General features: G+C 34.9%; 1 protein-coding gene across 3 annotated transcripts; it reads left to right on the forward strand.

The window, feature by feature from the left end:
- Nucleotides 1-33239: 33239 nt before the first annotated feature.
- On the forward strand, nucleotides 33240-47328 carry LOC131034091 (nuclear transport factor 2B). Of its 3 annotated transcripts, none has more exons than XM_057965452.1 (2): nucleotides 33240-33739; nucleotides 47033-47328. In XM_057965452.1, exons 1-2 carry the CDS (start codon nucleotides 33443-33445, stop codon nucleotides 47105-47107), a joined length of 372 nt encoding a protein of 123 aa, XP_057821435.1. In that variant the 5' UTR covers nucleotides 33240-33442; the 3' UTR covers nucleotides 47108-47328. The 3 variants fall into 3 exon arrangements, with proteins under 3 accessions (XP_057821435.1, XP_057821436.1, XP_057821434.1); XM_057965453.2 differs by lacking the exon at nucleotides 47033-47328 and adding an exon at nucleotides 46444-46939; XM_057965451.1 differs by lacking the exon at nucleotides 47033-47328 and adding an exon at nucleotides 41774-42197.
- Nucleotides 47329-72089: the final 24761 nt, after the last annotated feature.

Here is a 72089-nt window from a genome sequence, read left to right on the forward strand (position 1 = left end):
TTTAAACATCAAAATACAGTCACAACACTATGATGGATCTATTCGCTGAGGTCAAAAGCAATCCCAAGAGGCAGTAGCAGTTACAAGGATATACATTAAGAAGTGTTTCAAAATACACTCCCTAATACAGTCAAAGAATAGTGAGACATTGTCATCCATCAAAGAGAAGAGATAACCTTAATCACTATCAAAAGACAATTGCAATAACCTTAAGGGTGGTGACAACCTTCTTAGAAGCAAACAAGCAAAGACACTCTTTCTATGATAGGGTGGAGAGCACTGTGAATATATCAAATTGACAAAATGGGATGTAGAGAATGGTCATAACTTACACCAAAATACCTTTGTCAAATGAGCAATTCAACCCTAGAGAAGAAGTGTTAACTATATGACAGAGTGGAGAGCACTTCATAGTTGCAAAGAATGATTATTATCAAATACATCAAGGAGTAGGGATTTTGAAGCCCAAGAGACATTGATAAGCTTGTTCAAGAGCTCTATGTTATTATTGTCAATAAGATGGGTAATGACAATAGAGTGGTATAAGGATGGCAGAGATATCTACATCAAAATTATAAATCAAGAATGAACATCATGCAGTTCTAGGGAAAAGATATTGCATCCAAAAAATAGTAAAAGTACAAGAGCATATACAACCTCAAACACCCAAAAGATAGCAATGGTTGTATATAGATAATAACGCACAAGCACAGTGTATAATATTCATTACCACAATGATAGAGTTTCCACATGAATAGTATCCTAGATGCCTTCAAGAACACAACCAAAATGGTAGAATCCAACAAAAATTTACAAAAAAACTTAGAGCAACAAATTCACAGAAGGAGCAAATCTAGAACATGGTCGCTTACCTTATCTTCCCTGCAAAAATCTTCTATAAATCAAGAAGATATTTTGCAAATCATAAAAAAATAGCAGCTATGGAGTGCTTTTCAGCTCGACTAGGGTTTTCTCATGATGGCTCAAGGCACAAAAAATCAACAGAGGAAGGGAGAAGCAAATAAATGAATTACAAGATCATAGTGAGACCGCGACCTTTAAGACTAGAAACACTTCAAAAGAGCAGAGATTCCTATAAATAAACTCACCATGCCTCTTCATGTGATTGTATTTTTCAAAAATCATCGACAAAGGTCTTCGAGCTGAAAACCCTAGGTGAACATGGCGGTAGCATTTCTCCAAGCAGCTAGAGAAGCGAATGAGAAAGATGAAATGTTTCATCTTTTGCCTCTCAAGTTAGGGTTTTCATAACCCTAGAGAGATCGAAAAGAATAGGGGCTTTTGCCTTTATTTTTTCTAAAATAAAGAATACTTTATTTTCCATTTTGCCTTATAATTCATGTGTAGTGTTGTATAAACACTTACAATTTTAGGGCACTTGGAATATTTTTAGGAGTTTTATTTTAAAACTCATTACTTTGCATTGTATAAACTTGTAAGTCTTTTAGCTGAAAGTGATAATCATAAAACCACTTCATATTAAAAGATTTATTTTTTTTCAAATGCAAAGTAGAAGTAAAGTAGAAATATCATGACTTTGAGTTATCATTATCTTGCATTGGCGGATTAGGCTTTATGGTGGAGTTTGCATGAGTTATTTTCCAGATTTTGGGGGATTTCCAGTTCAATTTGAGTGTTCCATGGGTCAACAATGGGTTGACTTAGAGTTTGAGCCCTTTTCACTCATTTTCCATGAGTTTGAGTCCTCATTTCATGGGCTTTTGTTTTTGCTCATGAATCACTTTGGAGAAGTGATTTTTTTAAAAGTTTGGAGCAGTTCACTTTTAGTTAGGAGCCTGATTTTTCAGGGAAGATGACAACACATCCATTTTTTAGAGCCAAAATTCAAAATTTTAATTTTGGAGGCATATTGTATAAGGCTTTCTTTCTCACTCGGTTTTTAGGGGGGGGAGTTTTGAGTTGGTACCTGCAGATTTTGTAAGAAATTTTACAGATTTGGAATGCAGATAGCTCCTATTTCTCAATAAAGAAGTTGGTCCTCCTCATTATTCTTTGTTTTCAAGTGTTGTTTGTGAGTTTTATTGTAAAATATTGTGTTATCCTTTATTTTATCAGATTCCTTCAATGTTGAATGCTAAGAATGTTATGTCATAGTGCAGGTTTGTGTTAGTGTTTTCACTCTTTTGCATCAAAATTGTGAGAACCTCATTGTTCTCCTTTTTTAATACATCAAAAAGTCAGAGCCTTTCATAAGAATCATTTTTGCAGGCATACGTAACATATTTTTGAGATTGCATAACTTCATTGAGCATTTTGTGAGTTTGTTAGCATTTTAGATCATTTTCAGTCATTGGTGGATCACCTTAGTAGTTTAATTTTCAATTTCCTGCGTATCCTCCTATCCCTTTTCCCAAGTCAGAATTAAGTGAGTATTAGGTGATAAAAAAGGGACTTGGCCTATAATCCGGAGGTCTACTCTCACAATAGGATACCCATAGCCTAAGAGTAGTCCCATGTTTCACAGGATTACAGATTTTAACATTTGTATTGGGTGCAAATCCCTGTGACAACAGTTATATTTAAAGTTTGTTCCTCCTTACAAAATGATCAAGTTTAAATTTTATTCCTACCCGCTATGTTCTTGCATGCTTAATTATCCTTTCACCTTGGCATAACCAATCTAGTCAAAGTTTCACATGATTTGTTTATGCATCCTTAGACTTATCTCCTTCTCACCCTTGCACTTGGTAATGATGCTTTCATTCTTATGAGAACAATTTCAACCCATGTCTTTTTCTATATAGTATTCAAGGAATAAGACATTTTAACTTTCTAGAGAAAATATAGGTAATTATAAAGTGACTCGGTATTAATTACATGCTAGTTTTTATAATGGATGACCGGATAATAAATTGATAGAATAGAACCTTACCTTTAATATAGTTATTTACACAATTAAAATAATATTTTGCAAATATTTGGGAAAGATCTTAGTAAAGTTTTGGACTATGTATTGAATGATTTCATACTACCCAATCTAGGTTATTGTTATGTTGCATTATCAAGGTTTTGTTTTAAATACATATATAAGTCAAAGGGTTTATTGAACGGTTTATTGAACAAAGCATATTGCCTCATTCTTTCACAATCTTAATCATCAAAGGAAAAATGCATGGTTATTTTCATCATGAGGTCAAGGTAGTGGTAACTCATAGATGCTTGGCATTCATAAATAAAATGGGATTTTTTTTAGTCCTCATCTATCAAGGTAGTAGTAGTTGTTAAAGTCATGAAAATTATTATATTAACATTTTGGGATATATTTAAGAATATTTTACCTTTGATAAGTTGATGATTGCCTAAATTTAGTAGATATTTGAAGATGGCTCATAAAAGACAAAAAGGGTCTAAATATTAGTGGTTAGAGATTGAGGCAAACTATAGGGATATCATTGGAATTAACGTTAAATCTAAGTGTTGCATACCTAAGAAACAAGCTAGGTTTTCCTTTCATGTGTGTATGTTTTATTTCTACCCATGATGATTGACTTATTTATATTCTAATTGTCATTAATTCGTTTAGTTAAAATATATACACATATAAATATTATGATTATATATGTATTATTTATGCATACATGTGATATACCTTCTTTATTAAATATAGCATAATCCTTAAATGATGAAAGCTCCATTAATCCTAATTTAAGTCGACATGCGTATTGAAAAGTATATTTAGTTATCATGGCATTAGAAATAGGACAATTTATGAATATTCATACTAGAAGTACATTTTGCATATAGAGTACTTGTTACGTGAATAATAGTGTGATTTCTCATCTTGCATAATATCATTACTCACATTATCATAGAAGGGGAACTATGCATTAGTTTCATAATGGCATTCATATACATACAAGAAAATGGATAGAAATGTGCTCTTGAATACTCTTATGTGCTCCTTTGTGCTCTTATGAGATCTTATGTGCATTGTGCAATCTTGTGTGATCATAAGTATTTTGGAATCTTCTTTGGACTGTAATGGAAATTATAACAAGTCTCGTGTTGGAGATAGATCTTGAAAATTATAACAAGTCTCATGTATGCATTAGTTTCATAATGACATTTATATACATACAAGAAAATGGATAGACATGTGCTCTTGAATACTCTTATGTGCTCCTTTGTGCTCTTATGAGATCTTGTGTGCATTGTGCAATCTTGTATGCTCATAAGTATTTTGGAATCTTCTTTGGACTATAATGGAAATTATAACAAGTCTCGTGTTGGAAAATTGATGACAAGTAGATAAGTAAGATGTTGCATTGTAATGTCAAAATTTTATTACTCTTGCAAGTATTACTTTGCTACTCTTCCTCATGTTGGGTTGAGAATCCTTTGTATAATAAAAGATTCCTAGGGAAGTATAAATACTTTCTGGTAGGGTGGGAATGCACTCCAACCATGTTCTTGGTCGTGGTGTACTTTAGGAAGAGAGGTTCCAAGATTTCCTATCTAGAAGGTCTACATGATTTGTTCATACGTATTCGATGTACTCGATCTTATGGTCTGTTGTAAGGCATTTTGTATCCTTATGTTTTTCCTTTTTAATGACTTATTGTAATAAATATTCATGTCCTTGTGTAAATACCATAACGTGTATCTTGTATAATTTGAACGTGTCTTTAATTTATGTTATTCTATATATTTTTTGTGAATTATGTAAATAGTTAAATTAAGGAGGTTCTTACACAGGGGTTGTGCAAATTTTTGCAATTATAATTCTATGAAATTAAGAATTAAAACCAAATTAAAAACATGTAAATGAAAGGAACTCAATCATTAGTCCTCATAAAATTAATTTAATACTAATTGCTCTTACATTTTATTAAATAAAATAAATCATGACATTTAAAATAAAAAATACATATGTTTAGCGATGAAATAGGGATCCACAAAATGGGATATGAATCCACTTATTTTTACAAGGACCACTAAATGTTAAAGAAGGAGCAAAATCAATAGATTCAATCCCTCTTAGAATAGAATGTTGATTAGACTTTACTCTCTCTTTGTTTAAGTTGAAGGTGCTCAAGGGAATTGAAATTGAATGCTAGATCTAGAGTAAATGATGCAAAATTGGTGTAAAATAACATAAATAGTGAGCCATAGATGCGATATGCAAACACAAGACTAGATCTGAGAAGAAGGAATAGAGAGGAACATGTATCAAAACATCTGGCCCAAAAGTAAAAGACTAGGATGCTTGGGGAAACCCAGTCCTTTGGCTATTAAATGTAGGCAAATAGGAAACTTTCAAAATTAGAATGTCACTCAGAACATTTTCCCAAAAAATTGTTAGACCGAGATGCTTGAAGAAACCTAGTCCTTCGCTTTTTTCTTTTGCAAAAGTTGGATTTGATTGTGTTAGGATAATCGGTGGACAACTGAGAGGGGGGGGAGGGGGGTGAATCAGTTGTCAATAGATTATTTTAATCAAACTACTTTAACCTTTAACTGGAGCACATAAACATTAAATACTGGAATAGCAGAAATAGATACTGGTAAGCAATAAAACTTAAGAATGAAATAGAGAATTAACACAATGCAACCATACCACATAACACCATGATTTGTACGTGAAAAACCCGGTAAAGGGAAAAATCACAGTGGGAAGCCTACCCACAGTCAGATGATACTTCTGCAGAAAGGACGTGATACAATAAGTGGCTTGTACATGCAGGAAGGCACACTACCTAGAGCATACTGCTCATTACAAAGGAGTCTCACTGACTACAGAGAGGTTATGACCACCTCAATATAATTGGACTATAATCTAGAAGAATGAACTACCAGAGATAGCATCTACCATGCCTGATTACAATCTCGATTAAGCTCAATACCAGAGGCCTTTGACCTCTTCCTTAAACCCAATTCTATCACCTATGATCAACCAATTCTCCTTCGCATATGATATTTCATTCCACGACCACAAATATATTTCACCATGATCTACAATGAGATCTTACATCAATTTATACAAACCCTAAGGCCTAAACCAATTAGGTCGGCCACCTAAAAGATATTACAATAAGATCATTACATAAATCCATATTACAATGATATGCCATGTCGGTTTTAGACCAAAACAACATATACAATTCATAAAATATCTCGATAATGTGTAGAGAACACGTTAACATGATACCGGTCCATAACCTAGATAGGCATCGGACCTAAATAGATTCTCCACGCCAAAGCAATGTCACCAATCAGTTGAGGCATGATCAAGGATCACCTTCTGCATCCTGAATTCCATCTAGAAGCCTCACCAACACCACTTATGCATTCTGTCAAAGATTCTCAGTAAAAGCTCTGCCGGTAAAACCTTAAACCCTTACCGGTAGCACTAGTTCATCTACCGGTAACCAAAACATGTCTGTTGGTAACCAACCATAATAGCTAGTGTTGACATCAATGCAACACATAATCAATTCCTCTGTATTGCCAACAATCTCCCCCTTTGGCATTGATGGCAACACTAGATGTGAAAAAGAAAACATCTAAGTGCCAAGAAATGCCAAACATTTCTCATAGAAGATATAACAATGAAAAATTGAAAAATCCCAGCAACTCCCCCTAAGGAATGTAGTCCAATCTGAAACTAATCTGAATTTTTCACATATAACTCTCCCCCTTTGACATCAATGCCAAAGATATGGCATAGATATCAAAATTCTGTGAATCTCAAAGCTGACTACTCCCCCTGAGTAGTAGCACCACAACATCAACCCGAAGCAAAGCATAAAGTTGACGATGCATACTAGACTGATGGTCTGCTTCATCAATTAAGTTTCTATCGGAGGGGTAGATACCCCTAACTTGCCTCTCAAATGCTCAAATTATTCCTTAGACAACGGTTTAGTGAATATATCTGCAAACTATTCTTTAGTGTTCACATAAACCAATTTGACTTCCTTTTCTTCCACCTTGTCCTTCAGAAAGTTATATTTTATTGAAATGTGCTTAGTCTTAGAGTGAAATACCAGATTCTTAGACATGTCAATAGCTACAGAGTTATCACAATAGATAACTGCCAGTTCACTATAATTTATCTTGATATCCTTCAACATTTGCTTCATCCACAAGACTTGACTGCAATTAGCTATTGCTGCAACATATTCGGCTTCTGCACTAGATAAAGAAATGCATGACTATTTTTTGTTGATCTATGAAACCAATTTCTTTCCAAGAAAGAAATCTCCACCAGAAGTGCTCTTCCTGTCATCAGTATCTCCTGCCCAATCTGAATCTGTATATGCACATAAAGTGAAGTTATCATCTCTAGAATACCATAAGCCATATTTTGTTGTTCTTTGCAAATACCAGAATGTCATCTTTACTGCACATTCATGATTTTCTGTAGGATTACTTTGATATATTGAAACAATACTTACTACATTCACAATATCTAGTCTAGTCTGAATTAGATATAACAAGCCACCAATCATAGACTTATACCTTGTTGAATTTACAAGTGTAGATGTGTCTTTGATAGATAATTTCTCACTTGTCACCATAGGAGTACTTACCGGTTTGGAATTATCCATACCAAACTTCTTCAACAATTTCCTTAGATAATTAGTTTGACAGATAAAGATGCCTTTGTCAGTTTGAGTAATCTGTAAACCTAAGAAAAATATCATCTCACCAATCATGGACATTTCAAATTCATTCTTCATATTATTAGAGAATTCCATGCACAATTTATCTTCACCTCCAAAAATGATATCATCAACAAATACTTCAATAATCAGAATATCATCAGCAGTGATCTTGAAAGATAAATTACTGTCAGCACTACCTTTAGTAAAACCAATCTTCAAAAGATATTTATCCAACCTTGCATACCAAGCTCTAGGAGCTTGTTTCAATCCATATGATTTCCTTAACCTACAAACCATATCTTTGTCATCTGTCAGTGAAAGTCCATCAGGCTGCTCAATGTATACCTCTTCCTCAAGTTCACCATTAAAAAATGCACATATAACATCCATTTGATAGACCTTATAGTTCTTATATGCTGCATAGGCAAGACATAGTCTAACAGCTTCAATTCTAGCTACAAGTGCAAATGTCTCACCATAATCAATTCCTTCCATTTGAGAATATCCTTTACAAATCAATCTAGCCTTGTTTCTTACAACTTGACCACCCTCATTTAGTTTATTTATAAAAACCTATCTAGTTACAATAACATTCTTATTTTTAGGTCAAGGAACTAAAGTCCAAGTCTCATTCTTCTCTATCTGATCTAATTCATCTTACATAGCCTTTAACCAATGTTTATCTTTACAAGCTTCAATAACATATGCTGGTTCAATTTGAGAAATAAGACATACCTCTTCATTTGTCAGTCTTCTTCTTGTCATAACTCCCTTGTTCCTATCTCCAATGATTTGATCTTCAGAATGATTTAATCTTGCATACCTTGGTGTCTTCTGAACTTTCAGTTCACTGTTCAGATCATCAGTCACAGTTGAATTTTCTAATTGTACTGGTGTAACTGTCTCAATGTCTTGTACCGGTTGAGGCATTGTCGGTTTAGTTATGATAATTTCCACTATCGGTTCCATGTCATATGATATAGATTGATTTCTGTATTTCTCATCCACTTTCACATTTGCGCTCTCCACAATTTTCTGCAATCTTTTGTTATAAAATTTATATGCTTTGCTTTGAATTGAATATCTAAGAAATATCCCTTCATCACATCTAGGATCAAACTTCCCAATTGAATCATCCCTTTTGATATAACATTTACTTCCAAAATTTTTGAAATATTTAACAGTAGGTGTATATCCAAACCATAATTCATAAGGGGTCTTACCGATTTCACCTTTGATATGAACTTTGTTGAATGTGTAGACTGTTGTACTCACTGCTTCTCTCCAGTAGATGTGAGGCAATTTGGCTTCCATCATCATGGTTCTTGCTGCATCCAAAATGGTTCTATTCTTCCTTTCCACTACTCCATTCTGCTAAGGAGTCCGGGGTGCAAATAATTGTCTCCTAATTCCATTTGTCTCACAATAATTGTTAAATTCATGAGAAGTGAACTCACTACCTTTATCTAATCTCAGAAATTTGATTTTCAATCCAATTTTTGTTTCCACCTTTGCTTTAAAGACCTTGAATTTCTCAAAAGCTTCAAACTTCTCCCTTAGAAAAGTCACCCACATCATTCTAGAATAATCATCAATTATCAACATGAAGTATCTATCACCTTGAAAGCTTTTGGTCCTTGCTGGACCACATAGGTCAGTATGAATCAAATTAAGTACATCATTATATTTATCATGCATGCTCTTAAAAGAAGTTCTAACTTGCTTTCCCAATTGACATTCCTTACATACCGGATTATTAGGCTTTATAATCTTAGGTCTCTAACTGCCTTTGTTGAACTGATCTTAACAACACAATTAACATGACAAAACCTCTTATGCCATAACCAACTCTCATCAATATGAACAATCAAACATGTCTTATTACCAGTGTTCAAGTGAAAGATATTACCTCCAGTCTAAGTACCAGTTGCAATCTCCAAAACAGTTTTGTTAATGATTTTGCATTTTCTATCCTTGAACTGAAGTTGGAATCCCTTGTCGACCAATTGACCAACACTTAAAATATTATGTTTTAAACCTTCTACATAATAGACATTATCATTATTATGCTTGCCATCCAAATAAATAACACCTCTATCTTTGATCATACATGCTTTGTCATCCCCAAATCTGACTTGATGCCATTGTATTCTTGCAGGGACATAAATTTTCTTTTATCTCCAATCATATAATGTGAACATCCACTATCAATTACCCATTCATCCTTGTCTTCAACTTTTGCTACCAGGGCCTTTTCTTCATTCTTGATAGTCGGTTCCAGTTCATCTTTCTTTAAACCATAGAACACCCATTCCTTTCCATTGCCAGATCCACTAGCAGAGTCTCCTGCCGGTTCATCCTCAGAGTCATCACTTACTCCTTCCTCATCCGCTATGTAGCATTGTTTGCTTCTCTTGAATCTATATCTGTTATGATTAGGCTTAAATGATTTCTTAACTCTTTCTTCAAATCTTGCATTCCTTTCAGGACATCTAGATGCAAAATGACCAATCTTATTACATGCAAAACATTTAAAAGGTGCTTTTCCTTCATACTTACTTCATGTCGGTCCTTTAGGTACTCTTCTAGCAAATAAGGCTTCAAGTTGCTCAAATTCTTCATCCTCTTTCCTCATATCTTTCAATTCTTTTGCATATAAGGCTTTCCAATCACTTTTGCTAGTAGATGATGATGCATGAAAAGCAAGTTCAGATTTTGCAGCTCCAAAGGGTCCAAATTCTTCAAGCTCAAAAGTAGATAATTTCCCATTCAAAATGTCTCTGTTAACTGAAGTGTTTGCCATTGTTCTCAATTCATTAATTGCAGTCACCTTCATCTTGTAAGCTAGTGGAAGGGCTATCAAGACTTTAGAAACTATTTCATCTTCACTCAGAGATCCTCCACAACATTGAATTCCCATGACAATCTCATTTACTCTTTCCATAAATGTAGCAATTCTTTCATTATCTTCCATCTTCAAGTTCTCATATCTTACCCGGTAACCATCATGTTTAGCAATTTTGACAATAGGGTCACCTTCATTCAGAGTTTGCAATTTATCCCACATAACCTTTGTAGATGATTTATCAGTCAATCCCATGATTTGTTGATCAGTGAGTGCACATAAGAGGGCTTCTCTTGCTCTGCAATCATTTTCAATATTCTTGTCCAAGTCTGCAAGAGCAGGATTGCCAGATGCCGGATCATAAGGTGTATGTCCTCTCTCAGTGACCTCCCAAATATCCTTTCCAATACATCTAAGATGAGTCTCCATTCGGATTTTCCATATCCCACAATTTGTTCAATCAAGCTTAGGGATTTCTCTTCTGAAAATAGTTGCCGGTGGATTTGAAGTATTAGTTGCCATAGGATCTACCTCAAGCGATTAAGCTTCTGCAAAAGAGGACCAAGGCTCTGATACCAATTGTTAGGATAACCGGTGGACAACTAAGAGGGGGGGGGTGAATTAGTTGTCAACATATTATATTAATCAAACTACTTTATAACCTTTAATTGGAGCACATAAACATTGAATACCGGAATAGCAGAAACAGATACGGGTAAGCAATAAAACTTAAGAATGAAATAGAGAATTAACACAATGCAACCATACCATATAACACCATGATTTGTATGTGGAAAACCCGGTAAAGGGAAAAACCACGATGGGAAGCCTAGCCACAGTTAGATGATACTTCTGTAGAAAGTATGTGATACAATAAGGGGCCTGCACATGCAAGAAGGCACATTGCCTAGAGCATACTGCTCATTACAAAGGAGTCTCACTGACTATATAGAGGTTATGACCACCTCAATATAATTGGACAACAATCTAGAAGAATGAATTGCCAAAGATAACATCTACCATGCCTGATTATAGTCCCGGTTAAGCTCAATACGGGAGGCCTTTGACCTCTTACTTAAACCCAATTCGATCACCTATGATCGACCAAATCACCATGATCTACAATGAGATCTTACATTGATTTATAAAAACCCTAAGGCTTAAACCAATTAGGTCGGCCACCTAAAAGATATTACAATAAGATCATTACATACATCCATATTACAATGATATGCCATGTCGGCTTTAGACCAAAACAACATTAACTAATCCATAAAATATCCCGATAATGTGTAGAGAACACGTTAACATGATACCAGTCCATAACCTAGATAGGTACCAGACCTAAATAGATTCTCCATGCCAAAGTGATGTCACCAACCAGTCGAGGCATGATCAAGGATCACCTTTTGCATCCCGAATTCCATCTAGAAGCCGCACCAACACTGCTTATGCATTCTATCAAATATTCTCAGTAAAAGCTCTGCCAGTAAAACCTTAAACCCTTATCGGTAACACTAGTTCTTCTACCGGTAACCCAAACCTGTCTGTCAGTAACCAACCATAACAGCTAGTGTTGACATCAATGACAAAACATCAATGCAACATATAATCAATTCCTCCATATTGCCAACAAATTGTTGTCATATGCTCTTCTAGAATCTTTGTTCGTAGCTTCTAAATCTCTCACCTACACATAGAAAAAAGGGAAATGGTTTTGTTAATAAGGATTTGCCTTGCCAGTCAAACCTTGGTTTTGGAATTAACTCTTGAATTTAATTGAAATACTAAATGGAAATACTGAAGTAAATGTTGAATGATATAACTCATATCTGTTGCAATTGATAATGGTTGATGATGTGATGCTCTTTAAATATTATCGTAATTGTTGATGCAATATCATGATGAAACACAAATGGCTCAAACACAAACACATGCTTGCATGAAGATTGATGTAATTTACCACCCCATGATATTGAAAATATTAAAAGTATATGGTGGGATGAAATATTGTGTTGAATACTTGAAGATGCTTGATTTTTCTTGATGTGGGTGCACAAATGACAGATGGAGATGAGATTATTATGGATTTCCAAATGAATTAAAAGGATTCCCTTATATAGGGTTCCCAATTTAATTTACCAATTAGGCTGACCTCCAATGATCGAATGAAACATTGAGATCAAAAATCACCGAGAAGGGGAAGTGCATTGACATACGAAAAAGAGATCCTATTTAAGGAGAATAGGAACACCATGAGAGCCCCTATCTACCAAAAATGGGGTAGACAAGTGAGAAATGCAAAGTGCATAGCTTGAGACATGGGATCAAATCTTTGTGCAGAAAGATGACATTAGTTTTGAGGTGAAAAGCTCGGAAATGGACCCAGGTGAGAGCTAAGATGGGACACGCTAAAGTAGGAGCACAAAAGGTAGTGTAAAATGCACAAGGTTACAATTTATGACACTACATATAGCCCCTACTTTAGTGGGAGTATAAGCCTATGTGCATACTCATGGTAAAGTAGAAAAAAGAGAGAAAGAGATAGTGATGTGAGAAATTGGGAGCAAGATCACAAAGAGATAAGACACCATTGAATTTGAGGCAACAAGCCCCCAAGATTAGTAACTTAACTCATATAATTAGATGAAAGGACACATAAGACAAAACAAAGCCAAGGACAAATAAAAGACACAAAAAGACAAAAAGGGGTTAGTACTAAAAACAAGATCTCCAAGTCAACTAGTTGAAGATACCTCAATAGAAAATGTTTCAACCGCTAATATCATTCTTGGAATTTTATTACAAGAGCACAAGTGGTCACATGGAAAGAGAAATAAAATGCATCAAGTGATAAACCATGATCCTACAACTAGCAAGGTATGTTATGTTTATAGGTTCATGGGGAAGAGAAAAAGGAACATGGATTTCACAAGATAGAAAGTTATTTTATACTAGGTCATCCATGGGAGAAAGCAAGAGGGAACATGGATTTCATAGGATAGCAATTTGTGTTGTTCTAGGTGATCCATGGAAGCATAAATTCTCATGGGAGAACAAGTTGTGTTATGTTGTGTGATCCATGTGGAAAGGAAGAGTCAAAATAGTCTAGAAAACTATGTTATGCTAGTTCAACACATCATGAAAAAAGAGGAGTTGAAAGGTCTAGCAAGTTGTTTTATTCTAGTCAACCCATCCAAGAATGGTGCGAGTTGAAAAAAAGAATATCAGGAAAACCTTGTATACCTATAAGGAAATCCATAACTCGAATTTGAAAAGGATAACAAAGCGAAACATTGTACGTAAGAAAATACACAACTTGAATTTGAAAAGGATAACCAAGAAAAGCATTGTATGCAAGGAAAATTGCAACATAAATTTGAAAAGGATAACCAAGCAAAGCATTTTATGCAAGGAAATATGCAGTTTGAATTTGAAAAGGATAACCAACCAAAGCATTGTATGCAAGGAAATCCATGATTTGAATTAAATATAAGCTACAAGGAGGCCATGATGTATGACCCCCCTTAAGATGTCAACATAGCCCCATGTTGACGTCTTAAGGTATAAAGATAGAAACAAGAATACACAGCTTCATCACAAAGGAGATATACATTAAGAAAAAATGCACATAATTTAAAGCTAAAGATGCATAACTCTTATGGGCAAGGAAAAGATAGTTATAAGAAGATACCTTGTAGTGAGTGTAAAGGGATCCTTTTGATGGATGCATAAAGGAAGAGATCTTTACCTAAAGATATCTACCTCAAAAAATAGAGGAGATATTTAATAAGGATGAAATCTTTGAAAGGGGAGGGAAACCAAGAATGCACACCTTCCCCACTGCTAGGAAAAAATGAATTCTTAGTGAAGGATTGCACACATTCACTAAGGAAAGATTATTCATAAAAAGACATACCACTTCAAACAAAGAAAATGTCCAACCAAGGGATGTATATGTATTCATGTGGAGGATCAATATATCCATGAAAGGAACTCAAGTTATGAAAGATGCAACTCATCCAAGGAAAAGGGAATCTTTGAAAAAGAGAGAAAGAATTCAAATATTATTCTTGCCCCCAAGCAAGGAGACAAGAAAACAAAGATTGTTGTTGCAATCCAAATATGTTTGCACATGAAGGTGTACCATCACGAATGACAAAGAGACCCTACTAAGGTAAGTTACTAATGTCACATAGTGAGGAGCAACATAATAGGGCAAAGGGAGTGCTAGCGCACTATCTTCAAATTTGGATTGAGAAAAAGAATGAGACCTAGTGTGTTTTGGATATGAGCTCTATCAAATAAATCATATATGAATTTATTTAAAAGATTTACAATTAACAAGAGAATGAGAGTGAGTGTAATGATTAAGGCAATACATGTTACTATTATCTTGTTTAATACTATGTTTAAAGTTTATGTAGGGAAACTTAACATTTTTATCACATTCAAGTCTCCAAAAGATTCTTGTGGCTAGTTTTTCTTGATTGTCAACATGGATAGGTCTTGTCTCTCGAGGAATAGGGAAAGGCAAAGGAGGGAAATGTTTTTCTTCTTACGCGAAAAGGATTGATAAGGAAGGAGGGGGAAATCCTAGACCTTCTCCAGTGCATTGTGAGGGAGGATCGATATGGACATTAATTCCTTGTTCCATTTTTCCAAGTCCTTGTCCACTATAGTCTTGTTTTGAAACCAACCTCATAAGATGTTTTCAATTGTGAAGGATAAGGAATTTCATTATGGATTTCTTTGAAATTTGTTATTTAAGGCCATGTTGAAGGGGCAAAGGGATGAATAGATGAGGAAGGGATATCCTTTATAGGAAGTGATGAGCCAAAATAATGGCTCCATTTTGTCAAATCTTGTCATGAAAATCTTGTTTCAATAATATGTTTGGGTCATAGGACTTTCCTTGTTGATGTCTTTTTCTAGTATTTCTAGACCTGATTTATCCTATACCTAAGGTTGTTGACTAATGATCTTTATACAGTTAATCTATGAAAATTATCTAGATTATATGGTTTAATTTATGCTATGTTAACATCAATAAATACACATGTTTTTGTGCACGTTAACGCCATGATGCAGGGTTAGATAAGATGAAAAGGTGATTAAGCTCGCAGTTTAAAGACACATCAATATACCGTTAGATGCAGACCCAGTCAAAGTGGAGCAACATTGAAGAAGGTCATAATCAATTGATTGCTTCCTCAGTGAAGTGATCTGTGGAGAATTCATGATTATTCCTGATGGAACATAAATCCAGGAAGGAGGTTATGCTATATTTTCTCAGTAGCACAACAGTTGATGTTGTTTTGCATTTATATGCTGACTTCTTCTAGTGTAATTAATCTTGTTTGCCTATTTCTCTGGGATGTGGATTGATCAGCTAGGAGTTTATTATAAGTTTTCATATAAATAAAAGGTCTCTATCTTCTCACAGGGGTAAGAAAAGAGAACGACTGTAAAGTTAGTAATATTCAATTTTTAGACTTATGTATGTGCAGTCAATTTGAAGTAAATAAAAATAATGGTATTCTGAGTTTATCAGTTGTTATATGAGTTCTGGATATACTCATTCAAGGGGGCCCACTTGGTGAGTAGTTCTTGTGCGTTCTTCAATTAATTTGCATTTTGTTATAGTTGTTGTTTTGGTATTAGAATTTTCCTGCAGCCACCGGAAACAATTCATGTGTCTGTTCCTGTAGCCAAAGCAGGCAGAGTAGTTTCTGTCCGTTGTCCAGAATGTTGTCCTTAGCAGTATTTGCTTAAGTTATTTTCATTTGTGAGTTTTCATATAGTATTAAGTTATCATGTTTCAGAGAATTTTCTTTTTTCAACAATAGAGTAAAATGACTGCAATTTGAGTTTTAGTGCACATACAGTGCCGACCCATTTCAAGTTTATGTCCCTGGTCGATAAAGTAAATGAACCTTTGCTACATGAAAGGTAGTTGTTCAGTAAGGATGTTTTATCTCTAAGCTAAGTCTTTAGGCCATATTTGTTATTCCAATTGCAAGGACCAACATTTTTGGCATCGTTGCCGGTGATGGTGCCAAACTAAGAACCTATTGTAGCTGTTAGTTTTAAAATCTTTCAATTTGTTTTAGATTTAGTTCTTAGCATTTATTTATAGAATTTTCATGCATAGGCGAAGAAGAGATGCATTAGGAAGATTTCTTCCCTCACATCCTGCACTTGAAATAAACTCAAATCAAGACCCAGGTATAAATCTTTTTGCTGAAGCCTTTGTGCGAGCTAGAAATCAAGGTGTTTTTTATTTATTAGAAGGAGACCTTGATTTATTGAATGAACTCCCTGAAGAGAATATTTTACCTTTGGTTCTTTATCAAGGACCAATGCAAGGAAATCCCCCAGGAGGTGGAGGAGGACCTCCACCTCCCCCTATGAACCCAACATTTGAATTCCCTATTCCAGACCTGCATGATAATGCAAATTTGAAGAACATACCAACCTCTTCCCTTCCAAAGTTCTATGACCTGGTCACAGAAGACCTAGATACCTTTCTGTTTGAATTTGATATTCTCTGCAGAAGTTATGACTATACCACTGATGGCCATAAACTCAAGCTATTTCTTGCTACTCTGAAAGAAGCTGCTCTTAGGTGGTTTATTAGTTTAGGTAGAGATGTAATAACTACCTAGGATGAAATGAAAGAAAAATTCTTGGAAAAGTATAAAGATTACTACAGAGGAATTGATAGACATGGTGATGATATCTTCCGAATGACACAAAAAGAAGATGAAAGTCTGAAAGATTATCTTGAGAGGTTTCTTTTCAGTGTTAAGAAATCTAAGCGCAATACCATGAGTGAAGAATCCTTGAAATTAATTTTTCTAAGGGGAATCAATGAGGACTGTGTTGAAACATTAGACCTTATGAGAGGAGGGGATATTACTCAAACTCAATGGGATGACTTCAGGAAGATTTGTCAAAAATACTCTAGGGCTTCTGCTAAGAAAGGAAGATATTATAGGCCTAGATCTTCAGTGGCAAAAGCATCTACAACTGTTTCAAGAATGAAGATAACTCATTTGCTTAAGGATTTTAAGGAGGATATTATTAATAAAATGGCCACTAAGTTGGATACACTTCAAGAAAATAAGAAACATGGAGAAGTAGAGGCAATGTTTTCTGATTTTTGTCCTTATTGTAGGCAAAAGAAGAAGGCCTGCAAATGTAGGCTCCTTGCTAAAATTGACAGTCAGCCGACTCCTCCAGATTTCAAGCCAGTTTATGAAGATGACGATTAGCTCTTCTGTATTTCACAACAAAGGCCATGGCCCCCAAGATAAGGTATGCCACAAGGTCCATTGTCTTTTTCTGGTTCTTATGGGAATGCACAAAACAATCAGTGGCAACCCCCATATTCCCAGAATTTTGGGAATTATACTCCTTAGTCTTGGAATAACTCCCAAAATCCTTGACCCGATTATCAAAACCCTTCCTTTCAATGGAAACAACCATAAGGGAATTGGTCACAACCTTGGGGTAACTAGCAATAGACACCTCAATGGAGGAGAGGTCAGCAATGGTCAAACCAATCCTCTAGTTTCCTACAGCCACCACAATAGCCCCAACAACCAACTTTAATGCCACCAACTGCTAATGCTACTCCACCTAAATCAACTCAACTACCAACACATCTTGTGTCGAATCCTAATATAAATAAACTTCGGCAACAACAACAAGTTTATTCAACTAATCCTAATCAATATCCTGCATATTCTTTCAGTATAAGCGATATTCACTTACGGTCAGGAAAAACCTTACCTACCCCATCTCCTCCATTTATAACTGAATTACCATCTAAGGAGATTGCATAGGATATTACACCTAACCAACCTATAGATCCTAAATAGATACCTCAATCAGACACTGTCAAAACACCACCATTTCCACAAAGATTGCAGGTAGAAGTGACTAGGCAACATGATGAAATAGATTTTGATCTTATTGATTAATTAAAACATATATGTGTAAAGATTCCATTGGTCCAAGCTATTAAGGATATTCCCATACATGGTAAAGCTATTAAAGAGGCATGTTTAAAAAAACCTGGATGGAAGAAAAAGGACCCACAAACAGTCCATTTAATGGGACAATTGGAAGATATTATGTTAGGAAAAGTTACAGTCCCTAAGTATTCTAACCCAGGCAGTCCTATTGTGAAAGTAGTCATCAATGGAACTCAAATTAGGAATGCCCTGATAAATTTAGGAGCAACTATAAATGTTATGACCAAGGATGTCATGCAGCAACTCAGTATCACTAGTCTTCAGTCTACTCCAATAGTCCTGCAGCTTGCAAATAGCTCCATTTTTTGGCCTGCTGAGATAGTTGAGGATGTTGTTGTTACATTAGATTCTTGGGAATATCCAGCTGATTTTATGGTACTCTCTCCTAAGGCAACATTGGGGGGATATCCATTCATTTTAGGAAGACCTTGGCTTGCTACAGCTGATGCATTTATAGAGTGTAGATTAGGGGATATGACCATTTCAGATGGTACTACAACTAAAACACTTGCACTTTATTCTCCTGCACAACCACAACTTGATCAAGAACAAGAATTATGGCCAGGTGTAGGAGAAGAAGTAGAGGAACTCAATTCTATTCAATAGCTTATGATGTTGGCTAGGGAACCATTCATGGAACTCCAGAAAGATGATAAGGTACTCTCTAATATCATAGGAAATTGTTATGGTACAAGTCAATAGTTATATGGTTTTCCAACATGTCCTTTGCATATTCTCCTTCCATCTACTAATTCTTTGGATTCTCCTGCAGCCACATAAATATTTCATACCTTGCTGTCGCAGGAAATCCAAATCCCTTGTTTACCTGAAGTGTCTTAAAATGAATCAACTACTCAAGTAGAGGTTGCTTCGGGAAGATATCTGAATATCAATAGTCAACTTATAGCAGACCAAAGATTGTCCTTGACAAAACTACTCAAGACCCATAAACAAGCCTTTGCATGGGACTATCATGATATGAAGGGATTGTATCCTAAATTGTGTACTCATAGGATTCATATTAGAGAAGATTGTAAGCCAGTTAGACAACCTCGGTGAAGGATTAATCCTGCATTAACGAAAATGGTCAAGGAAGAATTGCAAAAATTACTTAATGCAAGGTTCATTTACCCTATATTAGACAGTTTATGGGTATCTCCTCTAGTTATAGTTCCTAAAAAGGGAGGTAAATGGAGAGTTTGTGTGGACTATAGGGAGCTCAACACTACTACTAAGAAAGATCATTTTACACTTCCTTTCATTGATCAGGTATTGGATTCTTTAGCAGGAAAACAATATTTTTCATTTTTGGATGGGTTTAGTGGTTACAATCAAATTAGGATAACTCTAGAAGACCAGGAAAAGATGACCTTCACCTGTCCTTGGGGAATGTATGCCTATTCAATTCTTCCATTTGGTCTGTGCAATGCTCCTGCAACCTTTCAGAGAGCTGTCCTCAGTATGTTCTCAGATATTTCTCATGATTGCATGGAAATCTATATGGACGATTTCACTACTTATGGGGTTACTTTTGAGGAAGCATTGCAAAATCTTGGCAAAGTATTACAACGGTGTGAGGATCATAATTTGTCCCTAAATAGTAAGAAATGTTTCATGATGATGCAAGAAGGGATAGTATTGGGACATTGTATTTATCGGGAGGGTATTTAAGTTGACCCTACCAAAATAGAGGTAATAATCAACCTCCCCACCCCCTGCAAAACAAAAAGATGTAAGAAGTTTCTTAGGCCATGTAGGGTACTACAAAATATTTATAAAGTATTTTAGTAAGATGACATGACCTCTATATTTTCTCCTGACAAAAGAAGAAGAGTTTGAATGGACACTAGCATGTGAAGAGGCATTTTACAAACTCAAGGGAGCTCTAACCCAAGCTCCTATGCTCAAAGGACCTGATTGGTCTTTCCCTTTTCACATTCACACAGATGCATCAGATCTTGCAATTGGAGCAGTTTTGGGACATAAACAAGGATTTTTAGAGAATGCAATTTATTATATCAATAAAAGTCTATAGGGCCCTAAATTAAATTATACTATCACAGAAAAAGAGATGTTAGTTGTTATCTATTCCCTCAACAAGTTTAGACACTACATCAGTGGCTATCAGATATTTGTGCATACTCATCATGCAGCCATCAAATACCTTATGAATAAAAGTTTTATTACTGGCAGAGTGGCATGGTGGTTATTGTTGATGCAAGAATTTGACATCACTATCATTGACAAGCTAGGTAAGGCAAATGTTGTAGTAGACTTTATGTCCAAAATTCAAACAAAGGATGATCATGCAGCCATTGATGATTCCTTCCTAGATGAGCATTTGTTTTCAATTAATGTGCACACTCCATGGTATGCAAACATAGCTAATTACCTAGCAGCTAACAAAATTCCTCCTCATTTCTCACCCAAAGAAAGAAGGTTACTTGTAGAAAAGATTTTCAATTTTTCATGGATAGCAGATTGCTTATTCTATACAGGGCCAAATCAAGTTATGAGGCGGTGTGTTCGAGAAGATGAAACTTATGATATCCTTCATGCCTGTCATGATGAGCCTCGTGGAGGACACTTTGCTGCCAAGAGAACAACTATAAAGATCCTGAATACATGTTATTATTGGCCGACTTTGCATAAAGATGCAGTCAAGTATACCAGAAAGTGTGATAGATGTTAGAGGATGGGTAGACCTACTCGGACTGATGAGATGCCTTTGCACCCACAGGTAGTTGTTACACTATTTGACAAATGGGGATTAGACTTTGTTGGGCCAATTGATCCACCCTCAAATGGTAGATCATACATTGTGGTGTGTACTGACTATGTTACAAAATGGGTCGAGGTAAAAGCATTCAAGCATGCAAGAGATAACAAAGTAGCATAATATTTGTATGAGGAAATCTTTACAAGATATGGAGTTCCGAGGGAGATAGTGATTGATCAAGGGGCACAATTTACTTCCACTTTGATTATAGCCTTGGTTAGTGAATATAATATAAGGCATATAAATTCAACCCCCTACCATCCTCAAGCCAATGGACAAGCTGAAATCACCAATAGGGAGATTGAATCTATATTGACCAAAACAATAGCCCTTCACCGAAAGGATTGGTCTAGTAGATTGCTTGAAGCAGTTTGGGCATATAGGACCACATGGAAAACAACAACAGGTTTTACACCCTTTGAAATGGTGTATGGGAAATTAGTTATGATGCCTGTGGAATCTGAGTATAAAACACTTAGAACAACCATAGCCTTGGATATGACTCTCTCTGCAACTCAACAAGATAAGATTCTACGGCTTAATGCCTTATATGAAATCAGGAAGTCTGCCCTGTAGCACACATAAACAATTCAAAATCAATGCATGAAATGGCATAATAAATATATCATTCAACCTAGGAGATTGGGCCCTTCTGCATGACTCCAGGTATAAGGACAATTTGGGCAAACTGCAGACGCACTGGTTAGCGCCTTATGAGTGGATTGAAACATTTCCAAATGGTGTAGTCTGATTGGCCACTATTTATCCTGTAAAATTCAAATTGTTGGTAAATGATCATCGTTTGCACCTCTATCATAAGCCGCTTTCCAAAGAGGAGTTCCTACAACAATTCACTATTCTGGAAGGTTCCAGGGTTCCTGTAATGCCCCGCCAGGAAACCCCGAAGGGATAAGCCAAAACACAAGAATAGAGTGCAATAATTTTTATTTTTTTTAAAGTTACACCACATTAAGGTACAACAAGATATCAAAGATTCAGATTACAAAGTTGAAGACATCAACTAACACCTAAGGAGTTTCCCAATGAGATTACTTAAATTTCACAATTCACTTAACTCACACAATTAATCCAATAAGTTGATTATCTTAATAACGAGATAATTCTTAATCAGGATAATTTCTTTCAGAAGATGGAAATATAAATCACAAGCAAAGATTCATCCATTAAGATCTATTCATAATCTTCATTCAAGCTTTTCATTAAAATACAAGCCATACATCTAATATTCTAACACACTAGAATTTCATCATAAACATATGAGATCTTTCCAAGCATACTTAATTTCCTTAACAACAACTGAATATATTCCATTACTCTAAGTTATATTCTTTCATATTCCAATTTATTGCATTTAAAAGACGATTGCATACATGCATCTACAATAAATCTCATTTAAACCACTTATGCATTCGATCAAAATGGCATTCAAGAAAGAACTGCATAAAAACATTTAAAGTTAATTCCATCTTATCCACTTATACATTCTAACATAAGCTATTCATACATGATAAAGTTGAATAAGGGAAACATGAGAGAATAACATCACATAACACCATAATGATCTCGGAGTTCACCCCTAAAGGGCTACATCTCCGAGTCTGCTCAACTGCAAGACCCCTCTGATAATTAATAAAGTTAAGAATACAAGAGGTTACACCATTACAATCCGGTCATCAAGGCGAAACATAAACAATATACAAGCGACCGCATCGGTCAATTAATACATAAACGATCCCTGAAAAGAAAAGGATCCAGCTGAACATAATCAAAGCTAATACAAAGGTCCAGGAGAGCATCCCCAAAACTGAGTCATCACCACCCAAGGTCTAACATGAAACCAGGTACTCACAAGGGTAAAGACAATAGGGTGACCCACAAAAGTGCTCCTAACAGGACAAAACGACAACACACTAGCGAACGTAGGGAGAAGTGTCATCACACAGCCTGGTACGGTGACCATGGCAAGTCTTCATAGGTCCCGGCCCCATACACTGGGTTACCCTGGCAACCTAATCCGAGCCTCCGGCCCATCCAAGCCTCATGTGGACCCACACATCCTCTCGTGAAGACAAGGATGATGGATTGCCATTTCAAGCCTTCTCACAGCATGTCGGGTCTATGTTAGCACTCGTCCCATGTGTGAGGCACATTTATCTTACTTAGAGATTACATCCTAATCTACTGTTAGGTTATCACTTAATAGACTCACTTTCGATGGGTTACCCAGCAGCCACTTTGGGCGCGACCCCCAATCGAAAGCCACTTTCCCATACGACACTAGACTATACTCAGACGAACTCAAAAACCAAGGAATAGACATGGTCAGACAAACAGAGTTCAAAATGGAGAAATCCACCATTTGGTCAAACATGACTTCATATGAGGTGCACTGATAGAGGGTACTCTAACTAGAGACCTGACCGACTAAGGTCAACCACGAATCATCATTCGACACCCACATAAAGGATATGACCAAATACGACACCACCACAAAACAACAGTCAACTCGGAACCGAGGACTGAAATAGGTACCCCAAATCAATCCATACGACAGGGACCTATCAAACAAAGCACGACTTGCCATTACATAAGCAAAAGCGAATACAGAAATTAAACTCACATAGGTAATATTCAGCAGATACAATCTTTTCCGAATTGATCTAAACATTAAAAGTCGATCAAGTTTTCTACATGATCTATGTTTCCAAAAATACACTAGCAGGAAATCATCATTGCAAGGTGAATACAATATCACAATTTGCAATAGTACCATTGTCTATTTCTTAAACAGAGGAAAAATATAAATTAACCATTCATTTTACTAAATGAGAATATCAGTAACTAAACAATTTTCCCAAATGATGCTTAATTAAATTTCCAAAAGCACATCGTTTAAATTCACAATGTCCAAGGGTTAAATATTCATTTCTAACATTTCCAGATGGCCTATATCATTAAAATCTTCAAACAATATATATTCTTGAATAAAGTATGTTTTATCTCGAAATTTTTTCCAATATAAACAATATTTCATCTTTTTCAAAAGATGCTCCCCTAATATTATAGGTCCAAAAGGATTAAATATTAATTCATAAATATTTATAACCCTACGGTTAATAAAATATACACAATTAATATTTAATATTGCATAATAATCCAATTAAGTATTAATCAACATATATACATTTATTCCCATTGATAAATATATATTAATATTAATTAATAATTAATTAAACACTTTATAAAAAAAACTTTTAAAACTAATAAATTTATTTATTAATTTTTTTTTTCAACAAAAAAAAATAATAAAAAAAATACAAATTAAAAAGGGGGGCGGGGGGGGAGGGGGGGGTTTCCACGTGGACCCCATGTGGTCCCCATGGGAGCACACGCAACCCCAAAGGGGAAGCGTTGCTTCCCAAGGGAGCACGCAGCATCTCCAAAGGGAGCGTTGTTGTTCCCAAAGGGAAGCACGCAGCACCCCTTGGGGTGCGCTGCTATCCCAATGGGATACGCAGCTCCCTCTTGGGGTTTCCCAAAAAAAAATAACAATTATTTAATTTTTTTTAAAAATTTTTTAAAAAGATCATTGTTAAAAAAAAAAAAACAGTTCCAGCCAGTCTCAGCAGAGACTAAAATAATTAAATTTTTATTTATTCTCCATTGCAATTCCAAAGAAAACCCAGATTCTCTTAAACCAACAGCATATTTGCCAAATAAGATCTATTAACTTCCATATATTCAACCACAAACAAATATCTCTGATTTAAAGCATGAAGTTGAAGGTATTCATATGGAACTTAATTTTTATTTTATTTTTAAAACAACACAGAAATTTCCAGAATATGAGAGGTTTTCAAATTGAAAGGATAATTCTTTTGGGCATAAGAAAGCTCATTTTCCATGCAAGGATGCAAACAATAAACCAATACCAACTAATTCCACAATGATTCATAACCTTGAGGCAATCAATGGAGAAATTAAAACCAAATAGCATGAAGAACATCCAATGCCCATTTTTTAAAAATTTAAACAATAACTAACTGATAACCAGAATTCCTACCTCAGTAAGCATTCTTGGAAAGGATTTGATGAAGAGCCCCAACCTGCAGCTCAAGAAATCCTTCTCCTTCCAAAACCCCCAAATTTCATCCCAAAAATATTTTTCCAACAAAACATTTTTCCAAAAATATCCATCCTCCAAAATTTTCCAAAAGTCTAGGTTATAAGGAAGAGTTGATCAAAATTTCATTTTTTTGGAATTAAAATTTTTATTTAAAAATAATTCCCAAAAATTACTATTTTCCAACTATATCAACAAATTAAATTGTTTTTCAATTCAAAATTGATTTTCTCACTCAACTGAAATTTAACCTTTCTATTTCAAAAATGCCAAAAGATTAAATTAATTCTATTGCAATTAAATTTAAATCTTTCTTTTTCAACAACATAAACATAACAAATTTAATATTAAAATTAACTATTTAATTGAACTTGCTCCCAATTTAAATCGAGCAATTCAAATCAACGATAATTCACATAAAGAAATCTCGATTAATTTAGTCCATTAATCTTTAATGCACAAATACATATTTAATCAAATTGAATACTAAGGACTAATTAATCAATTTAACCATACACACCAAGCACACAAACCAAGAAAGTCAACCAGACAGACGACTCGCAAACCCAACAAAAAGGGGATACCGACGACAACTGACGATGCTCACTTGAGCACGACTATGGTCAACTAGGGTCTTATGACCACCTAATCCAACTCTAAGGATTGAAGAGGTACACTCAAACCTGCAAATCCAGGTGAAGACGAACCTCGCACTCATGCGACGTTGTACCTGAAATCTCCTACAACCAAGAGTCATACATGCATACATATATAAACTTAATGAAAGCGTTAGCCCGATATTAATACCACGAAATAGGAACACTAAACAACTTGCATACAACTAGTGCGAAAACTACATCAACAACTATGCATTAAATCAAACATCTGACTATAACATTATATTAAGATAAACTGACCAAGATTAAACCGAGATTAGAAATTGATTAGGGCAGGGCTACTACATTCTCCCCCCTAGGTTCCGACTTACTCCTGGAAGTCGTAAGGCTAGATGGAGAACATGTCGTACGCTTCAGCCCTGAAACTCATTCAACAAATATCAAATTGCACATAGAAATCTTTCCATAATCAAATGAAATATTACTGCTAAATCCTCTACAAATGCCATTACCCATTGGCAAGATACAGCTAAATGCAATGTAGGGTGCCACCTCAAATTTACTCCCTATATTTAAAAGAGTAGCATATCTATTTTCAGTTAATGAGAATTGTCAGAGATCTAAGTCCTTCTTTGGAAATGCCGCAAGAGTTTTATCATGTTAATGAAACGTCTCCTACAACCATAAAAATTTGCTTTGTGAGTTTTACTTACATAATTATGTTGTTCCTAATGATGCTAACTGGAATCCTCTGCTTTATATTGGAGACATTCAACTCAAAGCTCTCATGTCATGGATCCAAAATGAAATTACCAGGGTAGAAAAATTTAGGATGTATATGAAGGATGAACTTGATCTCCCACTGCCATTAAGAGCTAAATCAAGGGATCCAAGATGCCTTTATTATGATTGGCAGAAAATTCTGTATAAACTAGACTATGCGAATAATATTCGAGGGTCGGGTAGCAATTGGACATTTAGTGCAACTTTGGAATAGTCTGCCTGATGAGTTGAAACAATCTGAGCCGCATTCATTGCCAAACTATCATGCAACACTTAGACGAGCACCCAAATATATATATTTGGGTAGAACAAAAGAAAAATATTGGTTGCCCCTTCGTTTTTAGCCACCTATCCTTCTATGGCCACTAATGGGATGCGGGAATAATGACCCATCTTATAATGAAGCATCAAAGAACACCAGATGGACACAATTGTAGAAGATGTAAGGATTTTAATGGAGCTTGGCTACAGGAGGATCTGGGCAGGTTACCCCCGACAATTTTAGAATTAATGAAAGGATTAGGAACTTTTCTATTGCTGGAGGACTAGTAAGAAGCTAGGTCGGGGGTAACAATGAGCCAAAATAATGGCTCCATTTTGTCAAATCTTTGTCATGAAACTCTTGTTTTGATAATATGTTTGGGTCATAGGACTTTCCTTATTGATGTCTTTTTCTAGTATTTCTGGACCTGATTTATCCTATACCCAAGGTTGTTGACTAATGATATCTATACAATTAATCTACACAAATTATCTAAATTATATGGTTTAATTTATGCTATGTTAACATCAATAGATACACATATTTTTGTGCACGTTAATGTCATGATGCAGGGTCATATAAGATGAAAAGGTGATTAAGCTCGCGGTTTAAAGAGCCGTCAATATGATGTTGGATGCAGACCCAGTCAAAGTGGAGCAACATTGAAGAAGGTCATAATCAATTGACCACTTCCTCAACAGAGCGATCTGTGGAACATTCATGATTGTTCTTGATGGAACATAAATCCAGGAAGGAGGTTACGCTATATTTTCTCAGCAACAGAACTGTTGTTGTTGTTCTGCATTTATATGTTGACTTCTTCTTCTAGTGTAATTAATCCTATTCGCCTATTCCTCTGGGACGTGGGTTGATCAGTTAGGAGTTTGTTATAAGTTTTCTTTAAATAGAAGGTCTCTATCTTCTCACAGGGGTAAGAAAAGAGAACAACCATAGAGTTAGTAATATTCAGTATTCAGACTTATGTATGTGCAGTCAATTTGAAGTAAATAAAAATAATGGTATTCTGAGTTTATCAGTTGTTATTTGAGTTCTAGATATACTCATTCAAGGGGGCCCACTTGGTGAGTAGTTCTTGTGTGTTCTTCAGTTAATTTTCATTTTGTTATAGTTGTTGTTTTGGTATTAGACTGTTCCTGCAGCCACTGGAAACAGTTCATGTGTTTGTTCCTGCAGCCAAAGCAGGCAGAGTAGTTCCTGTCCATTGTACAAAACGTTGTCCTTAGCAGTATTTGCTTATGTTATTTTCAATTATGAGTTTCAATATAGTATTAAGTTATCATGTTTCTGCATATTTGTTTCAGAGAATTTCCCTTTTCAGCAATAGAGTAAAATGACTACAATTTGATTTTTAGTGCACATACAGTGTCGACCCATTTCAAGTTTACGTCCCTGGTCGATAAAGTAAATGAACCTTTGTTGCAGGAAAGGTAGTTGTTCAGTAAGGATGTTTTATCTCTAAGTTGAGTCTTTAGGCCATAGTTGCTATTCCAATTGCAAGGACCAACAGGAAGATTCTCCTTTTTATCATCATTATTCATGTCCACTTTGTTAGGTTGGGAGGGAGAAGACTTATCATACAAGGCTTCATCTTTGATCAATGTTATATTAGGAGATAGGTCATGAATAAAATTCATAACATTATTGTGTCTTAATATATGTTGATGATTAAGATAAGCTCTAGGAGAATAAGGAGGGTCTAAAGTGATTAATGTACTGACATGTTTACTTTACCTTGCTTTCTCTAAAGTATCTTTACGAGAAGAGGATTCTTTGTTATTAACAAAAGATACCCTAGGAGAGGTATAAGTGTTATCCATTTTAATATTATCTCTAGGATTATCAATTACATTATCTACCAAAGCTTGTATGAGATCTACATATTCCATTAATTTCCTTAAAATTTTCATTATATACAACATGAAACATGGATAAAAGCCTTGAAAAATGATTTATAGGTAGGAAGTATCTTTGAAACCCTTATTTTGCAATATGTGAAAGTATTATGAAAGAATGCAAGCAACATGAAATGAAAGAAGCTATTATCAAACACATGATTTTGATAAAAATAGCTAATAAATAATGTAATCACATGTAGAAAATAAGTCAAATTTTGTGAATTCCATTACAAAAAATCAGATCTAAAAACACCAAATAAAATATGTGTAAAAGCATCTGGTTCACCAAAAATGTCTAGTGGTGAAAATAGGGATCCACAAAATATGATATGAATCTACTTATTTTCAAAAGGACCACCAAACATTAAAGAGGAGCAAAATCAATAGATTCAATCCCTCTTAGAATAGAATGTTGATTAGACAGGTGCTTAAGGAAATTGAAATTGAATGCTAGATCTAGGGTAAATGATGCAGAATTGGTGTAAAATAATAGAAACAATGAGCTAAATATATGCAGTATGTAAACATGAAGCTAGATTTGAGAAGAAGGAATATATAGGAACTTGTATCAGAAAATCTATCCCAAAAGTACAAGATCGAGATGCTTGGGGTGACTTGGTCCTCCAACTATCAGTTTTGGGCAAACAAGAAACTTTCAGAATCAAAATGTCGCTCAAAATATTTTCCTTGAAGTTCATAAAATAATTGTCAGATTGAGATGCTTGGGGCAACCCGATCCTCCACTTTTTGTTCCTGCAAAAGTTGGATATGATCATCATCGTATGCTCTATTTAAATCTTCATTCTTAGCATATAAATCTATTGCCTGTGCATAGAAAGAAGGGAAATGGTTTTGTTGATAGGGGTTTTCTTAGGTCAAACCTTGAGTTTGGAATTAACCCTTAAATTGACTTGAAATTTTAAATGAAAATACGAAAGTAAATGTTGAATAATATACCTTAGATCTGCTACAATTGATGATGGATGATGATGTAATGCTATTTGTATGTAATCAAAAGTGTTGATGTAATAACATGACGAAACATGAATGAATCAAACACAAAAACATGCTTGTGTGAAGATTGATATAATTCATAGCTTCGTGATGTTGAAATATTGGAAGAATATGGTATGATGAAATGCTATCTTGAATGCTTGAAGATGCTTGATGTGGATGCACAAATGATGGATGGAGATGATATTATTGTGGATTGCCAAATGAATTGAAATGATGCTCTTAGATAGGGTTCCCTTGAGGTAAATTACCAATTAGGCCAACCTCCAATGCTCAAATTGAGACACAAAGATCTGAAATCATTGGGAAGGGGAAGTGCACCGACATACCCAAAATAGGTCCTTCTTAAGGAGGGCAAGGACACCCGTAGTGTCCCTATCCAACAAAAATAGGATAGACAAGTGGGAAATGCAGAGTGCATAGCCCAAGGTATAGGTTCAGATCTCTGTGTAGAAAGATGACATCAATTTTGAGGTAAAAAGCCCAAAAATGGACTTGGGTGAGAACTACGACGGGACACACTAAAGTAGTGGTACAAAAGGTAGTTTAAATTGTGCAGGGCTACAATTTACAATGCTACAACATACTAAAATAAAAATGACATCGTCACGTTTCATCAGAGGGGGCCCTCCTCTTCTTCCATGCAACAGCTAAAGACTCTGCTAAAAGATCACAAATTTCTCATTTTAAAAAACACAACTTATAGTCTTGATTTCTATGCTATTACATATGTGCTATATTCTCCTTCACACCATTTCTACACACTATTATCTTGCCATTCTTTAGTGTTGCTACATTGCTACATTAATTTCCAAAACTCCACACTATCTTGCCATGTTTTTTCATTTCTACGCTATTCTATGTTCCTCTCATGCCCATTACATTGCCTTTATATAATACATAAGGCATGTAACATATTTAACAAATATGCATAGCTTTTCCTACATTCATGGCTATCCTCTCTCTCTTTCGGTTTGAAATATAGCAAGTTAGAGAGATCTAAAATATAGGGAATTGTTTTATTTGTTAATAACCAATCAACCCAAAATAAAGGAGTTGATTTGGCTTATAACAAACATATTTATAATATAAAATAATTTATGAGATCTATTTTTAGATCCAGACCATTATAGCAACATATTAAAATATAAGTGAAGTAAACAATTATTTATATGATGAAATTATTTCACTGGTAATTGGAACTGCATGCTACAAGATGTCTTTGTTCTTCTCCTTCGATAGCATGCTGCAAGATATATTTTCTCAACATAATGATAGCAAATATTAGTAAACACAATCTAATATTTATTATTCATGTATTTTATCTAAAAAACTAAATTAAATATTACTTGTATATATTTAATCATATGTAGCATAAAAGTAGTAAAATGATATGGTGTGATATGAAAATGGAATATGAGAATACATATGAAGGCATATGAAAAAGGTAAAAATATAGTATAGAATGGAACATGAATGACTCTCATCAAGGTTCATCACATTACATGCCCACATCATGCATATATTTATCATATTGTCCACATCATGTAGAGATTGGTCACAAAACTACATAACAAATAACATTGATCACATTGGCTACATTGTGTATATATGTTTATTTCATTGCCATAACATGGCCAAATCACATAGATCCATATAACATTGCCACATTGAATAGACTATTTTTCATATCACTTTTTATATAGGTAGAATTTTCTGTTCTTTCTATCCACTCTTCAGTTTCACATTCAATTAAAGCAATTGGCTACTTGTGCTTATCTTGATCACAAGGGAGGGGCTACTCATTGCATATATTTTTGTTGTTTATATACTGCTATGGAATACTTATGCCAAAGAGAATACAAGAAGAATTATTGTATCCCTTTTCAAAGAGTATCTTTTATGAGGGTCTATATATTTACTTTTCATGTTTGTTTAGAATCTTAATGCTTTGAAATGTATTCTTAATTTGGATTTGTACACACATTATAGTGGGAGGAAAGGTAATGGTGAAATTAGCACACTCATTCCATTTCTCGTTTACTTTTGTGCCCACCTCAAGGTTGAATGTCTTAATGCAATAACACATTGACAAGTGGCATACTCTTGTGCTTGCGTTAGCTCATAGCCTGATCCCCATCCACCTTTATTCACTTCCATTTTACACCAATTTCCATACATTCACTATTTACTCATCCTTACTGCATGCTCATTTACACTTACTTCCATATGTTCAATCCTTGCCTCAAAATTATATTTAACCCCAAGGTTCATTTTTAAGTGGCTCATGATTGATTTGGTTTAATCTCAAGGAGTGTGAGAATGAACCATACTTTTAAATTATCAAATTTAGATTATAATTTTCTCATCCCTTTTATTAGCCATTATGAGCCAACTTAACACACATTTGTGCGAGATATTATATATCAACATTTAAAAATATTCAATGATCATATAAGGAATGCAACAAAGAAAAGAGTAAATTATTAGAGCACACTGTACATTTTAAAGGGACAAAATAACCAAATCTACATATAGGCCATTTGTATGTTGGTGAGTGTTAATTCATTGCTAATATGACCCACTGAAGGAGTTTGACTTAATAGTAGTTGTTTAGCTATCAAGTCAACAAACTTCGAAATAGTGTCCTTCGACACCATCTTGACATTCAAATATCAAGTAGGCAAAAGAAACCAACTTTTTAGACACATGTTTTTTCAGATTATTCTAGGTGTTATATGTCAATCCAACATAAAGATTAAGTCCATGGTTATCAAGATTGACCTTACAAAAGAGGCTCATACAAGAAAGAGTAACAACTGATATGTTTGTAATTCCTATTGTAATTCTTGATTCTTCTTTCAATAAAAAAAATATCGACCTTACAAAACTCATAATTGAACTATACAAATTTCTAAGATAATACACATCTTAAAATGATTATCAAATTGGAAACATTATTTTTTAAGCAATAACAAATTAAATATACACAACTTAAAAATTAAAAATATGCACAACTTCAACAGCCTTGAGATGATCTATTTTAAAACTAAATTCTCTTCTCTATCACTTCTACTTCAATTCTCAATTCTAATTAATTTAAATTAAATAATACTTATTAATTACATTTATTTATTTAACCTAAATTTGTTCATATAAGTACGCTTTATTCTAAAAAAATAAGAGAATTTGATGAGCTCTTCCCAAACATTGATGCTGGTCTCTTGATCGCGGTTAATTGTTTGTGAGTTCATCTTCTAACCTTGCAATAAATTTGTGGAGTTTTTAAAAGTGCGGCGTGGGAGAGAAGGGTTTATTCTAATTTGGGATTTTCCTTGTCGAGAGGGGAAGAAGGGCGAATCTGGTCAGAGCAAAGGAGGAGCAGGGGATAATGGATCCTGATGCAGTGGCAAAGGCGTTTGTGGACCATTACTACAACATATTTGATACCAACAGGGCGGGTCTGGTGAGCCTGTACCAAGATGGCTCCATGCTCACCTTCGAGGGCCAGAAGATACAGGGTGTCCAGGGTATCGTCGGGAAGCTCACCAGTCTGCCCTTCCAGCAGTGCAAGCACAACATCAGCACCGTCGACTGCCAGCCCTCTGGCCCCGCTGGCGGCATGCTCGTCTTCGTCAGCGGTACCCTCCAGTTGCCCGGTGAGCAGCACCAGCTCAAGTTTAGCCAGGTATTTTCGCCTTCCCTCGTTTCCCAATCTAGACCATGTTTTCAAAGATGGGATCTTTTTTGGGCTAGGATTTATTAATCGACCGTGCCCAAATGATCAGTTTTCTCGTTTAAGTGTCAAATCACAGAGAGATATCTACTTTGAATATGGGATCTTGGCCACTTTATATGTATTTTCTTCATGGTCTTATTTTAAAAGGCGTTCATTTAAACAAATACGGTATCCGGAATTTATATTTTCGTGGGAACGCAATACGATCAGAGGTTTGCTTGTATGGGCTAAGATATGGATTAACTCTACTAAGCTGGTCTCTATCAAGGGAAAGGTAGTGGGTCTTCGAATTGTGCAATCAAGGAATCAAACATGGTTACAAAGTAGTAGCCATAAAGTAGCCAGTAGTTGTGCATTAAACGAAAGACAATGTGTGAGGCAATAAGAATGATGATTCATAAGGCAATAAGTAAGGCAATGAGAGAGAGATAATGTATACAATCTATGTGAATAAGGCAATATGTTAGACGGATATGGATGACAAAGGGGGTGAACGGCAAAGAGATAATTACATGTGGGGAACTCTTGGGTGCAATAATCTGCCCGTTTGTCTGGAGCTTTTACATTGCAAGGCTCGATGGGAGGAGTTGAAACTTTAGATGGGAAGAGGTATCCTAGGAAAACAGTTAGGTTCTTGTTCCTATTGATTTGATCTGGTCCTGCAGCAAATTCCCAGCTCCAAATCTTCAAGTTCTGCTTCATTGAGCTCTTGTAGGCATGAGTCCTTTTTATTTTCATAAGGAGGGAATTAGAAAGGACATAAGTAGGTTTGCTGCAATTCCCAATTGTAGAATAATTTGGTGGTCGTTCTTTTGGGAATTGTCCAAGAATTAGGGTACAAATAGGGTATCAAGCCTCAAGTCAAAGCTCAAAAAATATATATCGGTGTTTCTGAACATGGCTTATGAACTTGGCGGCTGGCTTTGTTTAAGTAACAAAACAACAAAATTGTGCCTCACTATCTATGGTTGGTGTCATTGGGGCAAAGATAGGAAATTGAAACCTAAGTGGCCTAAAGGATCTAATAGCGTCTAGCAGGGACACACAGGATCGAAATTTATCAGGTTTAAGGAATCGAAGCATGTTATGATAATTTCAATAGGTGGATGTGATCACTCTAGTTGAATCCAACCCAATGTAGTGATGTAGCGATGATGGGAAATTCAAAGTGTCATCAAGTCCCTTGACAAAAGAAATTTTAGTAAAGCATTGTTGGAGTGTATACATATACCTGCAAGGCTCATCACTTGTTACATTGTCTAGCAAGGGATAATACTTCATGAAAAACATATTTTAAAATAAAAATTAAACAAGGCAATGAATTAATTGAAGGAAATAATGTTGAACATGAAATGGTTGCACCATTTCAAATACACGTACCTTGACTTACATTTCTGCAGAAGAGAATACATGCACATACATTTCCAGATCTGCATATGGCTGGTGCAACTAATTATCTTTTTTCATCAAAAGTTATCAATTGTTGTCTTTATGACACAAGATTCCATGGACAAATGCATTGCTAGCATCTAGTGTGCGAGTTAAACATAATACAAGAAGTATTTCAGAAAGAAATTATACTAGGACAGGTCCAAATGGGCATGAGGTAAAGGCTATATTAGATCTGGTTGGCCCATGGAGAAAAAGTTAGGTAGATTTTTTTTAAGGATCCCAAATATAACCAATAGGAATCTTGAAACATAAGGCAATGCCCAAATACTATTTTGAAAGCCGAAGATGCATCTATAATCAATTAACTGCATATGTAGTTTGTCAGAATCCTTGAAAAAAGATGAAGCAGAGGATATAAAGAAGCTTGGAGAGATTGCTAACCAACTTTCTGTCAAAGGGAAGACACCCTAATTAATTCTTCAAGACTATTAGTTCTCTACATCTAGAATTAGAAAACTTGATAGGTCTAGACTTGGACTGACTAGTGATGTTAAAATCTATTTCCCATGATGTCTATAATAATGCTAAGAACTTGAAAAGTAAAGATGCCTACCTTCTACAATATTTCCTCTGCTCTGGGGTATCCATTAGAGTCAACAAACACTACGAAGATTGAGTACTTGCTTGAAATGAAAGATGGTACATATGATATATATGTTCAGCCTCCTACCCTGGTCTATTGGCTTTCCACATTCCAAGGGACCTTTTTCTCTTGATGAGGTCAATTGTGTAGTTTTGTCTTTAAACTAGATATGCGGTATGCCAATGAAAGATTAATATCCATACAGTATGCTCTATTTATGTAAGTAAGCTCTAGAGTGATACCTGGGATGATATGCAAGACTATAAGTATACAATCTAGGAATATATGGAAAAATCAGTATAGTCTGAATGAGTATGAAGAAATAAAATAAATTGCTTAGTTTTAATCTAACATGAGATGCAAACTACCTTATATACTAACTGAATGCATTATATGACAATTGAACAATTTACCTTGGGTGTAGTACTTTCTAATAAAGATCGGCACAAGTTTTGTTAATAATGCCTCTTATTCACTGCTATAATTGTTGCGTCTTTAGTGGCTATATAAGTACTTAGTTACTACTTATTGTTGAATTTCAAGTGCTGAAGAAGAATGGGGGTATCACAGGCTACTGCCAAGTTTGAAGTGGATGGAACAGATCTGTTGGCTGAAATTTTGTGCTGCATTGAATGTTAAGGTGTCACTTTTAGGTTTACTTGTGGATAGAATGTGTTTTTGAGTGATCTCACCAACAATTTTTTTTTCTTGAGTGATTTTTCCATATATCTAGGAATATATGGAAAACTCGGTATAGTCTGAATGAGTGAAGAACGAAAATAAATTGTTTAGTTTTAATTTAACATGAGATGCAAACTACGGTATACATTGACTGAATGCATTATTTGACAATTGAACAATTTACCTTGGGTGTAGTACTTTCTAATAAAGATAGGCACAAGTTTTGTTAATAATACTTCTTATTCACTGCTATAATTGTTGGGTCTTTAGTGGCTATATAAGTACTTAGTTACTACATATTATTGAATTTCAAGTGCTTAAGAAGAATGGGCATCACAGGTTACTGCTAAATTTGAAGTGGATGGAACAGATTTATTGGCTGAAATTTTGTGCTTCATTGAATGTTAAGGTGTCACTTTTAGGTTTATTTGTGGATAGAATGTGTTTTTGAGTAATCTCACCAACATTTTTTTTCTTTGTTAAAAGTAGATGCAGTCAAGCCCTGTTGGGGAATCTGAATCATGTCTTGATATGGAGCTCTTCTGTAAGGGGCATTAATAAGCTTGACAAACATTAGTTGAGTGCACTCACTAGGCATGCCACCAACAATCTAGAAGGGGGTTATAAGTTTTTTTGATAACATGTATCTTGACTATTATGTTGTTTTTGATGCACAAGAATGGTGATGGTTTGGGAGTCACCCGAATCAAAATATGTAGGGGTTATATTTCGTGTATCTTATATGTCACTAATCATGTATTTGGTAAATTTGTTGAATATTGATTTAGTATCGAAGCTATGTTCCATGGATTGAAGTAATGGGATGGCAGGGGACAGTTCTAAAGATATATTAACTTGATCCTAACATTAGCAAGTTTTGAAAGTAATCAATGGCTACAAGAGAGGGAAAAGACCATATATATTACAATTGTCAAAATGAAGTTATTGTTACTGAATAAAAAAGGATTAGGCCTGCATAAAGAAATGTAGCACACAAAACTACTTGGTGGATGTAATACAAAAGATGTGATGCCTCATACTTGTGCAAAGAGTCAAAATTATTTTTAGTTTCACCTCAGCTTCAACTGCCTTGAATCATTGCCTCTGCTATCTTTTTGGGCAGCATTGATATTACCAATCCTTTTCACAATCTGTGCATATGGCATATTGGTGGCTGCCTATTGTATCATTTGTTTTCCCTTTAGCCTCTCTCGTAGTATAAGTCTTCATTCAGGGAACTCTTTTTCAGCAGTTCTGTTCACCACATTACATACAGTAACCCTTTCACCAGTTAAGGTTTTCAATCTTTCATCTTAACTGATATTAGCAAAACCATCAGAGGTCTGTCTCTATGTAGATTTACCTCCTTTTACTTTAAACCATGTCTGGTATTTTCTTAATTTGCTTCTTTGATTCTGATGTTGTTGGCAGCTCTGCAGGGAATGTAAGGGCCTGCATTATTTCTTTCAGGATTCTGTTTGTTTCAGGATGTCGAATAAGAGTGTAGAGCACCCCACATAAAGAACAATGTGCTGGCTGTTTTCTTTGAGCCAAATATGAGTCTGTGGGATAGAGTAATAAATCATACTTTGAAAAGTGCTTTTATCTTTGAATACAAGAAATAAATTATACTCTTGAGGGATTTGAAGTTTGCAGATGCTTCTTTAATCTTACAACTAAGTTGCAAGTTTAGGTTCAGGCACCAGTTCGCCGGTTCGGCAAAATTTTGTAAAGGGGTATGGGTTCATTAGTACAAAAACAATGTACTATATATATATATATATATATATATATGTCCCAAGCATGAATTAAGATTAGAATGTCACATAGCATCATGTAAACAACAAAACCACCATAAACTGATTATATATGTATGTATGTATGGCGCCTACAAGCATGAATTAAGATTAGAATGTCACATAGCATCATATAAACAACAAAACCATTATAAACTTGTAATCATAGCATCATAGCATCATATACATCAAGTTCAATATCAAAATACTAATATTGAGTTCAAGTATCATTGTTTAAACAATTGGAAATATAGTTTCAAAGTTTAATCATCAAATGGATTCTCTAAAATTCTAAATCATCAACATCGTCATTCTCATCATTCTCATCATTGACATTGACATTAGATGAACCAATGCAGATTTTGCAGAGATTACAGTGAAATGAAGAGTTGGCAGGCCACCATCTATTGCTGATCAACAGATAGTAAAGCAGCAATATCTATCTGATTTGGGAACCTCTAAGGTTATATCCAGTCAATCAGAGCTCTGCCACCATATTAAGCAAACACTGGGTCAAGATGTTAATGATGTCAGGGAACAACAAAGACATCCCAAAAGCTAGGCTGGTCCAAAGGACAAGAAAACCATATGGCACGGAACAGAGGTGTTTTGGAATACAAGGGACCACAATAGATACTATTATTCAACTGAAATGCCAGATGATGAGCCTAAGTTTGCTTCTGCCTATTGTCTTTTTCATTTGCTAAGACAGTACAATATTCTGCTGTAGCCTGGGGAAAATTACTGAACAACTATGTTCAATTTATTCTTCTGATATATGTAATTGTATCCAACATCTTTACAAACTGGGGTATCTGTTAGATTAATCAATTATGGGTGTTAGTTCAGCAGTTTATCTTTAACATTGTGATTTTGCAAGTCACGGATGTCAAAAAAAACGTAAATTTGGGCGCCCAGGCATTCAGGTTTGCCTAAGTTCCCTGTGGATGAACCGGCTTGCCCAGGCATACTGGACCAGGACCCGGACCTAAACTGAACCAGACCGGTACCTTGCCCAATCCTGCAACTTAGTTTTACAACATTCAGACTCTTTCAGATTCCTCAAACAAAAAAAGGAAATGTAAATACCTGGTCCCTGGCTGGCTTTTAAATATTCAGGATGATTGTCTTGGAGGGGAAATGTATCAAAAGGAGAAATCGGAAAAATATTGACAAATTGCTAGTTATGGAATAAGTAAAATATCGCATAAAAGTAAAATATGAAATTATACTACATCAGGGAAGCTCAATTACTTGATAAGAAAAAATGCTGTGTATGGAATATCCCACATTGGTAAAATTGAAAGGCAAGTTAGGTTTAAAGGGTGTTACATGCACCAAAAAGCTTAGTCAATACAGAAGCTTGACTCGGGGGTGCAAGTCCCTGAGTGGATGTTTGGAATCCTTCTCTCTGCCGCTGACATTGCTCAGAGGTGGTTGTGTGCTATGTGGATCCTCTCGACTTGTTATAATTCACCAGTTTACACAGTTAAAAGGTCATGAAAGAAATGGCTTCTCATGGAAATTAGTTTTCCATTGGATGACTTGATTGAAAGAAAAAACTCTGACATAGGTTACCCCATGAAATTTAATATCTAAATAAACAAACTAGTTTTAAAGCACTTGTTTGGGACAGAAATAAAATTTTGATCTTTTCTAGATAGATTTTTCCATGAATTTCAGGTTCTTCCATTCAATGTTGGGGAAAACAGATAATTTTCCACATACACCCAACCTACCAACCAATAGATGAAACCAGTAGAGCAGGGATATAAGAAACAAGATCTGCATTTTATGGAAGAAACTATCTGGCCTGAGGAAGCAGAAACTAAATTCAGGCATAGATGTGTTTCAACTTTCAACCATCACATGGTGAAATTTAAGCCACAATCTTCAAACTCTGTCTTTTCTATATCAACAGAGAAGTAAAAGCAAATCAAGAGGAAGAGTTGCATGGTCTAAGCAGTTAAAAGGTCTGAATATGGCTGTATATGGTATTGTGAAGCTACTTTTCCCTATTTTTTTAATGTTGCAGAGCATGGTTGAACAGAACATAGAATGAGGTGGTAGAATGAAAGGTGATGCAGAAAGCCTTCCAAGCTTGTATTGCTGAGAGGTGCACCTACAGGGTAGGAAGGGTGGAGTGTAATGAGTCAATGACATGAGCATGTTAACAAAAGCTAAAACATTTTTTATATTTTTATAAAAGGCCTCTCAAGTAAATAAAATAAACTAATAGAACTCTTCAGTAAACTAGTTAAGAATTATTTTATTTTATTTACATTGTTTACTTTATTTTTTAATATTTTATTTAAATAGCTATTTTTCTTTATCAAACAATGTAAATAAAATAAAATAATTCTTAACTAGTTCTTGAGTAAATAAAATAACTCAAGACTGATATCTCTTGGCATTTTTGAGATAGATGTATTTAAGATATCTATACCAGTGGTATTTATTAAAGAAGCCTATTTGATATATAATAAAAAATGATGGATATAAGGTGTTGATCTAGACTAGATGCAATTCAGGCCTCCCCACTTTCAAATAATCTGATTTAGAAAACACTGAAACGATTTAATGGCCGTCTGTTTATGGCTATCTTATATCATTGTTTCATATATTAAAATGTTGTTAAGGATAGAGTCCCTGAAGGAGGTATGGTTACTATTTGGCATTGTGTGTAATATGGAACAAACATCTCTGATAACTCTGGCCATTAACCATACTCTCTTTTAAAGTCCAGATCGCTCCAACTATCTTCCTTGGTAATTGGAATTCTTGTCAATAAGGCTATTGCTTCTCTCAGGTTATTGACTTAGTGGCCACAGTCTTTAATGCAGGTCTGAAGGGTATTTTACTGTCTCCTCCATCCTTGCATGCATGGGTAAAACTTCGCCCGACCCTCAAAATTTCGCTGTATTTACAATCCTCTGGGTGAAGACAACTCGACTGGCAGATACAGAACTATTATTAGTACCTACTTATTAGAGAGTTTAAGTGGGGGCTAATATGAAAAATCCATCTCTTAGTACTCAGAATTGAAACTTCTGGTTTTAGGAGGCAGTTTTGATTCTTGGGAGGTCCTTTAATTTTGTTGTGGCCAAATGTTTAAAAAATTATCTTGAAGACCAATCTGCTACCTTCTGGATTTTTTTGAGAGGGAAATTTGAAACCAAGATTCTAAGCTCCTATCCACCCTAGAAGATAATTTGTAGCTGTCCAATTTTCTTTGAAGTTTTAGAAGATCAATATTTAATCACTTAGGGAAAAGGATAATGGAGGAAGAAATACGATACTGTTTCATCATATGAAAGGTATAGGGTGCATATGGAAGGTCCCTGATTCATAAAGTTTACATATATTAAAATTTGTTGTTTATTTGAAAATTGTAAATGATCAATTTTATACTCTACTATAAATTTTGCCTTATCTAAGATTTATTTTATTTATAGAGTTTACTTCTGGCAGTTGCTGAGACAGTTCTACAAAAAATATTCACTTTATTTGAGCTGCTGGAAAAAAATGGATAAACTAGAGAATCTTCTTGCTACGACGAAGTAAGCCTGAGTTCATTTCCTCCAAATTTGTGCACATGTTTTACAGTGCTTTAGAAGCTGGTTGGATGCTGGTTTTTCCATAGTTTTCCAAGTGGAAATTTTTATTTTTGACCCTTTTTTAATAATAAACAGAGGATGTTTATCTTAAGATACAGATTGTATTCACACACTTGGAATTGTAAAATCTGCCAAATGAGAATAACGACCTCTATAATCTTTCGTCTCCACAATTGATGCCTCTAGCTGGGACCATTTCGAATAAACAGTAAATGTCCACTCTGTTTTTGCAAGTTTTCAAATGTGGACAATGACTGATATAATGATTTTGACTTTGACTACAGAAACTGATAGAAATTGAGCAGCTTGTTAATTTAGAAATCTGTTCCATCTTGGCTGTATAATTATTAAGAACACTTAGCTACCTCTAGATAAAGCTGATCATTCTTTTTACCAAAATGGTGTGAATCGTACTGTTGTTTCAGGCATTTGGTTGCAGCCATGCCTCTGCTGTCCTTGTAGTAGATCATAGAATAGTGGAGGTTACATTTTAACTCTGCAAGAAGGAATTGGAACTGTAAAATTTTCCATATATCTGTATTGACCATAACAATTCTCCTTTGCGGTGACTGAGTGACAGTTAACATCTGCTCTGTGTTTCACAAGTAATGAGATCTGGATTACGATTGATATAAGGGCACAGATTTGGATTATGGAAACTGAGATAAATTAATTAGTGTATTAATAAAAAATATATTCTATGATTATAAAAGATCACACAGATACCTTCAGATAAAGCTTATAAATCCCTTTACTATATGAATAACAGTTTGCATCATACTGTTCTGCCACGTCTTTTGTTGCTTCCATGTTTCTGCTATGCCTTATGATATTTAATGGAGAATACTTTTAATCTTCTGCAACGGAGTTATTGGAATTGTAAAATGCTTAAGATGTATTGATCTTCACAATTTATGTTACCCATGATTGATGCTTTTAGATGTGACCTCTAGAATGACAATAGTCTCTGCTCTGCTCTTGACAAATATTCAGACATGGACTAATAATCAGTACAAGGTCTTAGGCTTCTACTATATAGCAATTGAAAGTGAAATTGATTAGCATACTAATCTAGAAGTATATTTATGCTTGTCTATAACTATCAAGAAGATGCAACTATATCCAAATAAAGCTTATAAAGCTATTAACTTCAATAGTGTTCATAATACTGTTCTACTAAAACCTTTGGTTGTGACTCTGTCTCTGCTGTCTCCTATGATCCAATAATAGTAACTGCATTCTAACTTCTGCAGTGGATAAGTATTGGAACCGTAAAGTCCTTATATTAGAAGTATTAATCTTTCCAGCACCCCTTCATCACCATTCATGGTTTATTTGGGACCATTACAAAATGACACGTAGCTTCTGCTTTGTTCTTGATATGTATGAAAATGTGGACCATGACGTATTTAAGGGCATAGAATTTGACTATAGCCGCTGAAGGAGAAATTGGTTAGCTTATTAATTTGGAAATACAACCTACTCTGTACTGTTATCATTTAGAACATAGCAACCTCCAGGTAAAGCTAATAACTCTCTTAACTAGAAGGGTGTGCATTATACTGTTCTGTGAGTTCTTAAGTTGGTTTTGCCATTTATGGTTTTGCTGTTCATTATTATAGAAGCTTTTATTTACAAAGCACAGTTTGTCAGTGCCCCCTTAAATCATAATTATGGAACTAATCTACAGATTTGTAGAATTTTCACACAAAGGTCCATGAAGGGAGTTGCTATGCCGTGGCAGATCATGTTTAAATTTTTAAAAACACGAATAGAATATGTTATTGGTAAGGAAAAGTATGCAAGAATAATGTCCTTCTGGTGTTTAATCAGCCCCAGAAAATTGTCATCCTTGAACACTCCCAGAAGCTTTTGGGGATTTGCTGCCAGCAGCCACAGTATCAGAAAATCCAGGCAATCCAATTTGTTATGTACATAACTAGAATGGATGTACAATTAAACTAATATAAAATTTGAAATTTTAAACTTAAAATTTTAATGCTGAAAATCTGAGATATTTGGATGAACAAAATATCTGAAAAGAAACTAAAATACCAGGTGGTTGTACTCTAAATAAAATTAAGAAAGCCCCTAAAATTAATACATTTCGTTGAGAAGGTATGAATGCCAGCGCAAGCCTAAATCCAAAGTAGTATAGGTGTTGCACATGGCCAAAGCAGTCTTCAACAATCTACAGCGTAAAACACATTCTTTAGAAGCATTACAAAATTTGGTAGTGTAGTAACGTTTCATTTTCACTCCATAATTTGGCATGACAAATAGTAGAACAATTTTTAGATTTGTGCCAGTGAAGCTAAAAGATAAATGTATGATAAGATTTAGTGAAGATTCCTACACTAATTAAAATCGTATGATAAGAAGTTGGAAATTCTACTCGTAAGAGAATGAACTTAAGAAATTATAGTTTTTTTCTCAAAATATAATTAAACTTGAGAAATATTATTCATGGACTCTACTATAGCCATTTGAATACAACTGAAGGATCTTCTCACAATAGCCTTTCTTGTCATTCTTGAGTGGAAATAGCATATGATTCTGAAGTGTTTTAACGTGATTATTTAATTTTTTCCCAACCAAGACTAAGGAGGACAACATAGGAGAAATTGCTACTTTAACCACTAAGTCATCCTTAAATTCTATTCATAGTTAATTACTTATAAAATGACCTCCAGATTTTTATTGATATTTTGCAACAAATTTATTTTCCTCACAAGAATAAGGGCATCTTGGGCTGCCTCGAGGTATGATGCTTTTGTTTCTGTTACAATTGTTACATCTGTCTCTCTTAAACTTAACAGTCTGAAATGTTCCCAACTTCCCTCAGAATTACAGCAGTATCCATTTTGTTTGCTAAGAACTGCTTTGGCTGGACATTATGCATTCTTGGGATGTATGCAATTTCAGAGTACCATGATGCAGCCTTCAGCATCTTAGCTTATTTAATGACAGAACATGGCTAACATGAGCTTTGCTGGTACAAATATGGTGGCGAGGAGATACTTTCCTGTTACTTAGACGCCTTGTGGTGTAGATTTCACTTATAATACAATGCAAGCCCTTCAATTAGAAAATTCACTTCAGCACAACTATACTATTTAACAATAGCTCATCATTTCTGCATTTGAGGAAAAATTTGGTCTCTTGTCAATTGCTTTTTCAAGAATGTTAATTTGTCCTGTCAGAGTATTATCCTTAGTTGTCGCACTAAGAAAAACTTGCAAGGAATTCAGGCATTTTAGTGGGCTCACAATTTATTATATGTATTTCCTGTTGAAATTCTTGAAACAGACAAACTGTATATTACCCTAGAGATCATCTAGCATTGATGATACTCATAATATAACAAGGTGAATGAGTTGCTGTTGAAGAGAACTCATAGGGTGATAAAAGGTATGGCTCTCAACATGCTACCGGCACATGACCCTATTTGCCTTTTATCTTTTCATGTCAATTTAAGCATTGCAGCGATGAACTTATTAGTCACCGCTGCCATTTGAGGATCCTTACATTTAAAACAATCACACTAAGAAGATATACTGTTGAAAATCTTGCATCATAGAGATGGAATGGAATTATTCTTGCAAATACCCAACAGTTTCTTGCATTTGTCCTATCATATTTGGAGAATTCCATGAGGGAGGAGTACTGGTGCGAGATAATCTTATGGGATCTCAAGGCTAAAAATTGAAGAGTGAAATGATAATAAATATTAATTGCATAATTTTTAGCATCAGCAGCAAATGCAATGTACCCGTTCAAGATAGAACAATTGAAACTGTTGTACCTCCAAAAAATACTAATTGGATTTTGGGAAAGTGGCTTATTCATCGTATAGACAGTGTACATCCTACCAGCATTTAATGTGAGCATAACTGAATCTATTGACATTATGTGATAATTCATAATCATGATTAAAGGATATTTTGGTTGTACCCATCTAGTAGTGAGGAGTAGGAAGTTATAACTGGTCGAGCTTTCAAGGAACTATGTATGCGAGTATTGTGTATTAAGAGACCAGAGACATTTGAGAGGCTGTTCTTTCCCTGTAGTATTTTGGATGATAAGGGGACATCCCAGGGTCTTGTGCATGGGTTGCCTTTGTTAAGTTCAGGTCTGCACCTCAAGGCTCCTCTGGTTGGTTAACATTATAGTTCCATGAGTCTTGGAATAGGGGATGGGTTTCAGGGACAGGGGGCCCGTAAATTTGGGGATGGTGGGGGGATAGTGGCTGGTGGGGATCTGGGGGCGGAGTCCCCAGCAGGGTCAAGGGATAGCACTTACCATTTTCATAATTTTATCACCATGTTTTCTGAAGCTCCAACACCAAGTGCTCACTATTTATCATCAAATCTTCATTCTTCAGAGAACTATATTACTGGGATTATAGTTTTTTTTGAGTGTTTAGAGTGTGGGTGAGTCCAGTTAGACTTTTAGATTTAGGGTTAGTGGTGCACGGTTCCAAAATATACATTTTTTAAGAAAGATTGCTTTTTGACATTTCAGGCATGGGAGATGGTTGGCAGTTTCAGGGTTGTTTGAGAGACCTGAAGAAGTTTGAGAGCAGTCCTGGGATGCTCAAGCATGGCCTCAACATCTCCTTCCAGGGGGATGCCCTGGAAACATCCACTGTTTGAGAAAAATTTCCTGGGGACATCTTCCTGCTGGTTGTGGTGGGGGAATGTACCTTTAGCATCCCACAATCCTTGGCACATCTCCATCCTAGAAATGGCCTGTATTGTGGGGAAGGCATGTACCCATGGAACACTGGTTAAAATTGACATTCGGTATTTTTTCCATACTGCAAAGAAACACGGAAAAAATGATTTTTTGTAGAAAACTGGAATGACAAGGGATGGACCTACATATTTGGTTTGACTATATGTGAGGTTTACTTGTTAGGTTGGTTGCACCACTTTCATGGGACACCACACCAGTGATTACAGTAATTGTGTATAATAATTTATTAAAATTTGGAGATAATTGCTTATATTTTGTGACATTCAGCAGTAGCTAGTTATCTTTGTAATCCTTTGAATAAATTTAATTTATGTTATATTTGACTGCAGCTTTGAATTTTTATTGTTTGATGCAGATGTTTCATTTGATGCCGACACAGTCGGGAAGTTTTTTTGTCTTCAATGACATATTCCGTTTGAATTATGCGTAACTCTGCATACTAGTGTTTTTTTTTGGCATGAATTCAAAAGATAGCAATTTGATAAACAGATGGAAGCTATTTTCGCAAATTTATTTGGCACAGAGACTGAATATGGATTAAGTTTTGGTGGTTCATTGAGACTCGGTGTTTCTTTTTATTGAATGTGAATTGTGGCAAATGTAACTTGATGAAACGTTGAACTTTATTTATATGTTTGGGTTGGACATGGAGCTACACTTCCAAATATTGTCAATTGCTGTGTTACCATAAATGATGTCAGATCTATGTATGTGTTGGTCTTTTATTTCAAATGAAGTGTTTTAACTAAAAGACGTTGTTAATACGACTCAACCTTCTCAGTACATTGGGGTTGTGAATTCCAATCTGATAAGGAATTTTAGTTGGGAATGCAATTTTTTCATTGCTTCAATTGTCTAACTATTTGACTTTCTGATCACTGAAAAAGATCAAATTGAGTTTATGTATCGGATATAATTGTTCCTGTCATTATTCTTGACTAAGATATCTTTGAAGTTCTTACATAATGGTTGCCCAGATTTACAGTTGTATAGTTTTTCCGTTTTTAACTTGATGATTGTCTAAAGATTTATGATTGTGAGTGATTTGGGTAAAAGATAATTTCTAATCTAAAGATGCAAAGTTCTTTTGGACCTGCTGAGGATGCTTGTAGTGACACCCAGTTTTTGATAATGAAGCAACATTTATGCGCTAGCTTGGGAATGCTTGTCAAATACTGTGGGTGTGTTAAATCAGTTATATTTGAAGTGCCTGCTAAATGGACAAATATCCTTTAATGGATGGTTTTTAAAAATTGGTTAATGGAAACCACAACTGCTTTGCGTATGCCCTGTTGAGCACTTAATGATCAGTATTAGAGCCTCAGGATCACTAGGCAATAATGTTTTTCTCCAATTTCCCTTGTTTGTGATTGAGATTCAAGCGTTCATAACTTGGTGGTTAAAATTTGCCGTGCTGGTGATGCTTTAGGGAAAAGCTGTTTGTATAATAACTCAATGACAGGAAGACAGTATATTTGTTGCTTCAGATTTTTACTCAAAGGCCGTCTTTCAGATTCATGTCAGAAACTGGTTCTGTTCCCTACTTGCCTACCAGCACATCGAATGCAGAATAATACTTGAGAGGGAAAATTTACCCCGTTAGCTTTTAGAGTTTGACTTTTAGTAGATAAGAGTATAGGTATTCCCTGGCGTATAATGTATCTAAAGACGACATAGCAAACAACATTAATGGGAATTGAGATTCACAGGTAATTGCAGTTTTCTGAGCTCATATTTGCACCCAGATGAATTTTCTATCCCCACAAGTTGAGAATTGTGATATGGATAATTGGAATTACTATATGTATAATCTGGTGGGTTCTTCTGTTCTAGGTATATCATATCTATCACTTGTTTCTATAATGTGAATTCTGGGAAAAATCCAAAATTGGACGTACAATGCTCTGGAGTCTGGACCACATTACCTATTCTACAACAATTGTTTGTCTGTTTTAACCAGGATGATCCGAACTCATTTGTTCAATTAATTTTGTTTTCTGGTAAAGCTATTTTTGTACAGTTCTTTTTCTTGTTTGAAGTTTCATCTGTAACGAGTCTTTATAATGTAATAGCCAACTCAAGGTGCACAGTAGTTCCTAACGAAGTGTCCCTCTCATGCTGCCTTCCCCTGTATTCTTGGTCGGCAAATGAATACATTGAAGTTAAAAAGCTCTATGACCATTAAAACATAATCAGTTTAAGCTCTATTACCTTTAAAACAGAACATAATCAGTTTGACACTTTTAGCACAGAGAAAATAATCATCTTTTGTTAATTTATGGCTACAGTTATATTACATTCACATACCAATGTTAAAAATTTGTTAATAAAATTTAAAATAAATAAATGAAATTAAACTATTATACTTATCTTTAGAGATATAGGTAAAGTATGCGAAAGATGTCCTATTTGTTCATTATTTCACTCTTAAAATAAATATATTGCTATATTATAATTATTATTAAATTATTATTATATTATGATATTGTCATCAATATTAAATTATTATTAAGATATTACTATTTTTTTATATTTCTATATTTCTATTAAACTTTCACCAAAGCAAAAAAAATCTATTAAGACATTATTATTATTATTATATTAGATTGACATAATTACGAAGTTAACTATTAATATGATGGAGATAAATAGAATTGATTAATAGTTAAGCTCAAGGATGAGTGGTAGTTGATAAATAAAATTGATTAATAGTTAAACTTAGGAATGAGTGGTAGTTGAGAGGAGAAAAGAAAATAAATAGAAATTTTTTTTTTGGTGTTTCATGTATTTAAGTGTCATAAACATGTCAAATTTAATGTTTTCATTTTTTATTAACATATATTTGCGCATCCATTATGTGAATGTATTACGCGAAGTTAACAAAATAAATAGAATATTTTTTTGGCTTTTCATGCACTCAAGTGTCATAAACATGTCAAATTTTTTTATTAACACATTTGTGCATCCATTATGTGAGTATAATATGTAAATTCCTGTCTAGTTTCATGGTTTGATACAGTAAAAGGAATATCATAATTTTATTTTTAATATAGAATTAAAAGAAAAAATAAGTGAACTAAAATTTAAGAATTATTTAAAAATTAAAAAATTAAATTAAATAGTTTATATTTTTTTCTTGAAATAAAAACAGTATTATGCATTCATGCACAAAATATTAGTCATCCATAAATATTGTTTTTTTTAAAAACCATATAAGCATAAAGCAAAAAAATAGATTTTTGGCACCGTGGTCGCTCAATCCGAATCGCTCTAGTTCAGCTTCTTCACCTCCTCATCAACAATCTTTGCCAAAGCTTTCCCTTTCGCTGCTTCAGTCTTCATCTTCAGAATGCAGTCCAAGTTCCCAAAGTCTGGGTCACCTTCGAGGCTTGCTAGGAACTGGACTGCTCTCCCCTCCTCGAACCGGTCACGAAGCTCTCTTCCCACCTCCACGTGCGCCACCACCTTGAGTGCCTTTAGGACCTCATTTGTTCGTATCAACTTGACACAGAGCTTCATGGCTTCCCAGCCAATATGAGCTCGTTCCCTGCATTGCTCCTTTAACCGATTCTCCGGTCCTCTGACAAATGGTAGTATCTCCTCCTTTGCCTCTCCTTCTTGGATACGAATTCCGGTATGAGGGATCACCCCATTCCAAGATGGAATCAAAATTGATCAAGTAGTCCCCGTCAACAAGCTTTTTCATTGTAAGCTTGATTTTCTCCACTTCAAGTTTAAATTCGCAAGCCCAGGCCATTATCAAAGAGTAGACCTCCATGTTTGAATTAAAAATTAAGAACTATTCAATATTAAAAAAAGAAATAAAATAATTTGAATTAAATTAAATTAAAATAAATAATTTAAATTAAGATAAATAGCTTAAATTAAATAAATTAAATAAAATAATTAAAATTAAATGAAATTAAAGATGGTGGGATTTCTTGTCCGTAGTGCCTACAACTTAGGTTCAAACTTTCATGGGTTTGTCTAGTAGTGTTAAAAATGGAGCACCTTTATCTTGGGGAGAACTTTGGAGCTTATATCCTTGGTTCAAACCATTAATTTTTGGGTATCGTTTTGTGGTGGGATGATTAATTGGTTGCATTGTTAATGGTGCAACTAAGGTTCTAAATCCCCACTTAGGCATTCATGCCCGGGTGGGTCCATCATTGTGGATGTGAAGGTGGCTCGATTGGAGAGATAAGGCGATGGAGAAATAAGGTTGTACGAAGTGATAAGGAGAAGAGTGATGAATGGGGAGAAACCCTCTACCATAGTTTCATCTGTGCCTTACTGACCAAAATATAAAAAAATAAACTATCAATTTGTTGATTAAAATAAATTAAATTAAATAATTAAAATAAAATTACATTAAAAATTAAGTTGAAATATCAATTTGTTGATTTCATAATTTGATACATTAATTGCAGTCTTCCACAATGCATAAATGCAATAAACATCAACCCCATATCACCCACAGTCATATCTTATGAAATACCCAACCCTACAGCTTATGACATCTAAAAGAAAAAGCCCAGATCCTTGCTGGTTCTACAAACCCAAATGTTCCAGAAATAATTAAAGTTTTGGAGAAAAAACTAACAGCTGAAAACATGTAAGAACATATGAAAAACACTGGCCAACAAGCCACTCACTCACTATCACCTTGGGTCGCCTTCTCCCCTCCCTCCTCAGTGGTCGACGCTTTCCCCTTTGCCGCTTCACCTTTTATCCTTGGGATGCAGTCCAAACATCCGAATTCAGGGTCGCCCTCCATACTCGCCAGTAGCTGAATGACTCGTCCTTCAAACCTGTCTCACAAGTCCCTGCCAACTTCCTTCCTTGCCACCACATGCAGAGCATTTAGGACTTCATCCGCTCTGGTTAATTTCACATAGAGCTTCATCGCTTCCCATCCCACACGGGCACGTTCTTGACATTGGTCTTTGATTTCATCCTTCGGTCCACGAACAAATGGAATCAACTCCTCTTGGTCATCCCCTTCCTTAATACGGATGCCAACTCGAGGTACCACCCATTCCAAGATTGAATCAAGGTTTGTCAAAAACTCCCCATCGATCAGTTTGGTCAGTGTGAGTTTTATCTTCTCCACCTCCGGCTTGAATTCACAGGCCCATGCCAGAAGCAAGGAGTACACCTCCATGTTCGTTTGATATTGGTGGCGGATGTAAACCACCTCCTCAGCAAGCATGAGACGAGCCGCCGCCCACAACTTCTCTGCTTTAAACCGGAAGAGTTCCTACATCCGCTTTTTTGATACCTTGCCCAGAAAAGGCACCAGCTTCTTGTCTGTTCGCAGAGTGAAATTAGCTTCCATAGTCACTTGTAATTTTGAAACATCAATTCCTGCAATGCAATGTCATACAATGCTACAAAGATACAATTAATTCTACTTCAAACAAACCCTGACACACAGCTCAAAGGGTAATAAATTCTCCCTCCGTCATATAGGATGGATAATGAGTGCCAAAGATAAGGCATTAATGCCATGAGATTATACGCAGGATTTACTGCCATCCTCCACCCGCTCCAATCGAGTGACCTGCCATAGATAACTACCTTCTTCAAAGAGCAGGCGCTAGCTTGGCTTATGTACTTGCCAAATTTTGCTCTCGCTTTCATGTTGAAGATTGCACATTTCTAAAAGGCTGCAATTAATACCATTTCTACACACGACCATCTCCTTTCCACCATTTGGCCGCACTACTATTCAATTCGCTTCCAATGTTAGATAGCAAATTTGCCACTGCATTTGCTCCCTCCTTATATGCGAGACATGAAACTCCACAAATGCTTTGAGCTTCTCTAGGATCATAGCCACCCATCGGTTTAACTTCCAGCATGGCGTGTTGCCTTTAGCTGTTGCATTAATAACTATTTGAGAGTCCCCTTCTAAGTGCAGCCGTTGGACTTTCATATTTAAGGCTAGTTCTGTTGCTAGAAAGGCTGCTTGGACCTCTGCTTCCTGCAATTGTTGTGCTTCTTTGAATAGGATAAATCCGTTATCATCCCTCGCCACCACCCCAACACCTGAGGTTCCTAGATTTCCTTTTGATGCACCATCAAAATTAATCTTTATCCACTGTTTGCTAGGTGGTTTCCATTTAACCTTTTCTGAAGAAAGAGCTGGATCAACCCCTGAAGACCCATTAATAGGTTAATAAATAGAATATTTTAACTTAACTAAATTAAATAATTCAAATGAAGCCGACTCTAGGCTTCTAGCTAGGTTGTGGAAGACAAATACCAGATAGTTTCAGAAGCAGCTAACAATTTGGCTGAGAAGTTGGACAAATGGGAAAATATTGAGGAAGGATTGAAGGGGCTTAATGAGAAGATTGACTAGGAGGATAAGGAGAAAATTATGAAGGCCATGGAGGAGATTTAGAGTAGCCAGGTGTTTCTCAATAGAAAAGTGAAGGATGCGATTATGTAGAGTAATGATATGCTTAATAGAAAGAAGCTCGAAAGAAGAAGCATTTGTGTTAGCATGTTTAGCTATTAGTTGATTTTTTACAACTAGTTATGCTTTTTTGCTTAAGTTCATTTAGGAGTGCTTCTTTTAGTTATGCATCTAGTTTAGCTAGAATTGAGTTTTATTTAGTTCCTCATGCTTGCACTTTAGTTCTCCTAAATTTTGTTATGTACTTTCTTTATAAGCACCTCATTGTACAATTGTAATCCATCCCATAATTTTGTATTATTTGCTTTTGAGTAATATGACATTATTTTGTGTAGCTCTTGTTTGTGGAAGGCGTTCTTGTTTGCCTTTTGATTTTGTAGGCTTGTGTTGCAATCTTTTATGTTGGAAGATTCAATATGGTATGAGAGCTTTGAAACCTCAACATGGTATCAAAGCGTGGATTCAACAAACCTCTTCTCAAATTTTAAGGGTTTCTTTTCTTAAAAGCATTGTATGGTCCTAGATTTGCTTTTTTTTTGTGGATTTGGTGTTGGGTAAAATTTTTATTAGTTTTTAGGCAAAATGGCTATCACCATTGCATCCACAACATGAAAACCCTAATATTGACTATTATTTCATCAAAATCCAAGCAATTGAAATTTAGGGTCAATTTGATTGAGGACACATTTTTTGAGGCAAGTTCAGGAGGTAGTTGAAAAATTTGGTCACTATTGAGACAAAAATAGACATCACCATCATGCTCAAAAGGCCCAAAAACCCTAAGATAGCCTGCCAAATCAGAGAAACAAAATTTTTAATGATTTTTTTGAGGGCATGTTTTTTTTCACACAAATACAAATATGTATAGCCATACTATACTGCTGGCATCATAAAATAAACACTTTAAAAAAGCACAGGTTTGATTTTACCTTCTATGCATGCATTTAATTTTTTTTGTTTGTTAATTTTTACGTGGGTAGAAGGGAATTTAAAAATTTAAAAGTCAAAATCTTTTTTTGGTACATATATATGGTGGTCCTTGGTAGGCTTACATTAGCATAAAATGCTTTTCCTAATTGGTGTTTTTTTTGCAAAATTTAGGGGTTCCACTATATTTAGTACCCCTACTTAATTTTGGCTTAGGAATCATTAGAGGAATATTCTAGTGCATGAGGAGAATATTTTGTTTTGGCAAGGGGAGTTAAGTTTTTTATGTAGGAAATATTCTTTCCACATCAGCAAGGTCATGTCAGCAGGGTGCCACGTTAGCATTTGGTCAACCATTTTGACTTATTTGATCAATTTGACCTTCTAAGCTATAAAATGTAGCGTTCAATTTTTTGTTCATAACTTGGTCACATGTGCTCCAATTTTTGAGTCTACATATTGTCGAAAAGCTCATTCCAACACCGATCTATAGATGGTGGTAGTTTTGTTAGATTCTACTTCAGGCATTTGCTATAGGCCTCCAAAGTTAGCCTTCAATTTTACGCTTTCAAGGCCATAACTTGGGCAAATGAACTTTGTTTTTTGACTTTCACACATCATCAGAAAGCTCTCAAAGTTACTTATCCAGACCTACTACTATTTTTGTATATTTTTCTCCAAGTAAACTTTATTTAGTATTTTGTGTTTTCACTTCATGGCTGATTACTTGGTCATTTTGGCTCTCGAAATCTTTCTGTTTGTAGTGGATGGCTTCTCTTGGGCTATTGTTCATGTATTTACAACACTTTGCCCTATTCGAGTATTTTGAGCATCATTTTTAAGCACTTATTTGGTTGTAGATGCACTGAGATAAAGTGCCACTCTTGCGTATGGTTTCTGAGGATTTCACACATTCTGTTGTGCCTTATTTTGTACATGCACTGTATTATAAAGTGTCATGGGGGGTTGTGTATTGGCTTTTGTTTTTTCATTACACATTTGTTTGGTGAGTGTCCCTCCACGACAACATCGAATCCTAGTAATTCTTGTACCATGTGTGTGTGCATGCCTTTTTCACTTGTAGGTACTTTCTTGAGCACATTAAGATTTCCCTTCATGCACTTCATGGTGACACAGTTTCAATGGATCTGTCATGCCTCTCCCTTGTCAGCATTATTGGGGGGTTCTACTGTTGGTGCTAATGCTTCCTTGGTTTTGATTTGGAGTTAGAGACACTTTCATTCCAGTTTTGTGGACACAATCTTCCATCTTCTGTTGTTGATCAGTGTTCTTCAAACTATTGACACCTGTATTTTTGACTAGCAATTTTCTCTTGCATGGTTGAGTAGTGTTGTTGGGGTCACTCATGTAGATTCACATGTCATCTGTATTTTCGACTGACAGATGTTTTGCCTTTGTTTTCTATTTGAATGTTCAAGTAGTGTTGTTGGGACACTCATTTAGATTGTTGTCTTTGTTGGCAAGAGACATTGTTCCAGTGAAGATTAATGCATGTGAAATGCTTAGGAGTTGTCATTGATGGCAACTTAGTTCAGAAATCGTATCCGGTGTGCATAGATTTGATTTACCGGAAGTTGTATTATCATGAGGCATAAGTCTGGAAGGTGGAACACAATAACTGACAGAATATGAGTACAGTGTGCATATCTTGATTTTGGCTGCATAACTTTGGTTGTGGTGATAGAGGTAGTTGATTCGAGGTTCGAGGCAGATTATTCTGTAATCCTATATCCAATGTTGATTCATGGAGATTGAAGGTTCGGTATTCGGTAATTCAGGTAGAACAAAGCTATTTTGGTGTAACGTGTGATGCAGAATCTTTGGGTTGATTTCAGTGATTGGTTTCATGTTCGAGGAGATTGGGCCAACTTGTGGGAAGCTTATTATCATCTTGTTTAGGTTTGCATATGGTTTTGTGGACAGATTGAGCCGACTTGGTGCACGTTTCATGTTGTGTGTTATGCGGTTTTTGGAAGCAGACATGGTAATTGATCTATTTTGGCGGTGCAGATATATAAGACCGATTTGGCTAATCATTGAGCCGAATGATATAAGTGTGAGAAGTCTGTATGAGCGAATGTGCGAAGTTTGGTGAATGTGATTGAAGGTTTTGGTGCTCCGGTGTATGATAGTGCAACAAAAACAGAGCAGATAAGAAGAACAATTGCATAAGTAAAATTGATCCTAACTGGAACTGTTATTTGGCATATGTAGATGCTATTCTTCAGTTCACTCAATATTGCAATCAATTGTAATAATTTGTAAGGTAGTGAGCCTTCCTCCGGGTTGTAGCCCTCTTTGTATTTGAGCAATGAGTTCTATGCAGTGTGCGTGAATGCAAGTGCATTCCCCTTCATGTAATATTATCATACTCCTGATCAAAGTATAATAATATTGTGGGTTCAAATCTCACTGTGGTTTTTCCCTTTCTGGGTTTCCACGTAAAATTTTTGGTGTTATGGTATTGTGGTTGATTGGTTTATGTGTCTGCACTTTACTTTCATTCTTATGCATCCAGTGGTTTAAGAATCAGTTAAATAAATTTATAAATTGCAAAACACTGATTCACCCCCACTCTCAATGTTCATTGATTCCAACAATCTTCTTGATCCCGATCACCATCTTTGTTTCAAAGGAGGTTCTTAATTCAACACCAACAATTATCATTCAATAATTGTCTGTTGTTTCTTTGTGGTACGAGGATATTCTTCGTGTTCTTGTTCTTTTGGGACATTTTCTTGGAGGATTATTAGTCCTTCATTCTTTTAGCAATTCGTGTTTCTTTTCATGCATTGCATCTCTCGCTTTTGAAGAGGGGTTTTTTCCCATGTCGTTTTTCTCATTTTCTCCGCTTAGAGAGACTTCATTGCTTTGTACATGGGTACCTAATCAGACCTTTTGTTGCTGGGACCCATTTCTACATTCATGCATTTAGAGTTTTTCTACTCACCCTAAGTTTCACTTAAGGGGGTGGGGGGTGTTAGGGTTTCAAGCAGATCCGAAGCAAATATGAACTAACACTTATATGCAGATTTAAATACAAAAGATAAAGAAATAAAACAGGACACAGATAACACAGAGATTTAACGTGGTTCACCTAGAACGGGTTACGTCCACCATATATAGTCGTCCAATCTTTCTTATTATCCAACAAAAAAATAGTACATCAACCTTACAATGCCTTAAGCATCCCAACCGCTTATAACATGCATTTTTAGGGCAACAAACAAAGTCGGCCTTTTTAGGGTTTTATTACAATGTCGGTTTTCATCAACGAAAAAATAACAAAAAAATACTTTGCTAAGTGTACAGTACTTTCTTGATCAGTCACCACATTTCAACAATCTCCCACTTGGAGACTGATCAGGCTCCACACCGAACAATCTCCCACTTGGAGACTGATACTACACGACACCACTGTATATGCAACATCCGCTGAATAAAACACTAGGACTCGACTGGTATAAATTCCATAATTATCAATCAAGAAGACCAACAGAAACTGATGAAGAAATCAGCTTCTTCTGTGGAACTGCCTTAGTGAACATATCGACAGGATTCTCACTTGTGTGAATCTTCTCAAGCCATAACTGATCCTCCTCCAAAACAGTCTGGATGAAGTGGTACCTGAGCTGAATGTGCTTTATCCTTGAATGAAAAGCAGAGTTCTTCGCAAGATGAATGGCACTCTGGCTATCAGTATACAATGGGCTATCCTCTTGTGTCTGACCCAATTCCTCCAGAAAACATTGCAACCAAATCATCTCCTTGCTGGCTTCTGTAGCAGCAACATACTCAGCTTCAGTGGTTGAAAGTGCAACAACCTTTTGTAGCCTAAAAATCCAACCGACTACAGTTCCCCCTATAGTAAAAACATACCCTGTAGTACTCCTCCGTGAATCAATATCACTCGCCAGATCAGAGTCAACAAATTCACTTGGAGAAGCATTAGATCCTTTGAATCATAATGCCTTCATAGTAGTTCCTTTCAAATACCAAAGAATCCATTTCACAACATTCCAATGTTCCATACCCGGATTACTCATAAACCTGCTCACAACTCCCACTGCATGTGCAATATCTGGCCTTGTGCTTACCATTGCATACATCAGACTGCCAACAACTGATGAATACGGGATGTTAGACATTTTATTAACCTCTTCTTGTGCCTTTCTCCTTAGTCAATTTGAAATGACTAGCCAAAGGTGTACTAACTGCTTTTGCATCCTGCATGTTAAATCTTTTCAACACCTTCTTTATATACTCACTTTGGGACAAATTCAAAGTTCTATTTTTCCTGTCCCGTGTAATCCTCATACTGAGAATTTGCTTAGCTGTACCCAAATCCTTCATAGCAAATGACCTAGCTAATTTCTGTTTAAGATCATTTATATGTTGCATGTTAGACCCAGCAACAAGCATGTCATCAACATAAAGCAACAGGATAATATAACTGCCATTATCAAATCTCTTAAAATATACACAATGATCAGAATGACATCTATGATAACCGTGTTCAGCCATGAAACTATCAAATTTTAAATACCATTGTCGGGGTGCTTGCTTTAGGCTATACAAACTTTTCTTCAACCTGCACACCAAGTTCTCCTTACCTTTGACCTCATATCCCTATGGTTGCAACATGTAAATTTCCTCCTCCAAATCTCCATGGAGAAAAGCTGTTTTGACATCTAATTGTTCAAGATGTAAATCATTTGCAGCCACAAGACTAAGTACAGTTCTAATTGAAGTCATTTTTACAACTGGAGAAAATATTTCATCATAATCTATACCCTTTTTCTGTGCAAAACCTTTTACCACAAGTCTGGCCTTATATCTTTTCTGACCTCCTTCCTCCTCCTTCAGCCAATAAACCCATTTGTTAGGCAAGGCTCTTTTTTCTGCAGGTAAAGGGACTAAGTCCCAAGTCTTATTTTTCATCAAGGAGTCCATCTCCTCTTTCATGCCTAGCTCCCACTGTTGTTTGGCATCTACCTGCATTGCTTCTTCATATTCTTCTGGTTCACCAGAATCCGTTAATAAAATAGAATACAAAGAAGGAAAAAAACCTTTCAGGGGGTCTACTTGTCCTCGTAGAACGTCTAACACTTGCAGGAGTTTGTGGGACAATCTATTGTTGCAGAGCATCAGGTACCTGTGGCATTTCATTTTCAGGAATCTCATCCAACACCACATATTCTTGTTTGTCCTGTTCATGCTTCTTTTCCTACATCTGTTCTTTATACATAACCTTCTCATTGAATATAACATCTCTACTTCTAATTATTTTCTTATTTTCAAAATCCCATAACCGATAGCCATATTCATCTATCCCATATCCAATGAAGGTACATTTCTGAGATTTAGTATCAAGCTTGGTTCTGTTTTCTTTATCAACATGGACAAAAGCTTCACAACCAAAAGTTTTTAGAAAAGAATAATTTACCTTTTTACCAGTCCATGCCTCTTCTGGAATACCACCATCCAAAGGGGTTGAAGGTCCTCTATTTATCAAATAGACAACAGTATGTACAACATCTGCCCAAAAATGTAAGGGCAATCCAGCATGCAATCTCATGCTCCTCGCGCGTTCCATGATTGTCCTATTCATTCTCTCTGACACACCATTTTCCTGTGGAGTTCCTGGAACTGTCTTCTACTTTCGAATCCCATTTAAGGAGCAGTAATATTCAAATGCTTTGCTGCAATACTCACCTCCATTATCCGATTTGAGACACTTCAACTTTTTTCCTATCTCATTTTCAACCAAAGTTTTCCATTTCTTAAAAGTTTCAAAAACATCTGATTTTTGTTTTAGGAAATATACCCATGTTTTTCTGGTTGAGTCATCAATAAAAATAACATAATAACAAGAGCCACCAAGAGATGATACCTTAGCCAGTCCCCATACATCTGAATGTACAAGCTCTAACTTCTCATTCTTCTTCTCTTTCCCAACCTTAGAAATCTGACTCTTTTCTGTTTACCATAAATACAGTTTTCACAGAACTCTAAATCAATCTTCTTTAGTCCTGGCAATAGATTTTTGGAGTGAAGGGTTTTCATCCCTTTTTCACTCATGTGCCCAAGCCTATGGTGCCACATTATCGAATCTGTTCTTGCAACATTTATTATTGTTGTCCCTGTAGTAACTTTATCTGTAGCAGCTAAGGTAGAGTAAGTGTTACCAGTACACAGATATAATGTGCCTACCTCCGCACCTTTAGCTACTACTAATGATCCTTTAGTGACCTTCCACATACTGTCTGAGAAGGTAACTATGCAACCTTTACTACCTAGTTGCCCTACAGAAATTAAATTTCTTCTTAAATTAGGAACATGTCTTACCTCCTACAGAAACCAGTTATTACCATTCTGCAACTTGATCTTTATCTTTCCTTTTCCAACAATTTGACAGGGCTCATCATCACCCAAATATACCTGTCCAAATTCACCTTGAACATAATCTAGAAAATATTTTCTATGGGGTGTAGCATGAAATGAAGCCCCAGAATCTATTACCTAGGAATCATTAACATTATCCAAACATAAGATTAAAGCATCTTGTAAAGTATTACTTGCAATATTAGCTTCCTTACCGTCATTTTCATTTTTGTCTCCTTCTTTGTTTTTCTGATGCCAATAGTCTTTCTTTAGATGACCAGGCTTTCCGTAGTATCAGCAATCTTTCTTTCCTCTAGATTGAGAGCGTCCTTTTTTTGACTTCCCTCGTGACTTCTCATTCCTAGGGCCTTTTCCTCTTTCCTTTGATCTTCCTCTGCTCTCCACATTCAAAACACTACCCGATGATGTTGGAGTCTCACCTGTGCTTTTCCTTCGCATTTCCTCGCTTAGGATAACACCAACAATATCATCAAATACCAAAGTTTTTTTACCAGAGACAGAGTTACTTACAGCCATAACCAAGCTATTCCAGCTTTCTGGCAAATAACATAAAATCAAGAGAGCCCTAACCTCTTCTGCAAAGGTAATTTTTACCGAAGACAATTGACTGGTAATTGTATTAAATTCATTTAAGTGCTCCGCTATAGATCCTCCCTCACTCATTTTCAAATTAAACAAACGCTTCATAAGAAATACCTTATTCGAAGCCAAGGGTTTCTCATACAACTTAGCCGTTCATAAGAAATACCTTATTCGAAGCCGAGGGTTTCTCATATAACTTAGCCAATGTCGCCATCAAATCTACAACCATTTTTGCTTCTGTTATATTGAATGCTATAGACAGCGCAAGGCACAATCGAATGGATTCCAATGCCTTTCTATCTAAAATGTCCCACTCTTCATCTAACATTGTGGTCGCTTTCTTTGCCTTTCCTTCCAATGGCCGCCACAAATCCTTTTGATACAGGTAATCCTCCATCTGCATTTTCCATAACTGATAATTCTGGCCGTTAAACTTTTCGACCTTGAATTTGGAATCCTCCATTGCTCCCACTCAAATTTGAAAGTCCTGCCAATTTACAGAAAACCTCGCTCTAATACCAATTGTTAGGGTTTCAAGTAGATTCGAAGCAAATATGAACTAACAATTATATGCAGATTTAAATACAAAAGATAAAGAAATAAAACAGGATACAGATAACACAGAGATTTAACGTGGTTCACCCAGAATGGGTTACGTCCACCATACACAGTCGTCCAATCTTTCTTATTATCTAGCAAAAAAATAGTACATCAACCTTACAATGCCTTAAGCATCCCAGCCGCTTATAACATGCGTTTTTAGGGCAACAAACAAAGTCGGTCTTTTTAGGGTTTTATTACAATGTCGGTTTTCATCAACGAAAAACAGCAAAATTTTTTTTCTCGGGGGCTCCTGCCCCCAAGCCCCTGCTTTTCTCGAGAGCTGCCGCCCCCAAACCCCTGCACAGGGCCCGGCCCGGCCCGACCCCGAACCCCGGTGAGGATACGTGCTAAGTGTACAGTACTTTGCTGATCAATCACCACATTTCAACAGGGGGTGTTCAAACATATTTAGATATTAATTGCTTTTTTACAACTAGTTATGCTTTTTTGATTAAGTTCACTTAGAAGTGCTTATTTTAGTTATGCATCTAGTTTAGCTAGAGTTGAGCTTTATTTAGCTCCACATGCTTGCACTTTAGTTCTCCTAAATTTAGCTCGTTTCTTTCTTTCTAAGCACCTCATTATACAATTGTAATTCATTTTGTAATTTTGAATTCTTTGATTTTGAGTAATATAGCATTCTTTTGTGCAACTCTCGTCTATGGAAGGTGTTCTTGTTTGCCGTTTGATCTTGTAGGCTTGTGTTGCAATCTTTTGTGTTGAAAAATTCAATAATTTGGACTCTTAACCTGCTACAGGGTTGAAGGTGTTGGTTTTCGGGGTGATTGTGACCCTGGAGTCACCTACTCTCTCATCTGGCAAATGATTAAACAAATGACTCTCCTTTTTTGATAAGTTTGAGATGCCCCCCACCATGTAGGCCATTGGTTTGTGCATTTGATGGGGGTGGGTACTTGTGTTTTGTTTTGCTTGCTTTTAGTTTCATCGGTCTCCAGTTTTTGTTCTCTTTGCTTGGAAGTTGTTGGTTTTGTTCTTTTTGACAGCTGGCTTAGGGGTGCCAGGTTCTCATTCCTTGTGAGTCCCATGACTTTTCTCTCTCTTTCGTATGTGTTTAGGATTTTAAATATCTTCAACTTCTTTTATTTGATTTTTTTTTTGAAATAATAAATAAATGACAATGAAATTCACATAAAATAATTTGTGAAATATTTGATTATAGCTGTCCAGGTTATTTGAATCATATTCATATCTTGGTGAGAATAGGTTTGATTTTGATCTTAACTTTTTAAATAAGAATGTAGCTTCTTAAGAAATGATTATTATTTTTAAGAGTATTATATTGCTCAAATTATTGCAGGATAATGTTTTTGTGACTGTGGTGGCCTCTATTCAATACCACAATCTTGGAGAAAAGGCTAGTGAAGCTTTTTATAAGATAAGTGATAAAAGGGACAAATTGAAGCATATGTATTTGAGGGTAAAGTTTATCTTTGAGTGATTTCTTTTAAAAAATAAAATTCAGAGGATAATTGTAAATGAACAATAAAAATTAAATCTCTAACTCATATAAGATATTGCAATTGGTAATATAATTTACTAGAATTGCCAATTTTTAGAGCTATGATACTACTTTAATATAGATCCTTGACCACTTTAATCATGGATTCATTTGTTATTATTATTATTTTTTATAATTTCATGGATGACAATTGAAGAAAAGAAATTGTGACCAATAAATTTCAAATTATGAAAGAGGATTTAGGCTCACTACCTTGTTTCAATGTTTGATTTATAGTTTTTCATTGTACTATTTAATTAATAGAAACTGCCTTAAAAGCTAATTTTATTGAGCTTCAAAATTATACTATCAAATTTAATTGGGACATCCATATAGATATTATTTTTAACTTTAGATATTAAAAAAAATAAATTAATTTAAGTTTAAATTATATGTTTGATGGCTATCTTTAATAACTTCTATAAAGGAAATCACCTTTTTTTTTAAATAATAAAAAAAATCATTAAGTACACATTAGGTAGTTATTCATTATACTATTCAAATAATAGAAATTGCTTTAAAAAATAGATTATTAACTATTTTTCTTTGAACTTAAAATTTATACTATCTAATTTAATTGGAACATGCATAATAATATCATATTTAATTTTAGATAATTTGAAACAAACATATTTTTTATTTAATTTTAAATGTTATATTTGATTGCCACCTTTTAATAACTTTCTAGAAGAAATTTAATTAATGTCATACATCATTAGATTAGGGTTAGGGTTAGCGTTAAAGTTATACAATAAAGTTTGGGATCAATGTTACAATTAACATTAAGGTTAAACTACGGTTTAGGTTTAGGTTCATGGTTAATTAAAATTAAAATTAGAATAAAGGTTGGTATTACAATTAGGGTTAGTGTTTCAGGGTTAAGGTTAGGTTAGGGTTAAATAGGATTAGGTATCAATTAGGATTATAGAAGAAATATTTGAGTTAGGGTTAGGACTAGGGTTAAACTATGGTTAGGGTTAGGGTTATATTATGAATAAAGTTTCAATAACATTAGAGTTAATATTAAATTAGGCTTAAGGTTAAGGTTGGGATTCAATTAGGGAATATTTTTTTAATTAAAATTGGGATTGAATCAGGGTTATAGTTAGGGTTTAAATAGTGTTATAACTAAAATTAGGGTTAGGGTTAAATTGAGGTTAGGATTTATGTTATGTTAGGGTTTAAACAAGGTTAGCATTAGGGTTCAAATAGGGTTAGATTCAATGTTAACCTAGGGTAAAAGTTAGGGTTAGAATAAGAATTAGAGATAGGATTAGGATTAGGGTTAAATTAGTGTGAGGTTTCAATAAGAGTCCAAGATTAAGATTAGTGTTCAACTTGAGTTGTGCCTTAATAAGTGTTAAAGTTATGGTTATTTTAAATTAGGATTAACATTCAATTAATGTTATTGATAAAGTTTAATTATGGTTAGGTTTTAATTAGTGTTAGAGTTAAGCTACGAGATACAATTAAGTTAAGATTTAGTTAAGGTTCAAATAGAGTTAATGTTATAGTTAAATTAGGGTTAAGGTTAGAATTAAAATTAGAGATAAGAGTTTCAAACAAGATTAGGGTTTAATTAGGGTTTTAAGAGAAATCTTCAAGCTATGGTTAGGGCTTAATAATGAATATGGTTTGAATATTATTAGGGTTAATATTAGATTAGTAAGGTTAGGGTTAGGGTAGTGTTATATTAGGGTTCAATAAGAGTTAGGGCTAGGGTTCAATTAGGGTTAGAACAAAATTATAGTTATAAGAAAAAATTGAGTTAGGATTAAATTATGGTTAGAGTTTATATAGGGTGAAGGTAAGAGATTAATTATGACTAGGGTTAATGTTAGATTAGGGTTTAAATAAGGTTAGCATTAGGAGTCAATTATGGTTATATTCAATGTTAAATTAGGGTTGAGGTTAGGTTTAGAATTGAAATTAAAGATAGGATTAGAGTTAGGGTTGAATTAGCATTAGTATCAGTGCAAATTTATTGAACCATTTCACATCAATCTCATTACAATCAACTCTTTACTATTATTTATGAATATTAAATATTTTCAAATTTGATATCTCTCGACATACTTAGATTTTTTAAAATATAGGTATGCTAGTTTATTAAACTTATATGTAATGTTTGTACAATAGTGAATGAAATGTAATATATTTGCATAATTTGCAACTATATTAAAAAAATTATACAATCTAAATTATATGTGCGATAATGCAAATAATTGAATGTGAATTTTTTTAAGGTTTAAATTATTTCTCTACTTTATTTACAAATGTTGGTACTAAAAAATTCACACCAATTTTATCCAACTAATTTCTTAAATATTACAATGTGTGCATGAATGAAATTGTGATTAATGAAATTAAGAATAACAACAAAACCCAACTCACAATTAATCAGACAGTGCATGGAATTAGATAATAAATGATAATATTTTCATATACAAACCCTAGTATTGTTTTACTGTTCTTTAATATGTTGGTTGCTTGTTTCATTAGTATGAAAATAACATTCTTTGGATATAGGATTGATACTTGATAATTCTTTGATATGAAATTTAATGCTTGATGAATGATGAAAGATAGGTTTCATTTATAGATTGAACCTAAGGTTGATCAATGATTGAGATTGTTTAGAAGAATCAATGGATCAAAATGATTTAGAGGGCTAGATAAATTTGCATGTGACATGTGTCCTTGTGAGGGGCTAAATTTAGGAGTTAATTGAGTTCATTGATTAGTCAATTGGTTGCATGGATGAGTTAAGTGAAATTGGTTGAAGAGTAGATCGAGAATGTATGTGAGTGAATATATGTGTTAGAGGCACATCAGTATTTATTAATAGAATTAATTAATTAAGACTTATTTAATTCAAGTGCATGATGAAAAATAAGTAAAATATTATTTTTTTAAGAAATAAATTTAGAAAAAAATTTAAATTATTATTTTTTATTTGTGAAGAAAATATTAGCTAATTAAAAATAAATAAATTATTATTAACTAAAAGAAATCAATGCAATTAATTATATAATTAAAATTTAGTTTAAGTAATGTGGATAAAAGGAATAAACTAATGGATTAATTAAATAATTAAAAAAAATTAATTAAATAGGATAAAAAGGATTATTTTTTTATTTTTTTGCTCGGTAAAAGGTCAAAGCCGTATTTTATTAATAAATAAAATTACAATCTCCGCTCAGTGCAGGCATCGGTAGGAAAGAGCGGAGAGGAGAAAACATCCAGCCTTGCCCGAGACCATAGGTCCAGTCAGTAGCTAGTATTTAAAATGCTACATCATTTATTGAGTTACATATATTCCTTTACAATCTCTTCATTCTGGGCGTAAAAAAAGGCCCTTCATAGGTAGTATTTGTAATTTTCCATTTGCTAACTTGCTTTCAACAGACTTCCTTGTGAACAGTTGCCGCTTTTACCATATTTTTTGCCTTCTGATTTACCTGCAAGACAGATTCACAAGACAATCCTGTTGCAAACCACTTCATGAAGTGTTAGTGCAAAAGAAGAAAGAACTAGTATTATCTCCGCATGCTTATGTTATACTTTCCACTCTTGTTATTATAACCTAGGCTTCTTTCATATTAATTCAGCTCCAAGTGTTGGCTATAATATGAAAGATTACCCAGGCTACAACAATAATAGTGGCATAAACACTGGTCAACAAGAGACTGATAATAACACAACCCATCTGTCATGTAGTTCTTGATATTACCTTGATATTCTAAGCATAGAGATGTCTAAATGCAAATGCTGGATTAAACCAATATGCAAGAGTTACGAGAGTACTTCCTGTCACTGTATTTTGAAGATGAATGAATGCGGGTATCCTCAGTTTGTTCTTGTTCATTCATGTCTGAGAAGCTAATATTAGAGAGCCAACATAAGAGTATATGCCTGAATCAAAGAACAATCCAGATTCTAAACTTCACTATTTTTCATATATATATATATATATATATATATATATATGTCTTGTAAAAATCATCAAGTAAGTATCCTTGCCCTTCGTTATCTATGCTACAACAGAGTCATACATTTGTAAGCCATCCTTATATCAAAATGCTTTCATAAACAACTCTATATGTGACTTATACTATCTATAGGTCCTACATCCCTGTGTATTAGAGTGATTATATCAGTATACGACAAACAAAACTACGTTATAAAATTTTATTATTCATCCTTATCATCTACGACTTCCATGCAAGAAAACTATGTTTCCTCAACCTCCATGTCACTAGGGTTATCAGCTTGGAATGGGGTCCAACCCTCCTCTACCATATAGCTTACCCACCAATCTCCTTTCGACTCTTCTACCACACCAAGCCATTGTTTGAGGAATGCAATATTCCTTGTTATATCTAGTTGTCGCGGTTGGCAAAGTTTCCGATCCTTGCTGCTGAGAATAGGTCTCTTAAACTCTATTTCGAGTGTTTCTTCCTTGTCTATGGCTTCCACAACTCTGATGTAATCTTCCAGATAAGGTATATAGAGTTTATCATCAACACATTTGATAGCCATCTCTAGGTCAACCAGATATTCGCTCTTGAATATTAGCTTGCATAGTGAGACTGTGACTGCCTTATCTTCTCCCATTGTGAGTAATATTGCTGCAAACCCTGCATGGATGTCACTATTGACTTGTTTCCTATGCTCTGTGTTTATAATCTCATTTCCTAGATCCTCTTGGTCACATGAATGACCATATCATCTTCCGACCTCAGAATAACTGACCAACGTTTACTAGATATCTCTCCCACAAAAGACATCTCACGCTTATCTGGGCACATGCAAATACTAGAGTCCATCTTTTTTACAAAGTTAAATGGTGAGTGTCTCCACTTAGATATACTGATTTTGTTAATCAGTATTATCGGTAAATCAAGTTATAACCCCGGTTTTGACATGGTGTTATCGTGATGGTTGCCCATTCACCTCCTGGTAAGTGTTATGATTATTCTCTGAAAAATCTGATAGATTTCCTTCCCCATACTGCCTTGCTGTATCGACTATAGGAATGTTGATTTCTTTTTCATGATTATCTATTAGCCTTACACCCTAGCATCTCCAATGTATGATTGGTTTAAGCAGTCGAACAATACTTATATGATAAGGTCTGACATATGATGTATAAGCATATAAATATGTTATATATATATTAGTCTCTATGTATATATATATATATATATATATATATATATATATATATATATATATATATATATATATATATATATATTATTGGAGTTGAGGAAAAATCAACTCTACAGCTCCCAAAGATCACCTGCATGCAAACCTGTCACAGAAAGAGAGAAGCAAAAAAACTATGAAAGCCAGAATTCAGAGATCTAGAAAAGAGGAGTCATATTGATTGTGCAATAAGAATGCAATTCAATAATTATAGTTATTGTTAAAATACAAAGAGAGAATCCTTATAAGAGGATACTCGAAACCCTAAAGGTGAAAAACCTAAAGAATTATAAGATTCCTAAGTTTAGCTTAAGAATGGAGTATAATAGACTAATAATTAAATAAATAATTATTAGCTAATAAAAGATAACTCCAACACCCCCCTTTAAGATGAGCTTAGGGAGTAGCTAGAAAACAACTAAGGACTAAAAAAGCATGTAAAAAAATGTAGGAAAGCAACAATGGGTCCCAACAACTAGGCCTGATGAGGTACCCAAGTACAATAGAATCTCTGTAAAGTGGAGAAAAAGGAGAAAACCTAGTGGGAATAAAACTCCTCTCCAAGAAGAGATGAAAGATCAAGTGAACGACTAAGAGAATGAAGAACACCACTGAAGCAAGAAATATCTGCAAACACTGTCAAAGAGTAACTACTGATATGAAGAACCTCCACTGAAATAGAACATGACCAGGTAGAGAAGACTGTAATCTGCATGAGTGCCCTCAAATGATACTACTCGAATCAGATGGCAAACAAAGGCAAACAACTGAACTTGAAGACACAGATGACATGAAACACCAAAGCCTGAAGAGCTGATCAATCAAACCAAGGAAGCATTAGAACCAATAGGACAAACCTCCCCATAATGCTGAAAATGGAGAGGGACAGGTACACTGAAAAGAACGACCAACAAGAACCGCATGACAAAAAACCAAGAACATTGAAGGTGCAAAGAAAGTACATAGTGTCGTGGAAGGAACACTCACTTAACACACATCATGAGGCTAATGTCGTGGAAAGAACACTCACTTGACAAAGGTAGATGGAAAACAAAGGCAAACATCAACCCCCCCATGACACTTTATAAGTAGTGCATGTACAATAAGGCACAAGATGTGCAAGATCCCAAGTATACAATGCATGATGGCACTTTATCTCAGTGTGTTTGCATAAATAAAATGCTACAATGATCAGAAGAGATAGAAGACTGAAAACAAAAAGCAAAAGATGAGACATCCTACTCAAAGAAAGAGATCCCAGGACCTGAAACATCCAAGATATTCAGTAGAGTGCTGAAAAACAAAAAACTAAATAAAATATACCTGGAGCAGAATCTGGAAAGAACACTCATATGATTGGAAAGTACACAAAACAATCTTTCCAATAATATAAAGTTTTGAAAAAACAGAGTTCAGATGCTCAAATGATGTCTCCCAGAGTGCAAAAAGGAACCTCTGGCTTTGACAGCAAAAAACACCATAAAAAATGAAAAAGAAAAAATTCAAACCTTCAGATTTGGATAGAGCTCGGAAAGAGATTTCCGACGATATAAGGTTTTTGAAAAATCGCCTCCATATGACCAAGTTACGACCAATAGAAAAAAACCCTCTTGAAGGGCATAAAAAGGGTTAAAAAAAAAAACCTTTTTTTTGGACGAAAATTTTCTGACGCATTTGTAGGTACAGTCATATGGATTTTCGTGCCTAAAAAAATGTGCCTATAAAAAATCATGTTCCTGATGCCCCTATCACCGAAAATAGGCAAACTATATATCAAAATTCATGGAATTAGCTTTTTGAATCCACCTATGAAATCCTTTTGGCACCAAAATGTACCAAAAAATCAGCTACCCCTAGAAATGGAAAAAAACAACTGCACAAACCCCCGAATACACAGATCTGAAAAACAAGGCCCAAAATCTCTCATGAAGAGAACAGGGGCATACAGATCTGGAGCTCTGATACCATATTGGAGTTGAGGAAAAATCAACTCCACAACTCCCAAAGATCACCTGCATGCAAACCTGTCACAGAAAGAGAAAAGCAAAAAAGCTACGGAGGCCAAAATTCAGAGATCCAGAAAAGAGGAGTCATATTGATTGTTCAAGAAGAATGCAATTCAATAATTACAGTTGTTATTAAAATACAAAGAGAGAATCCTTATAAGAGGACACTTGAAACCCTAAAGGTGAAAACCCTAAAGAATTATAAGATTCCTAAATTTAGCTTAAGCATGGAGTATAATAGATTAATAATTAAATAAATAATTATTAGCTAATAAAAGATAACTCCAACATATATATATGTCTATGTATGTATATACATATATAACTGTATGCATATATAGATATTTATATGTCTTTATATATATGCATATATATGTATGTATATATAAATATAGGCATATGAACATGTTTTATGTATACAAATGAGCTTATGTATCTACTATATTGAGAAATCTAATAGGAACCAAAAGAGGGGTTATGATGAACTCAACTCTGAGATTATTATTGGTAGGTATATATATGCATATATATGCATATGTGTGAATATATATATATATATATATATATATATAGTTATATATGTATACGTGTGTATATATATATATAGTTATATATGTATACATGTGTATATATATACATATATATCTGATATCTTATATATGCACGTATGCACATACAAGTATATAAGTATAAATATATATGTATATATATACCGCTATCTATGCATATACATATATATATCTGCCAATATATGTTCCCTGCCCATGAGTTACTTGATATGATTGTCTAGATATTAATGATGTGGTTTTGTTCATTCCATTTGCCCCTATATTGGATAGATTATCTGCCAATGCATTAGCCTCCCTATATATGTGATTAATCGTGTAATCTGAGAAGCTTTCCATCAGAGATAGGGCTTTGTCCAATAGACTTCTGAGTTTCCAACCAATTTGACATTGTTTTGGTCCTCATTGCATTAACTATAATGGCAGAGTCCCCTTCTATTTGCAATTTGGATATTTTTAATTGTTTGCACATGTTTAAACCCTCTATTAGGCTCAACAGTTTTGCCTTATTGTTAGTGCATTGACCTAGATATCTGGATCTAGATCCAATACAAATCCCCTCATCCGAATGAATTATATAGCCTACCCCTACCTCCCCAAGATTACCTCTGGATGCTTCATCGAAGTTGAGTTTGCACCATCCAACCTCCGGGGGCACCCATTTGCAAGCTTTCCTTGCTTTGGTTTTGTCTATACCACCCTTCCCAATGAACGAAGGGATTTTAATATCCTTCCACTGCCTTCTAATGAAGTTATCCCATTCTATAAATGTCTTATCATGTTGGGGGATGGTCACATTCTTGCTATTGGAGATTTTTATGATGGAGGCTTCTATTTTTGCTATAAGATTCTCTACCTTCATTTTTGCTTCCCAAAAATTCTCCTGTTCCTCTCCTTCCAAAATTCCCAGATTACTATTGCTGGACTGCATATCCATAAGTTGTGGAAGATGCTATTCCTTTTGATGATTGGCCAACCTCTGAGCCATTCCCTTAGGGAAGGGATAAGGGCGCCTGACCAACATAGTTGGGCCATTAGCCAATACCAACATTTCTGTGTGTAGTTACATGTTATGAAGATATGGTCATTTGTCTCCTCATTTCCTTTGCATAAGAGATAGATTGAGGGCCCTTTGTAGCCCCTATGTT

This window comes from Cryptomeria japonica, chromosome 10, assembly GCF_030272615.1.
Source record: "Cryptomeria japonica chromosome 10, Sugi_1.0, whole genome shotgun sequence".
Taxonomy (NCBI): domain Eukaryota; kingdom Viridiplantae; phylum Streptophyta; class Pinopsida; order Cupressales; family Cupressaceae; genus Cryptomeria; species Cryptomeria japonica.

What these genes read in the sequence shown, in the direction of transcription:
- LOC131034091 (XM_057965451.1), top strand. Translation starts at nt 33,443, where the DNA reads ATGGATCCTGATGCAGTGGCAAAGGCGTTTGTGGACCATTACTACAAC. An exon ending in ACCAGCTCAAGTTTAGCCAG is followed by an intron (nt 33,740 to 41,773) that starts GTATTTTCGCCT and finishes TACTTCTGGCAG; the next exon opens with TTGCTGAGACAGTTCTACAA.